Here is a 71,938-nt window from a genome sequence, read left to right on the forward strand (position 1 = left end):
TATTTGCTTTACCTATCTTTGTGCAAAACATCAAAACATTCCAAGCGTAAACTCCTTCGTTGCTAACGATACGCCCTTGCAACACTTCTTGAATTTTCTTACACCTGCATCCGAAGCTATTTGAAGATATACGAGAGAGATGGCACAAGAGGAAACAACCACCGCAAGGGTTGATCCCCTAGGGGATGATGACGCGGTTGAACTGGCGGAACAATATAGGAGGGAGAGGCAAGTGGAGAAGTTAGGGAATTACCTCGTCCGTTGACAATGATAGCGGCTCCGAAACTAATTAGCCAGGCGAGGCCAGATCACTAGCATACGACGACCGACAAGTCAACCGTTACGGCGGAGGAGTTGGAGTGTATGCGGAAAAAATACCAGGTGCCTGAAGAGATAGAGTTAATGTTACCGACAGCAACGGAGAGGCCATCTAACGCCCGACCGGGGGAGTTTACCCTCTACGATGAGGCGTTGAAGGGAGGGTTGAGGTTGCCGCTTCCACAGATGGTAGTGGATGTCCTCAACCGACTGGAAGTGGCGTCTGGCCAACAAATGCCCAACTTATGGAAGATTGTACTAGCCTGTGCAAGTGCATGGCCAAAGGCGAACGAGGGGGCAGCCATGACGATAGACGAGTTTTTTGCCTACTATAAGGCCTCGGGCCAGCAAAAAACTTGGGTCACTTTGCAGGCGGCGGCAAGAAGGGGTCTGATGGCGGGGTTGCCGTCATCAATTAAGAGATGGAGGTCGCGGTGGTTCTACGTATCCGCGAACGACGGAGTTAGAGTACGCACGGTGTGGAGAGTACCCACCAGGTCTATGGAGCCAAAACTGGGGGTGGCCGCGGAAGAAAGGGTGAAGAAGGTGAAGGCATAGCGGGAGAAGGAGGGCGTCAGATGGGACGACCTCGTTCAGCCGTCAGCTTTGTTTGCTGCAGGATTGGGTACTCAGCCGACCGGTGGCGATCTGGCACCGGCAGAGCTTGAGGCGAAAAGGAGAGCGCAAGAGGCGAAAGACCAGACCATTTTTGCCAAAGCCAATAAGTTCAAAGAAGCACAGTTAGGCGCGCCACCAAAACCGATCGCGAAGGAAAGAATTCGACCGCGCCCCAAGCCGCTGGGCGAAAAAGACTTGGGCAGTTTTGAGCCACGACCGCCCCCCGTTAATCCAGTGAAAGAAAGGGCAAACAAGGAGGGAGAGGTCTTGAAGAAGAAGAGGAAGAGGGTTGCCCCTGAGGGGGCTTCAGATGCGCCTGGATCAAAAAAGGCCAGGGTGGGTGGTGAGGGCACTCCGATGGCGGAGGAGAAAGGGGAGAAAATGATGAAGGCTGCTCCAGAGATAGTGGTTGCCCTAGAGGCGCAGGGGGAGAAGAGTCAAGGAATCCCAGAAAAAGAAAGGCACATAAATTCCCTCGACCCCAAGATGCAATTGGAGAGTGGGTCAGTTGACCCTAAGGAAGCGATGGAGCAGCAGCCCAAGGGGGCCCGATGCCCCAAGGATAAGGGGCCAAACTGACCACTGCTATCTACCACGATCGCACAGTGTCTGGGCAATTGGGGAGAAGAAGACACAGCTAGGGCAGCTGCAGATCGCCTTGTGGGGATTGTAAACAAGGTAGCCGTGTGCTCGGTGGCCAGGTTCAATGAGGCTGAGCTACTAAAGGGGTTATGCTCTGCCCAAATTGAGGCAACCACCTTAGCAAGGGCTCTGCTGAGAAAGGCGGCGGCTGCGAAGGTCAAGTCGGAGGAGGCGAAGGCCCAACTTGCAAGTTTCAAAAAGGAGAGTGCAAGCTGGAAGAAGGCTGCGCGAGACGTGTGTGCCAGGGTTTGGCAAGAAGCTGAGAAGGCGAAGAAAACGGAAGTGTTGGCAATCATTCAGTGTAATGTCGCCACTCGAGTCCAAGCTGAGCTGCTTGCGGTCAAGTTGAAGCTAGAGGACGAACGTCGCAAGGTAGTGTCGCTCGAGTTCCAGCTGGCTAGCGAGTAGAAAAAGCTAGGGAATGCTCAGAATGCCTACACGGTCGCCACCGAGCGGTTTGAAGAGGCTGTGATCAACAATGAAGAACTGCGCGCCCAGCAGATCAAAAAGAAGGATGAAGCAGACGTGAAGATTGCTGGGCTGCAGAAGGAGCTAGAGGATGAGCATGCTAGGAAAATGGAAGAGAGGGCAAGATTGCAGAAGGAGTTGGAGGAAGAAAAAACCAAGGCAACCTCTGAAAAGGCGGCATACCCTGATCTGTGCGTTGCAGCAGTAGAGCAATTCAAGGGGTCTGCCCGTCGAGAACGACCGCTAGAGGCAGGACTGAAGCAGAAGTTATCGAGAGCTTCCAACGGTCGGACTTCTACAAACACGAAATGGCTGAGTTTTGGGACAGTGGCTGGAAGATGTTCAAGAGGAAGGCTGAAGAACTGTTCCCAGGCTTGGACCTTAGCGGTGTTAGAATCGACGAAGACAACGTAGCCCAGACCCCTTTGGATGAGGGCATTGAAGAGGAGGATCTTGCCTCAAGTGAAGAAGAGGAGTGAGTGGAGCAGAGAGAATATGTAAAAGTTTGTGTTGTTGTTTGGTTTTGTTTTTTGTTTTTTTTTTTTTTTTTTTGAATGGCTGTAATAAACTTATGTACAAGTTTGTGAATAAATAAGATGGTGAGTCGTGTTTTTCATGCTATTGTATTTGTTTGTGCATCTCAATGCAGAGTAACTGTAAGGAAGGGGTTTGACTTGTAAAAAAAGTTCAATGCATAGTAAATGTAAGAAAAACTCAATGCAAAGTGAAGTTGAACTTGTAATAAAAACTCCATGCAAAGTGAAGTTGAAAATGTAATAAAATTATAAATTTGTATTTGCCACACTGCTGTCTTTACTTAAGTTAGGCTTAATTCGTAAGGAAAGAGGCTGACTTGCAAAAGTTGAAGAGTAAGAAAATAATCTGACTTGTAAAGGAAGTATGTAAGAATGTCCAAGATGTGAAGTTTCACATTATGCCAAAAAATGGAGTTGTAAATCATGTTGCAAAAGTGTTGGTAAATAAAAGATGAATTTGGAATTTGACTAAGTAAAAGGTGGTGTAAAAACATGGACTTGAAATTTTGACTGAGTGTGCCTACTAGCACCACGAGCATGAAGTTTGCATAAGAGACCTTGACCAAGCTCTGTATGCGTGCTCAGTTAGGGTTAAGCTATGATTAACTAACTCTGCAAGTAATTCAATAGCTTGAAGTAACTCAGTCTAGCTGAGGCTGTGTAGGCTCGGTCTACGGAGTCCTTTACGCTCAGTCTGGCTGAAACATGTCATGCTCGGTCTGGATGAGGCATTGATGCTCGGTTTGGTTGAGGCTTTATATGCTCGGTCTGGCTGAGGCTTTGTATGCTCGGTCTGGCCGAGGCATTGATGCTCGGTTTAGCCGAGGCTTTTACGCTCAGTCTGGCTGAGGCTTTGTATGCTCGGTCTGGCCAAGGCTTTTATGCTCAGTCTGGCTAAGGCTTTGTATGCTCGGTCTGGCCGAGGCTTTTATGCTCAATCTGGGCGAGGCTTTGTATGCTCGGTTTGGCCGAGGCTTTTATGCTCAGTCTGGCTGAGGCTTTGTATACTCGGTCTGGCTGAGGCTTTTACGCTCAGTCTGGCTGAGGCTTTGTATGCTCGGTCTGGCCGAGGCTTCTATGCTCAGTTTGGCTGAGGCTTTTATGCTCAGTCTAGCTGAGGCTTTGTATGCTCGGTCTGGCCGAGGCTTTTATGCTCAGTTTGGCTGAGGCTTTGTATGCTCGGTTTGGCCGAGGCTTTTACGCTCAGTCTGGCTAAGACTTTGTATGCTCGGTCTGGCTGAGGCTGCAATCAAACGTTATTTGAAAGATCACACATATATTTTGAATGTAAGCTTGCTGTCATATAAAGCGTATCCCATTGGAACATAAGTTTACACCATATGAGAAGAAAACGAGAACATTCAAGCGTGCAGATTGTCAAAAAGAACATACAGCAAATGGGCAATAAGAATACAACTTTTACTGAAAATAGCGCTTCAAATGCTCAGCGTTCTAAAGATGGGGGAGGTCTCGACCTTCTATGTCCTGAAGTCAGTAAGTGCATGGTCGTGGTCTGGATTTCACAACGTAAGGTCCCTCCCACTTGGCTGCCAGTTTGCCCTTAGTCGGATTTTTGGTGGCAAGAGTTACTTCTCGCAAAACAAGGTCCCCCACGGCGAATTCCTTCTGTCTGACCCGCGATTGTAGTGTGTTCTTATTTTATGTTGGTATGAGGCCCGTCTGACCGCAGTGGTTTCTCAGAGCTCTTCAATTAGGTCTAGGCCTGCCCGACGCAGTTCTTCAATCAGTTCTGGATTCGGATGTAGAACCCTTGGGGTAGGAAGACCGACTTCCACTGGAATGACTGCCTCAGCGCCATATGTTAAGCGAAAGGGGGTCTCCCCAGTGGGAGTTCGGGCAGTGGTGCATTAGGCCCAAAGTGCATTCAGTAATTCCTTAGCCCAGAGTCCCTTAGCAGCTTCCGGTTTAGTTTTGATGATCTTCAGAAGAGAACGGTTGGTGACCTCAACTTGGCCATTGGCTTGGGGATGGCCTGGAGAGGAGAAGCACTGCTAAATTTAGAGCTTTGCACAAAATTTCCTAAACTTGGCATTGTCAAATTGTTTACCGTTGTCAGAGACGATGGCTTGAGAAATGCCAAATCTGCAGATGATCGATTGCCAGATAAATCTGGTTGTGTTCCGCTCGGTAATTGTGGCAAGGGGTTCTGCTTCCACCCATGTAGTGAAGTAATCGATGGCGACAATGGCGAATTTGGTTTGGCCTCTGCCCGTGGGCAATGGGTCGACCAGGTCGATTGCCCACTTGGCGAACGAGTAGGGACTGCAGAGTATGATCAATTCTGTAGGAGGAGTATAGGGGATGTTGGCAAAACGTTAGCACTTATTATATTTGAGCACAAGTCTGTCGCATCTTGATTAACAGTGGGCCAGAAATAACCAGTGCAAAGTATTTTGTAGACTAGGGACCTGCCACCCGAATGATTACCACATACACCTTCATGGATTTCTCTCATCACGTAAGTCGCCTGAGCAGGATTGAGGCATCTGAGGTATGGTCGTGAAAAACCCCTCTTGTATAGAAGACCATCGACAAGGATGTAGTTAGACGACCGGACCCTAACTTTGGTGGCTTGTTGTTGGTCATCTGATAGTTCTCATGTTGTCAAAAATAGAAAGATGTCAGATGCCCAAGGGATAGGGTCATTTTGGAAGAAGTAGACCGCTTGCTGGTCTAGGGATATGGCAGGGTGGGTTAGGTATTCGAGGCGGACACCGCGGTTGAGATCTGACTGGTCTGCAGAGGCTAATTGAGCTATCCCATCTGCTTGCTGGTCTAGGGATATGGCAGGGTGAGTTTTCCTCCCTATAAGCCCGCATCGTGTCGTCCTTGGCATCGAATTCTCCCATAATTTCTCCGATAATGAGCTGGGAGTCGTTGAACACCCGGATGTGGCTGACACCAATATCCCTAGCTAGGCGAAGACCTGCTATCAATGCCTCATATTCGGCCTCGTTACTAGCCTCGAACAAGAAACGGAGAGCACATTTGAAATAACCACCCTCAAAGGCAGTGAGTATGAGACCGGCCCCACTACCTTCCCTGCGGGATGATCCGTCGACGTTAAGAGTCTAAAAGTGAGGGTCTTCTGGGTTGGTAGGGGTTGATGGGGGTGGAAAGGCCGTGGTTGGGCTAGGATTAGTGAATTCCAAGATGAAATCGGCGACAACCTGCCCCTTAATCACTGTTCAAGACCGGTAGGAGATGTCGAACTGGCTAAGTTCCACTGACCACTGCATGAGTCTGCCGGAGAGTTCTGGTTACTGCATTACCTTCTTCAAGGATTGGTCGGTGAGGACCACTATTAAATGGGCTTAGAAGTAAGGACGGAGTCGTCTGGAGGCGGTAACCAAAGCTAAGGACAATTTTTCTAACAGTGGGTAATTCTGCTCCGCTCCCCTGAGAGCCTGACTAATGTAGTAAACCGGCTGTTGGACAAAGCTATCTTCCCTGATAAGAGCGGCACTGACTGCGGTGCTTGACATAGCTAAATAGAGGAAGAGGGGTTCGCCCGTGATTGCTTGTGAAAGGAAGAGGGGTTGGCCATGCACTGTTTCAACTGCTGAAAAGCCTCTTCAGATTCGATAGTCCATTCAAAAGTTTGTCGAAGAATTTTGAAGAAGGGGAGGCACTTATCTGTTGCGCGAGAAATGAAGCGATTGAGGGCGGCAACTCGGCCAGTGAGTCTTTGAACCTCCTTAACTGTTCAAGGTGATTGCATTTTTCAATACCTCGCTGACTGACCATGAAACCCAAAACCTTCCCAGATCCTACGCCGAAAGCGCACTTCTCCGAGTTGAGCTTCATTTGGTACTTTCATAGGGTGGCGAAGGTCTCTCACAGGTCGGTCAGATGATCAGCGGAGAATTTGGTCTTGACTAGCATGTCGTCAACATATACTTCCATATTCCGACCTATTTGATGATGGAAGACAACATTGACCAAACATTAATAGGTAGCCCCAGCATTTTTCAATCCAAACAGCATCACACAGTAATGGAAGGTACCTCAGTCGGTAATGAAGGAGGTGTGTTCACGATCAAATAGGTGCATAAGAATTTGGTTGTACCCAAAGAAGGCATCCATAAAACTGAGCATTTGATAACCAGCCGTGGCGCGTCAACCAACAGATCTATGCGAGAAAGAGGATAGCTATCTTTGGGACAAGCTCGATTGAGGTCGGAATAGTCGACTCAAAGTCACCATTTACCATTGTTCTTACGGACTAGGACGACGTTTGACAACCATCTAGGGTAGTCTACATTTTTTATAAATTGTGCCTCAATGAGCTTGTTGACCTCTGCAACAATGAGAATGTAGTGCTCCGGATGAAAAATACGCTGCTTCTGGCGGTAAGGTCGAAAATAAGGTTCAATGCTGAGGCGATGGGTTATGAATAAGGGGTCAATACCCGGCATATCTAAGTGGGTCCAGGCAAATACATCGTTGTGCTCGATCAGGAGGGCAGTAAGGTCAGCCTTCGCTTGGGGAGATAATTGACTGCCCATCTTGGCAGTTTTTGCTGGGTTGGTGGGATCGATAGGGACTTCAATAAATTCTTTCACTGGTTCCCCCCTAACCAACTCGTCTTCGTCTCTAACATCGAGTCCTTCGATGATCATAGCCTCCTTCAGCTTCACTTCTTTGAGTGAGGCGACATAACATTCCTTGGCCACGATTTGCTCCCCCCTCACTATCCCGTCCCCCATATCGATGGGGAACTTGATAGCAAGGTGATAAGTTGATGTAATAACTTGAAAGGCATTTAGGGCGGTGCGACCAAGGATGATGTTATAGGCAGAGGGGCAGTCGACAACAAAGAAGGTGAGCAACTTGGTGGTCTGGCGCGGGTACTCGTTGATTATGATAAGGAGATCAATAGAGCCGATGAAGGTCACCCGGTCACCAGTGAAGCCGACCAAGGGGGTTTAGAAAGGGGACAGACTTTTTTTTCCAATCTTGAGTTGGCAAAAATAGTTGAGAAAGATGATGTCTGAAGAGCTGCCGTTGTCTATGAGGACTCGTCCGACCTTGTAGTTAGAGAGGAGAGCCGAAATGACGAGGGGGTCATCATGGGGATAACAAATGCCTATGCAGTCGGCGTCCGTAAAGGTGATAAGCTCAGTCCACTGCCTGTGCTGTTTGGAAGGCCGATCCAATGTGACAACCTCTTTGTTTGAGCCTTGCCTTATTTTCTTGAGTTCTGCTCGCTAAGCCGAGCGGAATGGTCCTCCACAAGCAAGCCAGCCAAAAATAACTCTGATTTCTCTAACAGGTGGGGCGAGATTACCCTGTGCCCGAGTTTGCTGTGGAGGGCAATCATGGCCTTGATTTGGTTGGGTTGGCTGCCGGAGAGAACTGCGCTGGCGGGTGTTTTTGATGGGCTCAGTCTTGTCTCTACTGGGGGCGGGTGTCCGTGAACCGGCTAAGACGTCCCTGACGTATTAAAGTCTCAACCTAGTCCTTGAGGTTAATACACTCATCAATATTATGGCCATGGTCCTGGTGAAAACGGCAATATTTGGATTAGTCTTTCCGATTAAAAGGGGTTCTTGATGGTTAGAGCCATTTGAGGGGGTAATCCCGCAGGATCTGGTTGAAGACTTGTTCCATAGGGGAATTAAAGGATGTGCACCGCTCGAATCGACCGCGCGGTCAGACTGGTGCCGACCGATCGGCTCGGGGGGTCAATCGGTATAATGTGGTGTTTGGGTATTGTACTGGGTGTTTTTGACTTTTGAGTCTTTTCGCTTTTCTCAGGGGCCCGGGTTTTTTGCTGTAGGGTCTTGACAGGCGACTAGGAAATCTTCAACGTTCATGTATTTTTAGGCTTTAGAGAGTAGGGCTGCCATGGAAGTCAGGGGATTTTTTAAGAGGAAAAAAAGGAAATCAAATGACCGTAGACCGGCCATGAAAGCCATAAAGATGACCTTGTCATCGTTTTCTGCTACCAGCAAGGCTTCAGTGTTAAAGCGGGTAACGAAACTGCACAGCGACTCCCCCTCAGTCTGATGGATATTGAGGAGTTGGGTTACTAGACGTCGCTGGCATTGGACTCCTATAAAATGGTTGAGGAAGGAGTCACTGAGGTGCTGGAAAATGAAGACAGAGTCTACTGTCAGTTGACTAAGCCAAAGTCAGGCCGACCTCTTGAGTGTTACGGGGAAAGCCCGATACATGATCTCGTTGGAAAATACATGGAGGATCATGAGAGTTCTGTAAGTCTCCAAGCAAGGTTTTAAAAAGCGGTTGCAACCGTTACGTAACGCCGTTACGTAACAGTTGTGGTAATTACGGCCACCCGTTACGACCGCTTTTGCAGTGTGATTGAAATTCACAGATGTATCGGCCGTAGCGGCTGATATAGCGGTCGTAACAGGGCCGTAACGGCCGTAACGGCCTGTTACCCACCGTTACGTAACGATTCCGAATTGCTTCTTTCAAAAAAACACCAAAAAAAAAAGTTGAAAAATGGGGAAGAAAGATAAAGAGAGAGAAGGGAAAATGGAGAAATAAGAGATAGAGAGAAAAAAATAGGAAAGATGAAGAACATATTATTGATTTGTTGAAATTGTAAAACCTATGCTATTCTATTCAACTGCTATCATTCAACTATTTTGTTTGTGTGTGTCTATCTATATATTGTTTGAAAATAATAATAATAATAATAATAAGTGTGGTCATTATCTATTTGGCTTAATTAATATATATATATAGACTTTTATTTATTCTCTTACTTTTGTCATTGTTTGTCTTATATATAATAATTAGTAATTGATTTTTTGTATAATGTAAAGTCATTAATTATTAAAATAAAATATAAAAAACTCAGTTTATAGTTATTTAAAAATATGAAATATATTGGATCAAACTTAAAAATTTATAAAAATTGATCAATATTTATTTTAAAACCCAATAAATATGATCATGGAAAAAAATATACGTATCGGTAAATTTTTTTCAAATTGTGCGAAGAATAAAAAAATTCACGGTTCCAATTACCGCAACCGTTACGTTACGGCCTTTACACCCCGCAACCGCAACCGCACCACCGCCACCGTTACGGCGACCGCAACTGCTTTTCAAAAGCTTGTCTCCAAGTGATCGACTGGGTCTGTTGTACCGTTGAAAGAGTCGATGGCGGGCATTTTGAACTTCGGAGGGAGAGGTTTGTCTCGAATAGAAGCGACAAATGGTGAGTTTGCTGTGGTAAAGAGTTTTTGCTGGATGTTCTGCATAACCCCTTGGAGTTGGAGCTTCAGAGGTCGGAGTTCTGCATCCCAAAGAGAGATGTTGTCACCACCGGAAGGCAGCGAGGGTTGGACGCTACTGGTTTTCCCTTCAGGGGTTGGTACCAGGACCGATGGATGCGGGGGTCGGGGTGGTGGGTTTATATTAAGAGGAAGATGTTACAAGCCTTCCTAGTTAGGTGGATAGGGCTGCAGGATAGTATGGCTCAAGACTCGTTCTTGGTTAGGCAAAATATCTAGAGGTAGTAGATGAGACATAGTAAGGTTTCTTTAGAATAGGGCATTTATCAGGACTTGGTTTTGCTTGGACGTGCAATTAATGCTGTTAGTAAGCTCGATAAAATATTATGGTGGGTTGTTTGGATTGAAAGGGTCAGTTTGGTGATCGGCAGCATTTTGGTAAAAAACCATGAATTTAGTCGTGACCATATACTTTGATGGGTTACAGGAAAAGGTTATTGGAATAGAATCTACAGCGACAATAAGCACAACTGGCACATGGAGCAGAAGATTCCCACAAACGACGCCAACTAATCATGCAATTTTTGTTAGTAGGACAAGTTAGACTGATCCACACTTCTCAAGCCTAATGTCCGAATGACCAAACCCACCAAAAAATCTGCACAAAAGTTCAACGAAGAACAGAAAGTCCCCTAGCAAACCCTCCAACAAACAAGTTAAAGAGAGAGAATAAAATACGTAAATAGATTAGAGATAAAAAAAAATTTAATATTTTTCTTGTCTTCAACGTTTACACGTTTACTTATATCCTTTAATAATCATTTCATTATCCCTTCCGACCTATCACCTTAGTCAAAAGTCTATGTTGCAACTTACTTTACTCAGGATAAGGACATACTGTTCCAACGAAAAGATATTATCGTAATAAATGCAGTGAGGGGTACATTAATAACAATGTAAAATAACAATAACTTTACAAATCTTTGCCTACTGATATGACTTGCCCTTTACCTATCACGTGTCTAAATATCATTAATTCTTTATACCATGTTGACTTCAAATGGTACTAAGCCTTATCAGTTGAGTTATATATTAAACCCTAAATGGTAGGCTTAGGTTATTCATAGTAAATTATGACCTTTGTAGGCCTACTCACGTCAAAAATCATCTCAAAGAACCAAGAGTAAAACAAACCAAACATCACTGCACAAAGCAAGTGATACTTTAGATATAATAGATGCCACAAATTCAGTAGACCACAACTTATCGGAGAACAGACCACAAGGTCTCATAACGTAACTGCTGATTTAAGATATAAGAGACAAAAAAGCCAAGTTCTAAGAAAATTTAATTACAAATCTACAGAAAATAGTGAATTATAGGTAAGATTCAATTAATGTAATGTGAAATTCATAACTTGAATGGAAAAAAAAAAAAAAAAAAAAAAAAAAAAAAAAAAAACTTACGATAATGTCTATAAATAAAATTTATGGACGTGAGCCATACCTCACAAACAAACAGCAGACAAAATCGGAAACCACCAATCAAAATGTCAAAATCTTCATTAAAATTCTAAAATCTCCATTAATCACAAGTCAGAAAACATAAATTGAAAATCAGATCATACATAGAGAAGCTAGAAAGAGAGAAACATCAACTGCAACTGCAGAAACAGAGAGACTATAGAATATAGATATATAGGATTTCAAAATTCTAAGCCCTCTCGCCACGAATTCTGCGAGCGAGCTGGATATCCTTGGGCATAATAGTGACACGCTTAGCGTGAATGGCACAGAGGTTAGTATCCTCAAAGAGCCCTACTAGATAGGCCTCGGCGGCCTCCTGAAGGGCGGCGACGGCGGAGCTCTGGAATCGGAGATCGGTCTTGAAGTCCTGAGCGATCTCTCTCACCAATCTCTGGAACGGAAGCTTCCTTATCAAAAGCTCCGTGCTCTTCTGGTACTTCCTGATCTCCCTCAGCGCCACCGTCCCTGGCCTGAATCTGTGCGGCTTCTTCACTCCTCCGGTCGCCGGCGCTGACTTCCGTGCCGCCTTCGTCGCTAGCTGCTTCCGTGGTGCCTTCCCTCCCGTCGACTTCCTAGCCGTCTGCTTTGTCCTTGCCATTTCTCTGGTTTTAGAGAGAGAAAATGTAGAATTCCAGAGAGAGAAAATGAAAATTGCAAAGGAATGGTGACTGACGGATTGCGTTTTTTAGAGTATTTATAGGTTTTACCGGAAAAGAGCGGGAGGTTTGAAATTTTTGAAAATTTGAGTTGGAAGGGTAAGGATCGTTCGATTGCTGTGATAATGGACGGTTGGGTTTAGTTAATCTGGGTTGCGATCCGCGTGAGGTGTTAAATGACCAATAGAATTTTTTGTTAAGGAATAAATTTGGATCGTCCGATAAGGCACGATTCTTTGAGCTGAGGTGGCATAGATGCCGATCCGTGTATGATTCTAATCGACCAATGGGGATCGTTGCTCAGGTGAGCGAACCTGGACGTCGGGTTTTCATTCTTTTTCGGTGTTCACTGTAAACAAAAATGTTTTGGAGGTCTGAACTCTAATCAAATCAGTGTTTTTTATTTGAATTTTTTAAATTAAATTTTTTGAAAATTAAGGGTTTGTTTGGTTTGTATTTCTGAAAAAATTTTGAGAAATTTTCTCTACAAATAAGTTTTTAAAAGTAATCAAATCAAACAAATTTTCTCAAAAAAATTTCTCAAAACTTGTAAACCAAACAAGTTTTCCAAACAAATCTCTCTCTCACACACATCAAATCAATCACTTTTTCCAAAACTCTCTCTCAAAATAATTTTTCAAAACATCTTTTGAAAAAAACCAAACCAAACAACTTTTCGTACTTTTTATCTCTAAAACACATCTCCCAAACACAAACCAAACATACCCTAAATTTTTTTATTTTTTTTATTTTTAATAAATATTTTTAAAATTTTAAATATTTTTTTCTTTTTTTAGATGTATTTTACTTAGATATATGTAAAAAATAAAAAATTTGTGAAAAAATATTTTTAATAATTAATAAATACATAAAAATATAAAAAATGTACTGAATTCTCATGTTTTTTTATATTTTTGGTATTTAGTGAATTTTTAAAAGATTTTTTTCAAATTTTTTTTACTTTTTAAGTATATTTATGTTAGGTATGTCTAAAAATTTAAAAAAATTCTCAAAATATTAAAAAAAATTCAATAAAAACAAAAAAACATGAAAAATAAGAAAGTAGAATTTTCTGAAAAGTGTTTTTGAAAAATGATAACCAAGCACAACAAATAATTTTAATGCGTGTGTAGGTTTCATCTGATGTAATATTTTGGTTATATATATATATTTTTTTTTGTAATTTTCTATTTTACTAGAGTTCAATTAGGTCCTGTTTTTTTAGAGAGTTAGAGGGGGGATTGGGATTAATAGTGAGGTGGGATCCACTAATATTGTGTTTGTTTTGAGAGATAGGGAGGGGATTGATAGTGAGCTCTGGATTAGGATGGACCTTCCCAAAGAGATTTAGATGGGCTTCCAGGACTTTGAATTAGAAAAATAATCCGGCGGACTACAAATTTTTTATTTTTATTTATTTTTTATTTTATTTTTTACATGTCGGACATTTTTTTTAAAACACTAATATTTAATTTTTTATATTTTTTTGTTAAGTAAAAATTATTATTTTATTTGTTTTATTTTTTCTGAAAATTTTTTATTTTATTTTTATTTTTTTAAATTTTTTACATGTTGGGTATTTTTATTAAAACATTAATTTTTAAATTTTTTGTATTTTTTTATTTTTTTATTATTTTATATTTATTTTATATAAAAATAATTTGACAATCCCTACACTAACAACTATTATCAAAACAAACACAATTTACTTAATCCCCTCACTATCAATCCCCTCACTATCAATTCCCTCCATTCTATCTCTGAAAACAAACAGGGCTTAGAGTTTTGATTTTGGAGGAATGTATCATTGTTGAACTTTAAAATAAAATAAAAGGTAAATTACAAACACAACTCTTAGGGTGTGTTTGGTAACATTTACGTTTTCAGTTTATATTTACAAAAATTTTATAAACTGGTTTTTGTTTATTTTTAGAAAAACATAAACTACAAACGCGTTTGGTAATTGACAAAATATTTTAAAAAATTTAAAAATTTAAAAAAGAGTGAGAAATAGCAAGTGGCGGCGGAAGATAGTGGTAGAAAGTGGTGACGGTGGGTGGTGGGTAGCTGGTGGTAGTAGGTGGTGGCGGATGGATGTGGGTGGTGGCGGTGGGTGGATGGGTGGATGACGGTGGCGGGTGGTGGGTAGTGGTGGTGGCAGGTGGGTGGCTGATAGCGGGTGGTGGCGGGTGAGTGGTGGTGGTTGTGGGTGGGTGGGTGACGGTGGCGGGTGGTGGCTGGTAGCGAGTGGGTGGTGGTGACGAGTGGGTGGCGGATGGCAGGTGGTGGTGGGTGGTGACGGGTGGGTGGTGGGTGGTGATAATGGGTGACGGTGGCGGGTGGTAGGTGGTAGCGAGTGGGTGGTGGTGGTGGCAGGTAGGTGGCTGGTGACAAGTAGGTGGCTGGTGACAGGTGGTGGCGGGTAGGTGGCAGGTGGTGGTGGTGGTGGTGGTGGGTAGATGGGTGACGGTGGCGGGTGGTAGGTGGTAACGAGTGGGTGGTGGTGGTAGTGGTGGTGATGGGTGGTAGTGGCAGGTGGGTGGTGGGTGGTGGTGGCAGGTGGGTGGCAGGTGGCTGGTGGTGGATGGTAGTAGCAGGTGGGTGGTGAGTGGTGGTGGCAAGTAGGTGGCGGGCGGTGGATAGTAGTGGCGGGTGGTGGGTGATGTGGTGGTGGCGAAGGTGGCGGCAAGGGGTGGGTGGTGGTGGCAAGTGGGTGGTGGGCGGTGGTGGAAAATAGTGGCGGGTGGTGGCTAGTGTTGGGTGGTAAAAAAAAAAAAAAAAACTGAAAACTCAAAATGGAAACATATTTTTTGTGTTTTCATTTTTTGGCCAAGTTTATAAACTGAGACCACTGATTTATAAATCAAAAATTTTACCAAACAAGTTTTTATTTGAGTTTTTAAAATTTTTGTAAATATAAACAGATAACTGAAAACGTAAATGTTACCAAACAGCACCTTAAAGTTTACTTAAATTATAAATTACCCTATGTGGTTCTATAAATTATATTATACCCTTTAAGATTTTTAATTTCATAACAAATAGGTCATATTATTAATAAATCATCAAATTAATTAATAGTTTTTAATAATGTTAAAATGTTATTTCAATTAAGAATTCAGATAATTTTATTATTGTATAAATGAACAGTTAAAAATTTCACTTTTTCAATTAATTCTAATAAATAAAAACTTCTGTCAGGGAGGTATTTGTAATTTTTTAAACCACAGAAGAAAATTCGTATTTTAAACAAATCTCGAGGTGTATTTATAATTACCATAAAATAAGATAAAAAAACATTTTTAGCTTTCCAAACAAAAAAAAAAAAACAAAAAAAATATGAGTAATTTGGACTTTATAATTAAAAAATAATTATTGGCAATGAAGAAACAAAATCCTAATATAACTAATTCTTAAATAAAAGGGTAAATTACACTTTAACCCCTGTGATTTACCTAAAAATTACGGAGTCTCCCTATAATTTCATTTGTAACACCCCTGAACTTTATATCAAAGTACAATTTTGGATGGGATCGTTTGTTTCAACAGAGCGTGTGTTGCATGACTATAAAATTAAAATTCCCCCCCCCCTCAATCACATTGAATAATTCCTTACCTTTTTCTTCTTCCGAAGTTTTTTGAAAATCTAAGACACTGGTGCTCTCTCTAAAATGCTTCCCTCTCTTTCTAGTTTATCTCCCTCATTTCTTCATCTTTACCTTTCATTTTTGTTTCATTATTCTAATAAAATCTATATATATCATTCCCTTAACTCAAATAAAGTTAACTAAATTTATGTCTATCATTCTCTACCATGACAACCACCATAATCCTTCATCTACTCTTTACCCGAGACAACAAGGTTCGTTTGGGAAGTGAGTTAATTTTTTGACTTTTTAGTTTTTTTGGCTATTTTAGCCTAGGGCTAAAAAATCTGGTTTGGGAAGAGCTTTAGGCTTTTTTGACTTTTTTGTTAGAGAAAGAATGTAATAATTATGGGTTGAATGTGATATTTTGTCTTATTAGACTAAAAAGCTCCAACTTTTGCTTCCCAAACGAAGCCTAAGAGTGGAATAGAAATGGTGGGGGAATTCATGGGAAATAATTTAAGAAATGGGGAACTTCCACCTCAAAGGAGGTCATTTGGGTTTGGAAACTTCCACCTCAAAGAAAGAAAAGTGTTTTTTCATTATGTTTCATTATTTGAATAAAAAATGAAATTGACAAATAAAGCATTGATCTGCGGTGGCCTCCATGGATTTGGTGTATTTTGCTTTGTTATTATACTATGCAGGGTTGTTTTTGAAGATTCTCAACGTCACTGGGAGTGCATTTATGATCTTATTAAGGTTAAAGTGGCGATATGGGTCACGGCCAAGCCTAATTTGAGGATTACTCCATAAACGATGTGGTTAATCATTTACAGCAGATTAGAGATTGTTTTTAGTTGTCTTGAGCCGGTATAGAGTGCAAATTTTATTCTGTTGCTTCCTTTCTGGTTTAGTAATCGTTTGGGTTGCTGCTTGGTATATTCCGAAGTTTCATTTACGATTCAAAGTTGCTTAGATATGTATTTGATGATAGTATGAGAGATGTGTAGTTTGCTATAAGATGATAAAGAAATGAGAGAATAATACTCTCATAAATAAATAAAATTATAAGGGGACTCAGTATTTTTTAGATAAATCACACGGGATTGAAGTGTAATTTATCCTAAATAAAAATACTCTTATAAATAAAAAATTATAAATTAATTAAAATTCCAAAAAAATTATCATAATTGTCATTTATTCTTAATGTAATGCCTTCAGAATCCTCATCAATTATCATATCAAAATAATGATTCTGAGTTTTGGTGAGGAATTGCATTCATAACATATACTCTCATCCTAGGTTCAGTTAATGAATTCAAATTAGTAATTCTAAAGATCAAGAATAGACATGAAAAAGTAACCAAAAAAACAGTGTGATTCAAACTAAACCTTACATATTGGAGCTCGCATTTAGAATGAATCTATACCACGCAACATTTTTTCATGCTATTCTTCTATGTCTAAGCACTCACTTCAAGCCTGCTATCTACAAAAAAATAAAATAAAAATAAAATAAAAAACGCAAATCACATTTTCAAACAAGCTGGTTATGTCTAAGTGCAGGAAAAAGAAAAACTAGTTAATTTTTCACCTAGGCACAATCCATAAAGAAGTACTTGTAGAACTAAATGAATACTGTTTAAAAGTATCTTTAAATCTACCGAACTTAAAAAACTCTTGTTCTGAAAATGCTACAATTTGCAACAAAGAACAACATTACACAACAATAATGCTCAGCAACTAAGTCATGTACTGGCCTCAACAACTTCCAGAAGTGCACACACATCCCCATCCGGTCTTCACATAGGCATTTCAACGCTCCCATGGATCATCTTTATAGAGTTTTTGTACCAAGACTATTTTATACTATGAAAACAACAAGTAGCAGAAAAGAAACAGCAAAATAAGAAAACGTCGTATAGCTATTAACGGTTTTTAATCATTCCATGTATTCAACTCAATAGAAACTCAAATACAAATGACAGAGAACCTAAAGCACACATACACGCTGTGTGCAATGTGTTGCAGGGGAAGGCATTGTTTCATTTGAGCACAAATTCATAAATTTCACTACCTAAATTCTTGCAATGAGTGTAGGAGAAACGCATGAATCCTCAAACAAATAGGTGATTCACGCCCCATGAATCCTTAAACAATCAACGTCCATTTTTCTTATTTATCACATGTTACATTGTTTCGCATATAAAAAATATAGGTGGTCTTTGTGCCGTGGATGTCAGGACATCATAATGGCCCAACCATGAGGTGTGAAACTTAGGATGCAGATGCAGCAATTTCAACAAAGAGCCAAACTTCAAAGTGATGTTATATAAAATAATAATAATTTTTTTTTAACAAGAAAGTTTTGTCATTTGATTTAGATTTCTAGGCATTACTCATTAAAATCTAGAGCAAACTTTCCATAAATTTCCATAAATTTTGATCAAATAAACAAAGTTAATCAATCCAGTAAATTTTTCAGATAAAGCAAACTTTCAAGATCCCATTTTGGTTCTAAAAGGATGGAGCAAATCAAAATCTAGAACCTTCTTGTACGGCATCATCAAGCATACAATCTTATAATACTTACTAAACCCATCTCTTCTGTGGCGGTACAGCCCTAGATCCAGTTTGAGCTCGCCTCCTATTTTTAAGATCTCCAGTAGCTGATAGTGGCTGCATTGGTCTCAAAGAAGAGACTGAATCAGATTTCTGGTTGATTGATATCTCTTTCAGAGGACTTACAGGTCGGGATTTTTGCTTCCTGTCTGTTGGTTTCACTAACGAACCAGAGCCTTTTGGAACATCACTATTCGGAACATAATTTTCTTGGCTTTTAACAACAGAAGCTTGTGATCGTTTCCTGTTGGGGCAATCGGAATCAGAAGATGAAGAGCCAGTGGTACTATCCATATCATACACAAGGTTATCTGCCATTAATGGTAGCTTCGTCATGTCTGAGCTCAAAGCAGAGGAGGGTCTCCGGAGTCTTGTTAGTTGCACCACCTGTTATTTACATACATTCAGTATGTGAGTTCGATAAGATTCACTAACAGACATACTACATGATAATCACATGCAACTTGCACACAAAATCCAGTAAATCTAATTTTGTTTTGTATGTATGTTCTTGAATTCATAAAAAATCATCTATAGGATTCCACAAAAAATTTCCATATGATTCACAATATTCAGAAACCTAAAAATAGTTTTCAAAATACGTGAGATCCTTAAACGTATTTGAATACAAAATGTTTTTGAAATATATTTTCAAGTTTTTGAGATAGTAATTCTGAACTATGCTTTGATCTAAACCCTAAGAGAATTATTATGGCCAGGCTCTTTAAAACTTAGAATTCTGTGCTTGCTGTTGAATGCAACTACTCCAAAGAGATAGTGACAACATATCACTATTCTTGACTTCAGTTAAAAGACAAATGAATGCAACATATCACTATTCTTCAACTGCCCTATTTCCCAAATGGTTGAGTAATTCAGTTAAAAGACAAGACAAATTCTCTCAACATAAATCGTTTGTTACAGAAGTGCAAAAATATCCTAAGCGAGAAAATAAAGAAAAACAACTGGGAGTTTAACTTTTCTTCAAAACTATTCCATAATTCTTGCTAGCCCCTTACTCACCTTCTGTTCAAGGACCAACATGTCCTTCTTAAGTTTTGTAATTCTCATGTTCTTTCTGCGGACAATGTCTTCCAACTCTGTAATCCTCTGTTAGCAAGTGAAAAATAAAAACATGATCAGTTTAATCAAACAATAAAAGTTCTTTAATGAAGAAATGCACATAAAGATAAGGGAAGTATTACCTTAGAGCCAGAAACTTCGGATGAGTGGAGAAAAGTGGATAGCTCCTTTATGGTTGCATCCTTTTCTTCACATTCCTTCTTGAGATTATAGATATCTTGTTCAATTGCCAGTGTGTTTAGCTGTGAAAGAGTCACAATGCAGCATTTGTCTCAAAAACTGAATTAGGTGTTTAGTAATTTACTTTCTTCTCTCCAGTTTGCTAATTCGACCACCACCAAAATAGTTTAAAATGTCTTTCATGTCTGAAAGTTGTTTGTGGTGTATGTGAAAACGAGCGTATTTCACATTGTGTCAATATGCGCCAAATGTTGATGAGCCACAAGCCCGTTTTCTCACAAATCATAAAGAAATGAAAAGATGCAGACAGTTTTTTTTTTTTTTTTGCATTCGAGATGTTTTAGCACTGCTATAATATTAAAGCAAATTCTACAATAAAAGCAAAAGTGATTAAAATTAAGTATACCCAAGTAAGTATGCAATTTTATATTGCCCTTTTTTCCATAGACCACCAATTCTTGTTTGAAAGAAAGGGTGATGCTTCTTTAAGATCACTAATAAGAGCAGAATCAGGTAAATTCCTCCTAATATTTTTAAAAGATTACAAAATTGGTCCGGAACTAGGTAGGTGAAAAATGTTTTAATGGGAATTTGTACAGAACAAAAGAATGATAAAGAGAATAAAAGAAATGAATGGTAGATGAGCTACCAAATTAGTTTACTATATATGGGTTCCAATTGTGAAAAATGTACTGAGACTTTCTAGTACTAGGATGGAGGTTTGTTTTTAAAGGATTGAGATAATCAGAGCTCGCATCCCAAAAGCCAACACACATCAGACAAAAAAAAATGGCTCAACCTGAATGAGATGTTGATGATGACAAGCTTGCAAATAGTTTACCAAAACCAAACTGCTAATATATAAAGCTCAACTGAAAGGCTTATTTGGTAATGCAATTTGCATGTGCAACTAAAATTTTAAGTAAAACTTATTCTATTACCTGTATATCAACAGAAGAAGTGACACTGGAACCCCAATCCGACAAATCAGACATGCGACGCTCTTCTGGTTCTGCCATTTTAGAGCAAGGTATTTTGTACTTGTCATCACCACTTGAAGCTTTGACCACAGAAATATCCTAATAGCACAATACAATAAAGTAAGCACCCAATTTTAGGCTTCACATCTTTGGCAATCAGCTCAAATACCAACAACTCAAGGGAAGGTAAGTGATACAAAAATATGTTCACACCGTTGGATCATTTTTGAATGGAGTCTGATGCTGATCACAAAGCTGACAGCCACAGCCAACAGATTTAGCTTTTTCAGAGCCAAATGGTTCATTAAACAGGAATTCAACATTTTTGGGAAACGAGATGTCGGCCCATGTCCCTGGCTGATCTTTAATATAATTCACTTGCTCACATAAATTATCGAGCTTCTGTTGCATGCTTAAAAGCACCTGATCCTGAAAATAATTTACAGAATATAACTAAGTTCAGTGACAGCTTATTCAAAGATATAATAACTGCTCATAATTCCATTTCTTTTGGTTTAGAATTCATTTTAATTCACTGACCATAATGACCAGAGTTCAAAAAAGTTCTTTGAAGAATTAGAAGAAAAAAAAAAGAAACTAGGACATGAATAAAAATGTATTTCACAAATAAATAAATAAAACAAGACCCAATCTATCTATCTATCTATATATATTATATAAGCAAAATGGGGTTTTTAGTGAGAAGAAATATGAGAGTTCCAAGTGTTCAATCTAAATTTCTTGATCTTCAATTTTAAAAAAAAATTAATAAATCACACACTCAAACACTTTCTTTTTTAAACAAAGAATGCTTTTTTCATTCCTAAAAGCATTCCTTCCTTACAATCAAACAAACAAAGAGTTTTCTAATTAAAAAATAATAATTAATAAATCATACACTCGAAGAGTTTTCCAAGTAAAAAATAATAATTAATAAATCACACACTCAAAAAATATTTCTCCGTAAAATATTTTTTGTTCAGAAAATATTTTGAATTCTTCACCATAAAGTATAAAATGATTTATATAATTAAAATTTGGCAACATATTTTTTTTTCACCATGGCCATTATTACTTAACGGACATATCAGAACTCATTATTTTCATACACACTAAACGGTTATATATATGTAGGGATTTACATATATTATGATTGAGTAACTTATATTTTTCAATTTTAAATAATCTATGTCTATATTATATATAATTACAATTCAATAGGGTTTTTTTAAGGTTCAAACTCTCAACTAATTTTTTTTTTAATTTTAATCTTTTTAATAATGAAAATACTAAAACATTAGTATATTAACAATTGAAATTTACTACTATCATATGGTAAACTAAAATTACAAAACTTATAAAACAAAATGTATTTATATTTTATCATAAATATAACTTTTGTAATTTATTATTTAATTTTTATTAATTAAATTATGACATGTATTTAATTGATTATAAATCATTTTTACTACATATTTTAGGTAAATTTTATATTATTATTTAATTTTAAAAAATAAATTTTGATTATTTATTTATAGCCGTGGCCATAGCATATTACCTATGCTAGTTAAAGAAGAATCAAAAGGACTGAAGAATACCCATGTAAAGAAAATCTTTCTGTGCAAACCCTTAGTTCTATAAAATCAAAATTAAAATTTACCTAAAAACAACAATTAAAAGGACTTCTTTTTTTTTCCCCCAATTAAAATCTAAGCTGAAAATGTGGACAAAGTAATGGAAAGTCTAATTACAAACCCTTAGTTTTAGAAAATCAAAATTGAAAATTAGAAAGGAAAGGTAACTAAATTGAATAATTAAAATTTACCAAAAAACAATAATTAAAAAGACTTTTTTTTTTTTCCCCCCAATTAAACTCTAAACTGAAAAAGTGGACAAAGTAAAGGAAAGTCTAATTACATACACATTAAATACAGCCCAGAATCAAAACCACAAAATGATTAATTAGTGTTGTATCAAAGTACCTAATTGGATAATCTAATGTTTTGTATTCTTAATTGGATGTGTAAAACTCTAAATGATCAATGCCAAAACTATTAATTAATAACAACAGATGTATTAAACAAAACCCAAACCCTAATTTGCACAAACTTAACAATAAATAAAAATTAATCACAAAACACTTAAATTACTAACCCTGAGTTGAACAGATTTTCTGAGCTGACAAATCTGCTTGTTCTTCTTTGAATTTGCGGCCGCAACGGCGACAACCGCCACTACGAGAATCCGATGAATGGGGCTAAATAGCTCCCAAGAAACTGCTTCCGCTGGGCTCAATCCACCGCCTATGGTTCTAGCCGAGCTGGCTTCTTCGGCGCCGACCAGCCGACCCTGGAGAGACACCCATGCAAGCTGTCTCGCTGCTCTCACGGGCCGATTCGGCCTTGTAAAATGGCTCGAGAGCCGGCGCGGGGAGGGAGAGACTGAAGGCGAGAATGGCGTCAGAGTGACGATAGATGGCGCCGCAAAAGCAGCCCCGAAGCCGCTCTCCGGCTCTTCTTCATCCATGGACACACACACAGAGAGAGAGAGAGAGGGGAAGGGAAACAGTGGGCGTGATTGAAGTGAGTTTATTTGTATTGAATTGATTTATTTATTTATTTATTTTGTTAAACAGGGGCTGTGTGTATTCAAATTTGTATTCGAGAGGGAAATAGGAAAAATATTTTATTTCTATGTGAACCGTTGAAGCACAACTGGGATTGTGACACGTGTAGTCTGTTCAGCTCAAAAATTTAGTTGGCATTTTGCTAGCCGTTGTATTTGAAAATTATTTGAAATTTAATGGTTATTACTTACCAACTATGAAATTGTTGTGGAACATTAATCGGTCAATGTAAATATTATTAAGCTATTGTGTGATGAGAACTTTTATGTGAGCGTATATTTTTCATCACACAGTATAATTACATGTACAAGTCATTCTTTTAGTTTTGGGGTAACCTTAAGAAATTTTCACTTCACCTTTACAATTTATGGGTTACAAATTACACTTACACCCATATATATTTAAAACAATTGCATTTCAGTGGAGCAGTGATAAAAAAAAAAATTACATTTTTATAATAATGCAACTCTTCTATATGCATAGTGTAAATTATTACTATTTTTTTTTGCTTGATTCAACTTTTACTCTGTGTTAAAGTTGTACAAAAAAAAATACTCATTTATAATATAACTAGCGTATGCCCGTGCCTAAAGGCACGGTGTAAATAATATTAAGATTAAAATGCAGTTATAAAAATATATTTAACAGACTATACTCTATAATTCCAAACAAATCAAATCTAACACTATAAAATGAAAATAAATCATGACTGGTGAAACTGAATGTGCATGCCCAAGCTTGATATTGAATTTTTATTACGTGTGATTGGGATGAATATGTTTTCCATGTTTTTCTAGGCAGCCTACAGGAACCTAAAAATTCAATGTCAAACTTGGACATGAAATGTCCTCCAGGTCTTTCTAGGCATTATATATTGTAATGAAAAACATTAACAGTAAGAATATGTGAATCGTAAGTGTATATTATTGTAAATATTGCTTTTACTGTAGGGATGACCCGTGCCTGAAGGCACTGCTAATAATTTTTTTAGTATCACGTGCTACGAAACTCAATGGTAATAAATCAAATTCAAAATGGTAATATCATTCCGACTTAAAACTTCACATGTAAGAAACTGAAATTGCTTCTACATATTGAATAAGCGAAAGCATTTATAAATTTCAAAATGAAAGTCCAAAAAATGAATTATATATTTGAATGTAACATATGCAAAGAATTTAGAAATATTTGCTAAATTTAAAGTCCAAATAACAAATTTTAGATTTTTATCCACATCATAATGGGATAACTTTCAATAAAAGAATGTTATTGAATTAGTATCATAACTGGTAAACCTTTTGCTTTATCAGGTTTAAATTCCTTCAAATGCAGGTCAGTGAACATTTTGATACAAAAGAATCACTCTAGCTAACCCAAAAATAAAAAAATAAATAAATAATTTAACATGAGAGAGCCAACCAACGACACACCGGTAGAAGCAACGTAATCCAATGTTTCTAATATGGATCAATGATCTGCAACAAAATCACTCGCTTAAATTCGCTTCAAAAAACCAATAGCTATGAAAAATCACATCAAAATGCATATGAGAAATCGGAAGAAATTGTAATGAAGAATAATTGCATCAAAAGAAACTGTAACATGAAAAATCACATCAAAATACATATGAGAAATAGGAAAATCAATAGCTATGAATTAAGAAGAATTGAACATAATTATTATGGTCAATTGAATTATGTCATTCAATGGCGAAGTGAGAATAGACATATGTATGCATTACTAAAGTAAACAAATGAATAGAAAAGCAAATAATAGTATAGATAGATCAATTGAGAATGCCGATAGATCATACAAACCTCCAAATAGAATTAAACTCAAATTTTGTAAGGGGAGCGAATAATTTTCTTTATTAAGACTTAGAGAGTCTTGTTATAAGGAAGAAGAATTTTTGAAGGCTATAAAACCAAACAAAATTAAAATTTTAAACAATTAAAGCTTACCTTGTGTGAAGTATCCATTTTTGGATGATCATGCTCCTTTGAGTTTCCATCCCTGTGATAATACATAACTCATTTTCTAGTTGAAGCATTATGTATAACAATTAGTAGGCAACAAAAAAATAATCAAATTTGAAACCAATGTTAATGGGCATGAATCTAACTAAAATTAAACCCAAGGTTCATTAAATAAAATTAAGTGTACTATTTTTTTAAGCAAAGATTACAACCAAATACTTATAAAAGATACTTACCACAACTGAAAAACGAAAGAGAGAGAATGAAACTGAATTAAACATAATTAAGTAGAGAAACGGAACAGTTAAAAATATAATGAGAAACACATAATTAATACTCCAAATGATATAAACAAAATAGTTACATAGGGGAACTAAATTAAACAAAATAAAGATAAGTTTCTGAAATTCAATACATGAAAATTGATTTTAGAACCCATTCAAAAACCCATTTTAATAATTGTGCTGGTTCATTTATCATTTTAATATTTTTGGAATCAAAACCATTCATAAACACATTCAAAACCATTCATTTTCGGAGGCGACGGGACAGGGCGTCAGCGAAGGAGGGTGAGAAAAGAGAGTCTGTAATTTAACAAAAAATTTAACAAAAAGCTAGGGTCTGTAAGTTAAAATACTATTAAATTTTTTTGTTAAATTGCAGACCCTAGCTTCAGGCCTCGATATTACATCAAGATGAGTTTCGGACGATGGTGGCAGGCCATGGGCATCCTGTGCCAAGTCCCCTGATGAATTCAATTCATGTAAAAAGTGATTTAAAGCAAGCTTACAATTATCAAAAATAACTTCCCGCACCAAATTTTTCCAGACACCCTTGAGTGTAGAAGTCCACTCCACAAGGTTCTGAAAAGCCTTCTTTACCCTCACTTCATACCAAATTTGCCTCACAGAAACTTGAAGTGGCCACTCTTGCTCAAATTTATGCATGCATGGTATCATCTGCAAATTTATAAATAAAATAAAATAAAAAACCAATTTTCTATTGCATGTCATCTTATAGCTCTAGTATTTTTACATTGGCGGGTTACTTTTTACCAGTATCTTTATTTATAGCACACCTATATCTGAAATATTATGATTGCACGTCATCTTATAGAGCTCTAGTAGTTAAACATAGGTGGGTTACTTTTTAGCATATCTCTGTTATAGCACCTATAGCTAAAATATTAAGGTGCTCAAACAATCCCAATGCAAATTCACTTTGACAGGAATTTCATCTTAACATGGTCATCTGTTGAAAATCTGAATCACTCCAGGAGAAGTGAGAGCATACACAGTATATTTACTGGGAACCACAAAAAAAAAAAAAAAAAAAAAAAAAGGAAAAAAAGAAAAAAGGGCATACCAAAAGGATTCCCAAGTTATGTTCTGGATAAGCTTGCTGCTCACTGAGGCTCTGCATAATCAAATGTATCATAAGGGAAGCAACAAATCGAGAAAACAAAATAAAATTAATAAAAATACAGATTTAGTAAAACAGTTAGTATTAAGCATTATTTGATCAACACAGTATTTACTTTGAGACAATGCAAATAACAACACATCTCTTGATAACAGGTAATAGAATAAATAAATAAAACCCTTTAGATCAACTGAGTAACAATATGAGGTTTCCTCTATAACATGCTACAGTCATTTGACAACTGAAATGATAATTTTAGATGATAATTCAATACAAATGTGCAAGAATATGGTAGTTATAAACTCATGGTTATAATAGTTCATTTTGGTCCTTTAATCAAATTGTGGTTGATACTTGATTGATCTGATTCCCACATCATAACATTCTACATGCTAAAACAGATTCCAATAATTACCCGCAACATTGCTATGAGCATTGCAAGGAGTGCATAAGAACCAATTCCACCAGTATACACCTGTATATTGAAGACTCTAAAATTAGTCAAATCAGAAGAAAAAGTTAGTAGTAAAACTGATCACAATAAAATAAATAAATCCACACCTCATTTAACTCTCTTTGCTGCAGAAAAACTTTTAAGATCAAACACAATGGCCGTAATGGGGGCATCTTAGATACAACATTCTGAAAAGAGAACCACATATATATTAGAAATTGCAAAAACCAAATCAAAGGAACTCGTGCATTTACATTTACTATGTGTTCATAACTAATCAACTATTTACCCAACTATTATGTGTGGGTGTCTATATACATCAATCATGAGAATAATCAAAAGATTATATCATAGGGAGAGACATCAAAACAAACCTTTATGAACTCAGCAGCTTTTGGTCCGTTTTGCAAATCAAAACTATAACAAAAAAGATACAACAAATATATAATAAGATCAACATTTACTGTCAAAAGAACATAGATTAAAAAGTGCCAAGGGAAAAACTTAAGAAACGTCCTAGCAGGCTGCCTAAAGACCTTTCTAAGCTACATGGCATTCAAGAAATCACCAATATAGTATTTGTCGAAACTTGAAATACCCACACAGAACCCTTCAATGATTTTATATATCCAATCAATTCGGTGCATACAAAAATGTTAAGACAGAAAAAATAAATTGTAAAGACAAAAAATAATAATAATAATAATAATAATAATAATAATAATAATAATAATAATAATAATAATAATAAAACAAAATAAACAAAAAAATGGGTGAAGTAAATGGGTAGCCTAAATGCAAACACACTCATGAATGCTTTAGCAGGAAATTTGTTGAATACAATGAAAATGATAAATTTTGATTGAACCTTATATCAAATGCAACGCCACTTCTCTTCTCTACAAATTTGACGATTGGCACACGTGCCTTAGCAATAACCTGAAAAGTTAAACAAAACACATGTTAGATATTAATAGTTAATAATAATTATTTTTTAATTGTCAAATGAGGCACACCTGTATCTTCTTTGCGATGCCTCTTTGAGATAGGGCCCTAGCAAGGGCTTGCAAACCAATTTGTGGAGTTTTAATATCTGACCCCAGAATCACAACCTACAGTTTGGCAATTAGGTAGCCTAGTTATGGTGACAATATTTAATCATCAAATTTGTTCATCAACAAACAAATCACACCTCAACAATCCAGAACTGGATAAGAAAAAGAAAATTATCATTCTCAAAGGAATATTCATCTGAATACAGTTTGGCATTATAATAGACGTCAACACACTGTCCGTAGTGGAAAGACCATTTCGTAAAATCAATCGGTGGTGGCAATGGCCTTATCAAACCCCGATGGTTACACATTACCCTGATGGCCGGAACAATGCCATCAATGACAGGAGGGACTTTTATACAATCAATGAGAGGTTGCAAACCGTCGTCGCACAAAAGATGGTCGTATTGGACTCTTCGAGCCTGATTTTCACAGGCAATCACAGTTCCAGAGTGCCATGACCCCCGAAACCCGTCTTCAACACTCCTTACCTGGACCAATTTCACATTTTAATGCAAAATCAAAGAAACCCAACTGAAGAACAAACCAGTAAACAAAAACAACTATGAGCAGAGTTCTCTTATTAAACCCCGATAAACAATCATTGATCAAAAAAAGAAAGCATTGATGAAACACAAACTTGTTTATCTAATGGATTCCCAAATTAAACTTGTGACAGAAATATAAATACTAAAGAAAAAGCCCAGGTTTGCTCACCTGAACCGTATGTAACGCCATTGTTCCCTTTTGCCTCATCATCTCATCATCTCATCATCTTCTTTGCAGCCCCCTTGTTCCTCTTTTGCAACGGCTCCGTCGTCAATGGGGTTTGGGGCTGCCATTGCTGATGAAGATTGGGAGAGAGAGGGAGGAAGAGAGAAGATGAAGAGAGAAGATGATGAGAGGGAATGGGCTCCGACAGGGAAGGTTGGGCTCTGATGGAGAAGAGAGAGAGAGAGAGAGAGAGAGAGAGAGAGAGAGAGAAAGAGGGGCTGCGTGTTTTCAAAATTTGAAATCAAAAACAGATGAATGGGAGAGACAAATGGGAGTGAGTGAGACTGAGAGGCTGTCTGTCCAAAATGAGAGACAAATGGTGTGGGATATTTTGAGCCCTTAGATTAACTCAATCTAATGATCCAAATTTTGACACAGGGATAAGAGTCACGTCAAAATTCAAAAACTGAGCTGCCTTATTATATAGATTATTTTATGGCTATCCTGTGTATTTGTAATTTGCCCTTTATATTCCATTTGTATTGAGTAAATATCGGCTTCGTTTGGGAAGAGTTATTTGGGACTTTTTTGACTATTTTAATCATAGAAGACAAAATATGCTATTTTAGTCACAAAAAATAAAATATCACATTCAATCCATAATCATTACACTATTCTCTCACAAAAAAAGTCAAAAAAGTCAAAAAGTCAAAAAGCCCTTTCCAAATCAAGCTTTTTAACCCAAGCTAAAATAGCCAAAAAAAGCAAAAAAATCAAAAAGTCAACCCACTTCTCAAACGGAGGCATCATACTTGCAATTGAATTTTCTTTCACAATAGTAAGGGTGTTTTGAGAAGTTGGTAAAAAGCTGACTCTTTTACTTTTTAATTTTTTTAGTAACTTTTTTAACAAAAAAACTGATTTTTTTAGTTAAAAAAATTAAAAAACCAAATAGCTAGCTTTTTTAATTTTTGCCAAAAGAGTCCCTAGAATTAGGGGTTTTGAGTTATGACAATGAGAGGTTAGTGAGATGTATAGTGGTTGCAATGGCTAGTTTTTGGTGAAAGGGTTGTCTGATGTAGAGTGGTCAAAAAATCAATGAAAATAATATAAAGGAATGTCAATAATGGTAGCTATAGCGAGAGATTTGAGACAACAAAGAATGATGGCAATGATGGTAAAGCCAATTGGAGGGCGGAAAAGGTAGAGGATGGGTTGGAGATGGTGGGAGAGTGGTGGTCAATAGTCCGTGATTGACTACCAAAAAAAAAAGCAAAAAGAAAGGGAAATAAGAGGGGAAAAAAATAGACAATTTTGTAAATTAAAAAAAAAATGAAGGACCTTTTATTTCAATTTAATTCTCAATAAAGTAAATTCCACATATTAGCTACCTTTTAGTAACATTTTTATTTATTTGCATATATTTTTAATCCCTTTCTCTCTCTCTCTCTCTCTCTCTCTCTCTCTCTCTCTCTCTCTCTCTCTCTCTCTCTCTCTCTTCCCTCATAATTTATTTGCAATTTTCTCATAAGTAAATTGATATAATCATCTTATCATTCTTATAAAATATCGGACAACGATAATATAACCCCTCTTTCTTTAATATTAAACATGGAGTTGGAAAAAATAAAGTGAGAATTAAGAAATAGAATGAAAAAAAAAAAGAGTTGTGGGAGTGTAAATGTGACTAGCTAAGATAAAAAAATGGATTTTTAATCAAAATTTTACTAAATATTTAACAGTAAAATTATGGATGTTATTTGGCAATTGAATTTTTTTTAGTTGGCAAAATTTAATACATCACGACTAAAACAAATTTCAGTAGCCTAAAAATTAGACTGACGACGACTAATATTTTTTTTAGTCGCCTATTGTGGAATATTTAGCAGTTAAATTTTTTTTAGTCGCCAATAAATAATATTCCTTGACTAAAATAGTTTAGTAGCTAAACTCTAAACCAACTCCAACCAATATCATTTTTAGTTGCCAAAAACTGCACTTTTGGCGACTAAGTTCCTTTTAATTGTCAAATTTAATCGCCAAAAATATAAATTGTTGTAATGTGTAATAGCGATACTCTAGTAACAAGGAACAGCATGCCCATTCAAAAGCAGGCCTTGATTTGGCTAATTCAAATATATGATTTCATAAAATCTGTGAGAAGTTGTGAACTATAATTTGTTGAGGCTAAAGCTCACAATTATATGCTCTCTTTTTCGCTTTTTCTTTTTTCTTAATGATCCTTACTAAAATTAATGTTTTGCGGTATTTGTACCATTTTCATCAAAATCCTTGTAGGGGATAGATAAGTTCTAAAATATGATCAAATTATGTGTTTCATTTTATACTTGTAAAGTCAAAAGAAAATGATAGATAAAATATAAGAACAAAAAAAAAAAAAAAAAAACAAAACAAAACAAAACAAATAATTTCATCAAAGAACCACAACGTGAGGTCCAAGTCCAAGCTAATTTTATTTCATGAAAAAAAAAATATCCTTAAACCTCGAGACCAATCCTTTATATTTGCCCACAACTACTACCCTCCTTTTTTTTTAATGTATTTCTTGACACTATCTTTCTCTTTGCTAGCCCATCTTTCTTTTCTCCACCAATTCTCCCAAAACACTAATTGAGTCACCATGAAACAGGGTTCTATTGTAGACTTTGTATGATTTTTCATTGCACTAGCTCCTCCATCTTTCTTTCACCAAACTAGTTGACCAACCATCTCTATCAAATTGCAAACCTTTTTCTCCATTTTTTTTCTTTTTATAAATATTTTATACTTCTAGCTCAACTTGTGTACATCAACAATGGAGGTTGCAAGCCTCTTGATTTTGGTAACACGGCTATATGAAAGGTGGTTTGAATAATAAATATATACTCAAGCAATTGGTAAAGATTAGACATGGAATCCAAGATGTTGGGTTTGATGGGTGATGACTATTAGTAGCGTGGTAGTTAGGGAGACAATGGGAAAAAGATATTGTTGCCATGGTGAAGTTCACGAAACTTTCAGTGTTCCATCAACCACATCAAATTGCTCTTTTTACACTTCCATGGCACGACCACATTAGCTATATATTTTAGCACTTAGACCGGACATTTTGGGAAATTTCGTAGATGTAGTCCACATTTAATGGAGAATGGTTAAAAAGTAAAATTTTTAGCTTCCCAAGTAACACAAAACCATCACTTTGTTGTAGTTGGATGATTATCGGATTTGTTAATAGAGATGAAAGAGAGAGTGCACATATGGAATTAAGAGAAATAAAAAAAAAAGAAGAAGAAGAAGAAGATAGAGAACACATAAAGGGAGTAAGAAAGAAAGAGAGAAGGGGAGTGTGTCGTTGACCGAGATTATTTTTGTTTGTGTTGTGTGGTAAAATATGTATAGATTTAAATTTATTAAAAGAGTAAGTTATATTATTATTTACGTCATTGCTATAAATTAATAAAAAAAAATGAGACATAAAAGATTTATATATTAAAACTAACGAGATATAAACAATTAGCTTGTGTCATTATTCATATCATATTATTGTAACTAATTATTAAACGACTTAATAACACTGTCATCTTCTTTTAATTTAACATCGATAATTTATTAGAATTTAAAATTCAACAATAATAACTAATACGAAAGAACCCAACACTTTATGAGTTATAACACGAGCTGACAACAGCCATGCACACCACCACGCGTGTATTCACATTCTCAAATGCAACCCACCCTTTGAAGAGAATTCACACCACATCAAACTTTTCATTTTGCATCAAAGTAAACCACGTGTTTGCTTTTGAGTTCACCCACAACTAATAGTAAAGTAAATTCGACCCGTTTCATCAACTATTTTAACCCGAAAGCGCGACCCGGTTACCCACCTAGCCAGCCACCACCATCACCCACCCAACGCACCCTTTAGATTTTCACGATCTCTTTCTGTTTCCCCCGTTCTCCGTAATCACGGTCCGGAGAGCATCTCACCACCGCTACTCCACCGCCAACACTTCCCCTCCTTCGCGCTGTGTGTGTGTGTGTAATCAGCGACTCACCATCTCACGATTCTCACCGGAGGATTCGAATTCGCACTCCGGATAAGATTCATTACTCTCCAGAGAGGCACATCAACCAATGATCGTCATTGAATTCACCGGAAGAACCGAGGAAGTTTTTTTTGGCCAAGCTACATATATAGAGCAGCAGAGGGAGGTAGGGTTTTGAAATTTGCTCCAAAATTTCCAATCTTCGTTGGATTTTTTCTGACATGAAATTCTCTGGATATTTTCTCTGTTTGAAATGTCGTTGTTATGTGATCTTTTTTTTTTTTTTTCAAGTACTTTTGCTCCAAAATTTCCACCTTAAAGATTGCCCTTGTTTTTTTGTTTTTTGTTTTGGGAGTGAAATTATATTGCAACTAATTGTTAATTATGCTTTTTTGTTAAATTCTTAAATTCTGCTGAAATTCCTGACAAAAGGTACAATGGCCTCAAAACTACACATCACACACTGGTCTCCAATATGTAGAAATAAAAAAGAAAGGAATCCTCTTATTATTTATTTATTTTGTCAAAATTAGCATTAGTATGTTAGTGTAGTTAGATTACAACTGGAGAGTTTGTCGTGCTCCATTAGCTTGAATCCCTGACTCACCACACCCAAAGTTATGGCTACAAGACCATTGGGCCACACCCCAATGTCAAAAAGGAATCCCTTTAACTGGAGAGGAAATGGATGCCAAAAGGTGGCAGCCTACAAATTCTTTCCCATAACGACTCTCTATTCTTGAATTTGTGTTAAAAAAATCCTAGCATTTTGTTCCAACCACACCACTCAAAAAAGAGAAAATCGCTTTCTTGTTACAACCAAAACCCCAAAAGTCGATCCAAAGCATTTGGGCACAAGTAGTCGGAGCCACCCAAAAAACACCCGCCAACCAAAAAAAGTGATGTCAAAAAACTGAAACGACGTGACAATGATGGAATAAATGATCTGACGATTCCTCATTTCTCTTATACATGATACACCATTGAGGACAAAGATTGCAATTAGGTCTCCTTTTTTTAAAAGAGTCATTAATCATGATACTCCTATGAACCAAAGTCCACTTGAAAATCTTAACTTTTAGAGGCACAACTAGTTTTGAAATTCTTTTAAATTGAAAGACAAGAGAAAACCAATGGGATAATCTATGATTTTGTCAAAAAATGATTTATTTGAAAAAATTCCTGAAGAACGAAGAGACCACACCCACTTGTCATTGACATTCGGTCTCAAGGAAAAGTCATCAAGTTTGGCCGTCAAAGATCAACTCAAGAGTCACAAGATCATTGAGATTTCTAAAAAAATTGATGTCCCTAAAATTCAAAGCTAAAAAAGAATTGAGTCATAGACACCATGGAAACATAATGAGAATGTGCCAATCGATACAAATGTGAAAACAATATATTGAATGGAGAGTCACCATCCAAACATCTTGCAAAAATTGAACGTACTTACGTTTCGGGGGTTACCGCCACCCTACAAAGCATGGACACTTCTCCAGAGGCAGTGTATAGGCCTCCGACACGTGTCGGATACGGATATGCATCCGACACACGGTGGACACATGTCGGACATGCTACCTAGCGTATATCCTTTTTTTTTTTTTTTGAATTTTTGCAGTCAAACACGTTTGGGACACTCTTGGACATGTTATGGACTCGTTGGAGATAGAGAGAGAGAGAAACCCTAACCCATTGAAGATAAAGAGAGAGAAAGAGAAAGGGTGAAGAAGAACCCGTTGAAGCTCTAGATCGAGGCTAGATTGAGGTATGCTTCTTCGATCTTTGAAGAAGAACCTGTTCTTTGTTCTACTTCTTTTCTTCGTTTTTCTTCTCCTTTCATCGTTTCTTCTGTTCGTCTCTCTCTCTCTCTCTCTCGCTGTGTGTTTGACTCTTTCTCTTTTGTTTTCTCTTTGTCTGTTCGACTCTTTCTCTTTCTTTGTGTCTGTTCATCTCTCTCTCTTTTGCGTGTTTGACTCTCTCTCTATTCTATTCATTTTTTCTTTTCTTTTTTTTCCTCTCTCTCTGATTAATGAATCATTTTTTTATAGTACCTTTTTTTTTGGCAACAAAAACTTTTTTTCCCTTCTTTCCTTTTTTTGTTTGTTTGTTTGTTTTGGATATTCTTGTTTGTTAAACATTAACATACATAGAATAAATTATTTTTATTTATAGAAAAAATTAATTTGTGAATGATATTTGATATTAAGGCCCTGTTTGGGGACTTACCTTTTTAGCCAAAAAGTCAAAAAGTTACCATTTTAGCCAAAAAGCCAACAACTCATACCAAAAAGTCAAAGATTCTCTTTTCTCTCTACTTTTTGCACATCTTTTCGTAATTAGCCAAAAAGTCATCCCAAACATATAAGTTTTTTTTACCTACCTTTTTAGCCAAAAAGCCAAAAAGTTACTAAATTAACCTGTTCCCAAACGAGGCCTAAAGTAAATAAATAAATACTTATAATATATATATATATATATATTTTTAATTTCACATATAATAAATAAAAAAAATTATATATATTGAGCGTGTTCCTAGCTTGTCGTGTCCCCTATTTTTTGAAATGGTGCATGTCTGCGTATCCGTGTTGTGTCCCTTGTCCGTGTCCGTGCTTCATAGCTGCCACCTATTATGGTTGCTAGCATTTTAAGATTATGAACTTATTTTCAAGAGACTATCATTTTAGTATTAAATAAACTTCATTTTGAATCTCAATAAATGTGATTATGAAATAAAAACATGCGTATCGGTAAGTTTTATTGAATTTGTGTGAAGAAATAAAAAATCCATGGCTCTGGTTGCTGCCATCGTTACGCTGCAACCATTACTTTCTACAACCACGTCATCGCCACCGTTACTGTTACAGTGGCCGTCACCGTTGCTTAAAATCTTGCTTTCAATGAAAGGAATCTAGAAAAAAGAGGAAAGACTTTAGATATAGATTTCCACCTATTAACCACAGAAAGATCCCTACCATTTGCTTGAACCCCATATTTACTCTAATAATTGAATGCTATAATGAATTATCCTAAGGGAAATCTCCATAATCACTTCCCTAGTAATGCAATATTCTTTGCCACTATGTTTCCAGTGGCAAGACCCTTTTTCTCTTTTGGGAGAGAAATAATTTCCCAATTCACCAAATAATAAATGGGAATGCTACATAACATGGACTGCACCAAAGTGAACCTACCTCCTCTAGAAAACAAGGCTTTTTCCAACCTTCGGACCTCTTACCGATCTTTTCCACCACAGGCCCAAAAAGACTCTGCTTGATGGTTATCCCCAATGGGAGTCCCAAATACTTAATTAGAAATATCTCAATGGGGCAACCTAGAACCCCTCCAACCCTTGTAGTTGTCTTGTTGAATGTTAATTCCCACAATGCTATTTTTATTTAGATTAATTTTAAGACTCGAGACAATCTAAAAAATTCTTAGGTATGCTATGTGACTGCATATAGTTTGATATGTTGTATTGTTAATCTTTTGTCTCAATTCTTGTATTTCCAGTCTCTCTCTAATTTGAGAGATAATAATTTTAGGTTTTTAATAAACAAATGTTGTCATGTAAGAATTGGCACATTTGTCTCAATTTGTTAAGAATCTCTATCTTTTAGAATCAGGTTGTGATTCTGAACTTTTTTTTGCAATCATCATTTGTGGTGAATGTTGAATTTTATTCATAACCCCTTTCTTGTTTTCCTCAAATTTTAGGTAAGACAGTGATGGAATTGTTGAGACAAAAATAATTTCTTACACCAGTGGGGATACTGAATGTTATGTAGGAAAGTTATATGAAATGCAGTAAGCCAAAAGTGAACATAATTTTGAGGCGAAGTGTATAGTGGATTCCTGGTGAGTGTTTGTTTTCCCTCCTAAGCAATGGATTCCAATGTCATCACTGGGAATATAAACTTAGAGCCTCAAGATGATATGGAATTTGAATCAAATGAGGCAGCATATGCATACTATAAAGAATATGCCAAGTCTGTTGGTTTTGGTACTGCCAAATTGAGCAGTCGTCGTTCAAGGGCATCAAAGGAATTTATTGATGCAAAATTTTCATGCATTAGATACGGAAACAAGCAACAGTCTGATGATGCTATTAATCCACGACCTTCACCAAAGATAGGTTGTAAAGCAAGCATGCATGTAAAGAGAAGGCCAAATGGAAAATGGTATATTCATAGTTTTGTAAAAGAGCATAATCACGATCTTCTACCAGCTCAAGCACATTTGTTCCGGAGCCATAGGAATGTTGATCTACTTAACAATGATTCTAAAATACGAAGAAAGAAGATCTTGGCTGCGGTGTCCAAACAGTACAGTGCATATCAATATACTGGTTCTTTGGAGAACTACATCCGAAATCAGCATGATAAAGGGCGCAATTTGACTTTAGAAGAGGGAGATGCTCAAGCGTTGCTTGAACTTTTTGTTCATATGCAGGAAGAGAACCCTAAATTCTTCTATGCTGTAGACTTAAATGAAGAACATCGATTGAGGAATGTGTTTTGGGTTGATGCCAAAGGCATGGATGATTATACTAACTTTGGCGATGTTGTTTCTTTTGATACTACCTATGTCACGAACAAGTATAAGATACCATTAGTTCTATTTGTTGGGGTGAACCATCACATTCAGCCCACGTTGCTTGGTTGTGCATTGATTGCAGATGAGACGGTATACACATATGTTTGGCTATTACAAACATGGTGTTTATCAATGGGGGGGCGAGCTCCACGAGTGATACTAACTGACCAAAATAATGCCTTAAAAGCAGCAGTTGCAGCAGTCCTTCCAGACTCACGGCATTGTTTCTCCCTGTGGCATGTAGTGGAAAAGATCCCTCAACAACTCAATTATTTGAGTCCTTGGCATGATACCTTTATGGAAAAATTTAATAAATGCATACTTAGGTCATGGACCGAAGAACAATTTGAAAAGAGATGGTGGAAATTGCTTGACGGATTCAATCTTAGAGAGGGTGAATGGATGCAATCCTTGTATGAAGATCGTAAACTATGGGTGCCCACTTTCATGAGAGATATATCTTTTGCTGGACTGTCTACAGCCTCACGATCTGAAAGTTTGAGCTCTTTTTTTGACAAGTATGTCCATGGAGAAACTAATTTGAGAGGCTTTATTGAACGATACAAAGTGATCCTCGAAGATAGGTATGAAGAAGAAGCCAAGGCAGATTTTGATGCATGGCATGAAACTCCGGAATTGAAGTCTCCTTCACCTTTTGAAAAACAAATGTCACTAGTATATACTCATGAAATTTTCAAGAAGTTTCAAGTCGAGGTTTTGGGAGCAGCTGCATGTCATCTCAACAAAGAAAAAGAAGATGAGGCTACAATTACATATGCTGTTACAGACTTGGAAGATAATCAAGATTTCATAGTGGAATGGAATGAATCAAAATCAAATATTTGTTGTTCATGCCGTTTGTTTGAATATAATGGTTATCTCTGTCGACATGCTATTGTGGTTCTCCAAATGTCTGGTGTTTTCAGCATCCCATTTAAATATATACTGCAAAGATGGACAAATGCTGCTACAAGCAGGCATGCAATTAGCGAGAGATTGGATGACATACAATGTAAGGTTCGTCATTACAATGATCTATGTCGACGAGCTATAATTTTGGGTGAAGAAGGGTCACTTTCTCAAGAGAGTTACAATATTGCACTAGGGGCCATAAAAGAAGCACTGAAGCAATGTGCAAGTGTTAATAACTCTACTGAGAATGATTTGAGACTGAGCACCTCAGTGCCACTTGCAATTCATGGCAGTGAGGAGGATAATCAAGGTAGCGCTACATGTAAAGAGCAGACACCTAATCTGAAAATGACGAAATCAAACAAGGCTTCTAAGAGAGTGGAGGCTGGGAAAGAGAAGGCAAATGATGAAAATAAACGAAAGAAGGTTAGTGATGTTGATGGTTGATTGATTGATCCATGTTATTTGTTTTACTTTTAAAACTTTTCAGAATCATAAAAAACAAAAGATAAATTTTATGCTTATTAACATTTTAGGTATCTTTCGAACTGGACAATGTTGATAATGTTGGGACACAAGGAGGCTTTCACCAAATGGTTTGTTCTTCTTTCATTTAAGTTCAGATTTGTTTTATTGGGGCATGTGCATGTTTGAACCCTACTTTGATTCTGTACATTCATTCTAATTCTAGTGAATCTAAATAGAATGTATTCAAAAAATCACTTTGGTTGTCTAACTAAATATGCTATCACAAGATAAGAGATTATGTTTCTTGAAACCTTTACCTTGCCATTGATACAGATTAAGTTGAAGGTCACCAACCCAAGTGCTTACTGTTAAAATCCACCTACTCTCCACCTACTTCACCCACTTAAACCTACTCCACTAAACCTAACCCACTACACCACTACCACCTCACCTACTCCACTAAACCTAACCCACTACACCACTACCACCTCACCTACTCCACTAAACCTAACCCACTACACCACTACCACCTCCACTTCACCTACTCCTTACCTACTACACACTCACCCTCTTCTATATATAGGAATCATGAATCATTGTAATAGAAATCAATATATCAATCAATAATAATACATACAATTTATTCTCTCTCTTTCTCTATACATTATTTCTTACATGGTATCAGAGCTGGTTTAAAACCTAGTATTTTCGCTTCTCCGGCGGGCGGCAACCTCACCTTAGCCGCCCGCCGGACCTCAACCTATTCCGCTGATAAAATCAACAAAGATTTGTGCAACTGTAGTCATGTGTGAGGCTGATGGAGAAGAATTCTTCACCTCATATGACGAGACAGTCTGGAACTGGAAACATTGCAACATTCTGCTCTGGAATTCTGCAGCAGCTAGATTATAGCTTGGTTGAGTGCCAAGCTTTGGTTCTTCCACCCACTCTTGAACTTGCCCAGCAAAGTGTGAAGGTTCATGCTTGTGTTGGAGGGACTAGTGTGCGCGAAGATCAGCGCATTCTCTCCAGTGGGGTTCATGTTGTTGTTGGTACTCCTGGTCGTGTGTTTGACATGTTGCGGAGACAATCACTTCGCCCTGTTTACATCAAAATGTTTGTCTTGGATGAAGCTGATGAAATGCTGTCACGAGGTTTTTAAAAATCAGATCTATGATATTTTCCAGTTGCTGCCACCCAAAATCCAGGTTGGGGTGTTCTCAGTTGCTGTCACCCAAAATCCAGGTTGGGGTGTTCTCTGCCACAATGCCACCAGAGGCTCTTGAAATCACCAGGAAATTCATGAATAAGCCTGGAAAAAGAAAAAGCTCATGCTAGGATTTGCGAAGTGATTCGCTGCAGGAATTTTGGCTTTGGATGAAACCCTTACCATACTCCACTCATTCTCTCCAACTGTTCTAACTTTTTATTTTTATTATTATTATTATTATATCAAATAATCAATGCACTCATGTTCCCCACTAACAGTGTCCACTTTTGACCCAAACCATTTTCAATCCATCATTTCTCCTTCACCTTTTGCACCCCACTCACCGACTCTCTCTCCACTTTATCACATGGGTTTGTCCCTCTCTCTCCTCCATTTGATTTCAAAAATCACTTATTTTTATTTATTTTTTCCAAGTCACTTTTCCTCTTTTTTAAATACCCTACTTTATTTTGAAACAATCGCACTGATGTTTTTCATATAATCCATCTATAAATATTTTTTATCTATTTTCTTTCTCCCTTGTTTTCTTTCATTTTATTTTTATTTTTTCAACAAAACACTCCCAAAACAAAAAAAACAAAAAAACAAAAAAAAAAAAACAACATTTTACAAACTTGTTATTTCTTCATGCCGGGGATCAACCCCGATCAGCATTTTACACCATAAAAAAAAAATAAAAATAAAAAAAATAAAAATAAAAAAACACAAAACAAAACAAAACACAACCAACACAAATCGGAACAGTGGGATTTTTCTTCTCGCCTATTCTGCCGGTCTTTTCTTCTTGCCTCCGTCCTGGGCGGTCCTTGACGGTGTTGCCTCCGTGCTTCCTCGACCACCAAGCAAGTTGCCTCCTCCCTGCTCCTCCACTGCAGCATATGGTGGACCTCCAAATCGGAACATCACGGTGGCCTTCCGCTTCAGCTCCTTGTTTTCTGCCTTTAGCACACTTATCTCTGCTCGCGCATCCTTATACATGCGTTGGAGCAGAGCCAGTTGGGCGTTTAGCTGCTGCACCTCATTTGTCCTACTCTGCAGCCGGTTCGACAAATTTGTGACCGCCGTCATGCTTTCCACACATGCCTTCAGAGTAAACTGATTGGCCTCCACATCCGACTGCGCTGCCATTCTTTGCTCCACCGACCGCATCGGAAAGTTCAACGGAGCAAACTCCGGGGCGCTTGGTTGAGGTTCCAGTGCCACCGCACCAGTTCTCTCTCTTGTTGACTCGTTGAGGTCGGGAAAGAGGGTGAGCAGTCCACGGGAAGACGAAGACGAAGCCATTTTCTGGGCCACAGAGTGTTATACAGAATCTCTCTCAGAAATCTCTCTCAGAATATCTCTCACAGGTGTTTTTGCCTCAGCCTCAGCCTCTGTCTTATAGCCGAGGCAGCCACGCGCATCGCGCGCCTCTTACCGACAGACGACAAACGGGCGCGCAAGCCAAGGCGCCCACGTGCCTCGCCATCATCATGTCCGGCACACCTTTTTATGGATTGGGCACGCCTTTTGATGGCACGCCTTTTGAAAAATTGGGCACACCTTTTGAGGGTGCATTTTTTAAGGGTCCGACAAGACTCTGTAAACTGTCCCGACATTAATTTCGGTTAGTTCCTTTATGGGTCCGACAAGACTCTGTAAACTGTCCCGACATTGATTCCGGTTAGCTCCTTTACGGGTCCGACAAGACTCTGTAAACTGTCCCGACATTGATTCCGGTTAGCTCCTTTATGGGTCCGACAAGACTCTGTAAACTGTCCCGACATAGATTCCGGTTAGTTTCTACAAGGGTCCGACAAGACTCTGTAAACTGTCCCGACATTGATTCCGGTTAGTTTCTACAAGGGTCCAGCAAGACTCCGTAAACTGTCACAACATTGTCTTCTACAACGGTCCGACATGACCCCATAAACTGTCTTCTACAACGGTCCGACATGACCCCATAAACTGTCTTCTACATCGGTCTGACACCACCATACAGTGTCCTCTACAACGTTATGACACCCCATACAGTGTCTTCACCAACGGTCTGACACGACCATACAGTGTCTCCTATCCTTTTTTATTTTTATGTATTTTCTTGTTTTGTTACTCTCTCCAAACTCAAGTTGGTTAGTTCCTATCCCCCTTGAGTTTGCGGGGGGCTGTTAAAATCCACCTACTCTCCACCTACTTCACCCACTTAAACCTACTCCACTAAACCTAACCCACTACACCACTACCACCTCACCTACTCCACTAAACCTAACCCACTACACCACTACCACCTCACCTACTCCACTAAACCTAACCCACTACACCACTACCACCTCCACTTCACCTACTCCTTACCTACTACACACTCACCCTCTTCTATATATAGGAATCATGAATCATTGTAATAGAAATCAATATATCAATCAATAATAATACATACAATTTATTCTCTCTCTTTCTCTATACATTATTTCTTACACTTACTTAGGCTGTTGAGAAATTTTTTGTATGAGGCAGATGATATTGCATGTCAGCAGTATAACCATAGTGCATTTTTAATGTAGTTTGGTTTGGAATTCTAGCTAATATGTAAATATGTGTGATATGAAATGGTACTACATGTTTGGGGGAGTAGCGTCAAACTGATTGTTACATGGGCACCTTTCAACATAATTCAGTACAGCAGTGAATACTCTGCTCCCACGCCAATAACATACCGTCTATAAACGGAAAAAATAAAGTTGTTTGGGTTTGATTCTGATAAGTTTGTTTATCAAATTAAATCAATGTGGCAATGATAGTGGAACAGATTAAACTTCTTCAGTCATTAACTAGTCCTTTCTGTAATGGGTAGAATTAAAATTTTGAGCTACATTCTCACATTGTTTAGTTATGCTTGATAATGGCATGTATTGCTTATAATCCCAATGTTTTATTTTGCTTGTGGCAGGAACTCTCTTCGTTGAGGCCAACACAATTACATGATCTTGTGCCAGCACATTTGCATAATGTAGTGCCAACCATGTTTCATAATGTGGCATCAACACAGTTTCATAATGTAGCTTCTACACATGTTCATGACTCTAGGCTTCCGCATTAGCTTGAACTTTATTTTGTGGACGCTGGTTATAGCAGAATGGATCAGTTCCTTTCTTTTTGTTGTTATTTTTTTTCTTTTGCCTTTGTAAATTAGAAACAATAGTTAACAAAGGAAATGGTAACTTCTGCTTTTATGCTTCATATGCACCTATTCTTATCCAATTTATTTTTGCTTTCTTTTGTTTCTCATATTTTTGGCCTTAATTTCCGTTGATTTGAGTAGGGTTGATCTGGGAAATGGTGGGGCTGGATGGAATATCATACCACGTCATACTTGAGAGCTTTTATGATTTTGTTGAGGGGTGTGAATATTCCCAAATGACAAAAATAGATTTTACACAATTGTATGTTTCTGTCCCAACTTGCTGACCCACATGCAGAGACAGTTGGCACAAGGATGATCATCACTGATTTACCATTTTCTTAGTGGATGCAATTGGGTGACTTGTTCGTACTCGAATGGCAATGATCCTTTTAACCAGCTTTTCCCTGCAGGTCTTTAGCACTTGGAATTTAATTGAAGTTGCCAATGAAGTCTCCGTGTTGTCTGGTCTCCTGGTAAGGCTTCAACTAAAGCTTTTCACTACCTCTTAGATTGCTTTCCTAGGATAACTTTATATTAAGAGCCATTGTCTTAGTTTTACAGTGCAAGAGGTTTTGGTCCTGCACTTTCTTCGCCTTTGATGTTCGAATTGATCCTCCACTGTCCCATCTGGGCTAGATAGTGTTTTATGTCAGTGACTACTATTAATCGCAATATCTTGATTATTGCTGTCCTGTTTAGTTTGGCTTTCCAGGACAATTTGTTATTCATCTGGGTTAGACTTAGATATGCCCTGTTTGTTTAATTTTTATTTATTTTTTTGTTTTTTTGTTTTGCAGCTTATTTAGCTTAAAATTTGATTTAATGTGGTTAAACAGTGCACTTCTAAAACAGGGGGTTTGGTTCTTCTTTTTGGGTTTTCAGCATAAAAAACTCAAATAGTCTATTTTTTTTAAGCTGGATTTTAGATGTTTTTTTAATATATATATATATATATATTAATTGGAAACAAATGGAGCCTACTGTTGTTCGATTGTTATTGAAACCCCTCCTGGCTGATTCAATTGTTAATTCTCTGATTGCTCGACCCTGTTTGATCTCTTGCTATTGTTGTTGTTGTTGTTGTGTGTTTTTTTTTTTTTTTTTTTTTTTTTAGAAAGTAATTTGTAGACATTATATTGATCAAATTCAAATTGAAGCAAATGCCCTAGTAGTTTCATTGGAGTTTTTTTTTTTTTTTTTGGGCATTGAATTTATTTATTTATTATTTGCAGTATGCCAGTTAATCAAATATGTCCTCAGTTGTTGGGTAGCCCAGTTAATCAAAACAATCTACATGTGAAACAATTTTGATAATTGAGGAGTTTAAAGGTATGATTTTAACGTTGAAGAGAGTAAGGGTGATATTCGATAATAACTGATAGGGTGAAGTGTAATTAACCCTTCGGTTAAGGCCAGTAACATCTCAAAAATTAATAAAACACTGCTGAGTTTTTGGAGAGACAAAAACAGGAGAGAGAGAGAGAGAGAGAGAGAGGGGTCTGCAGAAGTAAAATGTAAAATAAAATTATTAAATAGCAGCAAAATGAAAGAAGAAATTATTGTTCCACAATTGCTCTACTCTACTTCTCCCTTACTACTCACCTTCAATAGTTTTCAAGATTAAATGAAGTTAAAATACACAGTATAAGATTCATCCCACAAGCTATGTAATGGATGTAGAATAAAATTCCTTCTCACCCCTTTTCCCACAAAACTGATCGGATGATACTTGCTAATCCCATCTTTCATTATAAAGCTAGCTGCCCCTTCAAATCCATTATCAGATGATCCAGATATGCAGCTCAGCTTGATGCTTGTACCTGATTTATAGTCCACGTCGCTATACACAAAGCAACCCTCCTGGCTTTCTGACTCTAACGAAACCGTCTCCACCTTCCCGTCCAATCCAGCAACCAAACGGAAAACCGAGCCGCTGTCAGCAGAATCTGCAACTCCAAGGGTTTCATCTATTCCTTGATGCGTCAAGAGCATACCGGGAAAATCGAACGGTTCGAGCATGACAAATTTCCCAATAGCATCTTTTGGATTTGAAAATTCTTCAGTGGAATTTGCGTCTTTTAGGATGAGTCTAAATGTGGATCGGATGGAAGAATCAGTACCGGGTTTAGGAAACTTCTCAATTGTGATTGACCGGTTCGAGTTTGCGAGGACGAATGTTGAGTTTCCAGATTCTTGGGAGAGAGAAATCAGATGAGAATTGTAAACTGCTGGAATTGGAGTAATAAAGTCTGAGAGGGAAGCAGTTGACTCTGTTTTGATGTCCCAGTCTCCGCTTGTCAGACCGGCAAGTAGGTAGGGCCCATAAAGAATTGCGTGAATCGAAGAGTACTTTGGCCGGTCATCTAAAGTTTCATCAAAACAATTCATCAGTTATTTCCTAACATGGAAAATGCTATATGTGTATATATCATAAACAAGTTCTAACCGGGAAAATAATTCAGAAAAAGGAAATCCTATGGTTCCTTGTTTCCCTTGGGATTGACATGCGCGGGTATTCATTTATCAAGAGTTTTTTTTTTTTTTTTTTTTTTTTTTTTGGGGGGGGGGGGGGGGGGGGGGGAGGGGGAGGGTGGGGTGGTTTCATTTGAGCTCATTTGACAGCTTCCATCATATCTACTCTTCAAACCTAGGAATGAAATGGGAGCTAGACCTTTTGTAAGGCAGTGTTGACAAAAGGGTTGTGCAATACAGGAGGAGCTACATATGAAGGAAGGAGAGAAAGGCGCTCTTGGAATAAGGATCCCCCTTTCCTTTGACCAACAGGTCCTCCCTCCAACCTGTGCTCGCTTTCTTGCTTGTTAGGGTTTTAGTTTTCAATAAGGGCATTTAGGGTTTACTAATAAGATAGAAAAGCCTTAGCTTATATATATATATATATATATCTATTCTATTATATAAAGCATACACCCAATTTGGGGTGAACACTGTCATGCCTCTTCTTTTTCCAAAAATGCCCCCCACTTCTAATAACTGCCACATTCAATATATGCAAAACAGTTTTCCTTATTTATCAAACAATCCAAAAATTTAAATGTAAAAACCACAGCTAATATATATATATATATATATATTCATCCGGGTTGTAGTCTAGGAGTCCTGTGGACCTTCTTAATAATATTATGAGAGCACTGCAATACCTTTAATGACTTCGGTCCGTAGACCTATCGGCAGTTCAAGAGTTATTTTGTCACCAGGGCCCCATTTTCTAGTGACTGATAAGAAGTTACCTGCATCATCAGGAGGAAATTATTAACTCCATGGTTTGCAAATTTGACAGTAGGCGGAAATTCAGTAAGGAGGTGAAGAGAGAGAGAGAGAGAGAGAGAGAGAGTTCACACCTGGAGTTGGAAGTGACAAATCCTGACCGTTTAATACTGCCTTTGCACCATTTGAGTATGTCCAGAACGGTACACGCAAATGCAAGGTGGATGTCAGACCTGCCCCTCCCTGCATAAAAGCAGAACTTTGCTAGGGACTAAAGTAAAATTCAGATGAAAGTTGAATGGTGAAAAATATAATTTTACCCAAAATAATATTAATGCAAATAAGATCTTAACAAAGCTCTTTTGGTTGCAAAGTCCAGAGAAATTTGTATCATATGACTCTTGGTTGCACAAAGCGGGGGTGAGGGAGCAGGGGCCAACAGAAGAGTTCAAGGTTTGCAGTGCCCAGGAAGAGTGTTTATGTATTTTACATATTAATATATTATAAATAAATAAAAAATTGTTTTTGTTGCTTAGTTGTATTATTTATGTTAAATGTCTACATTATACTTAAACTCATAAATATAGTAAATAAATTAGTAAATTCTTATTACAAAAATAACAATTCATCACCAATAACATATATCTTTACTCTTCAATCCTCACAAGTCCAAACTGAAATATCCATAAAAAAAATCTCAATCCTTTAATTCCTAAGAAGAGAACCAAATGCATATGTTTGAGTGGTCCCATCCCAGTTGAAATTGAATTCTATCTCGACGGGAACGAGGTACAAACAAAATTCTTACTCTGAACCACATAATTGGGGTTCTAGAGCTGCAACGTTGCCCCGGTAAAAGTTTCCTGCAACTAATGGCTTAATATATACATGTATATATATACAGTAGCTAAAATTTACCTCTGATGATGAAATTGTCAATGTCACTTGAAGGAGAGGATTCGATGCAACAACAGGCTCTACTTTCTGATTTAGCGAAATCTGTCCAGATTTCCAATTAAGTGAGCTTGATATGTACTGGATGATGTAAAGCCCTGCAACTTCGCCCGCTTCTTCGAAGTATATTGAATCTCCCAGTTTTGAGAAAGACTCAATTCCTAAAGAAGTCATGAAAAATGAACCATCACATTGATAGGATTGAACACCAAAGGGAAAAAAAACAAAAACAAAAACAAAAAGATCCACAAGTAAACATTAGAAATAAGAAACAACCAAGCGACTAGAAATTTCTAAGGTTTCATGATGCAGTTAGGTTTCTTCAGAATTTGGATTTTCTTATGAAAGAACCAAAGATTGTTTACATTTTCTGGGAAAATATAGAGGAAAAAAATAATTATTTAAATTAAATACCATACCTGTCCCATAGCAGCACCAAAAAGAATCGAACTGTGTTCCCCATCCATGGTAGCTTATGGCCTTGGAATTTCCACGGCCTAGTGGAAGCATGTAGATCATCACTCCAGGCTCCTTTCCTCTTTGGATGCCCAGCACACCATTCGTCAGGGCCCTCTCGTAATAATCTGCATATGCCATTTCTTTGGTCCATCTAAACAAGTTGCGGGAGACCTACAACACAAAACTCTTAGGCTTTGTTTGGTTTTGGCAAAAGAAAGCCAGTTTTTTAATAGAATCCATCATGTTCAGCAAAATGCAAAAAATCAAAATTTTCCAGAACTTTTTTTGTCTTAGTTTTTTTTTTAAAAATTTATTATTATTATTATTACCTTCTTACATTTTAGGTCTTTGTAGTCTAGAAGGATCTAAAAAGTTTTTTTTTTTTAAAAAAAATCAAAAAATTCACCATAATTATTGCAAAATCTAGATGTGGAAGAAAAATTCTTCCATTTGGTGCATTGTTTCAATATAATAGATTCAACTCCTAGAATAAATAGAAACCTTGTTTCCAGTTCTCACCCAAAAATTAAAAAGTAATTGGCATACCTTTAGCATATTATAAGTTGTACAGGATTCTTCATTCTCAGTTACTAAAGTGTTTGCTAGTCGCCTTGGGTCGGACCTGCACATAGGTTGAGAAAGGACAACAACACAGTTCAGGATAAAGATAAACATTTAAGGAAACCAGCAATAGGGTGGACATAAAAACTTTTCACTAGTTGTATGCATATTGCCAGCAAATGGACAATTAAGGTGAGATGACAAAGGAATGTATTTATCTATTATATTATATAAAGCATGCACCCCATTTGGTGTGAAAGATTATGTCTTTTTTATTTTTTGTTTCTCTTTCCAAGAATGCCCTCCACATCAATAACTGCTAAATGGTTTTTCTCATTCATCAAATTGCCCAAAACTACTAAATGGTTTTCCTCATTCAGCAAACCATCCAAAATTTTTAATGTAAATTTACAAACACATAGCATTTGAACCCACAACTAGTAGCTAAGATGTATGTATTATGTACATTCAAAATGTCAAGTGTTTGTACCAAAACTCACTGACTGAAGTGCCTCCTGTTGCATAGCTGTGAGAAGAATTGACAATATCCATGAAGAAAGTTCCTATTTCCTGGGAAAACAGCATTTTAATAATGATCATGGCAAAATTTTAAAACTTTACTGAGAAAACTACTGCACATGCACTTAATATAAGAAAACTCCAATCAAACAACAACTTTTGTTAATTATTGCAGCGCAGATGCCGTGAAGACTGATATTGAAAATAAATAACAGCTGTTTACCTTATAAAGTGAATCACCAGTAACTTCATATCGCATTTGAGATCCAATAACAACTGGAATATGAGTATTGGCATGAAACCCAGAAATATCATCAGCCTACAAGTGAAATACAGAAATGAAATATAAATAGGTTCCAGCAGTGGTTGCTTCATCCCAGACCCAGTAACCCACCCAAGTACAGCAGAAAGAAAGTCCAAACGAAAGAGTTCGTTTGGATGCAGCCAACAATTGGAGTCAATGATGCACCTTTTTGGTACGGGAAAAAAACAGTTCACCATATGGAATAGTCTTGTCTCTCAAAAGGAAAATATATATTCTTTGACACTACATTTTTGAGGTAAAATGGACCAAAAAATTAATAGAGATCAATAGCAAGTTAACATAAGTAAACAAAAGAAGCAATAATTACCTTTACCGCGAGCAATCCTAGAAAGCAGGGTTTATCAAAAAGGTGAGCCAACAATAAATGCCTCCAATCTCCCTACACACAAATAAATGAATGGTTGTCAAAAATAAGTTACAAAATATCATAGCATTTGCAGTCATGGAAGACTTATAAAATGATAAGCTACAAAGAAATAACAAAACCCATTTTTTTTTTAAAAAAAAAAAAGGAAAAAGAAAAAAAAAAAGGATGAATTAAATCAAATCCCGACCATTGTGACAATTTACAAAAACCTCATAATATGTGTTGCCATTTATCAAACTCAGAAGCTTTTACAGCCCAATATTGGGATTATAAAATGACACTAGCTTGTTCAATGCAGGATATGTTGCCGTTAAGAGCATTATCATACTATACATATTCAAAGCAAAATAAGTTGTCAAACTCTTTGCAGAATTTCAGATTGAATGAAACAACTTTTGCAGATTGCCTATTGCTATAAGGGAACCCGTACTATACTATGTATATGATTGACACAAAATTCCAGAAATAGCATATGCAGTGGAATTTTCTAAGGCCTTATGAACCCAGTCATTGGGGTTGATATTTGATAGAAAAAATCTAACAGATAATCAGATTACTAAAACATGTTGAAGAACCAAGAAGAACAGTTAAGGAGACTCCTAGATGAGTTGTACACACCGTTACTGCATAAAACTTATAAAGGACATCATTCATGCCACCAGTTTCTTCATTTAATGATAAATAGTGCCTTTCAACACTGTACTTTGTTATCACGTTCAGCACACGGTTGTAAAAGTAGTCAACCATCCATGTCAACATCTTTAAAGCTTGAACATTTTCGGCCAATATGTATTGATCCAAAAGACCTGCCATTATCTGTTTATCAAGAAAAGGTGAAAGTCAGTTATATACAATAAAAGTATGAGCTAAACTAAAAAACTAGAATTCTAATGCAGTTTTACCTTGTGAATGGTGTAATATGGTGCCCAAACAGGTTTTATAGCTTCGAAACGGTCAAATTGTTCAGAAGGGAAAGCAGAAAGATATCCTGTACCCATTTTATCTTGAGAGGCAGATAACGCAGAAACAACTGCAGACATTTTCTCTTTGAGACTGTCATTGTGAGTGCTAGCCCACATCTGTGCTGAGGCACTCAAATAATGCCCTTCAATACATAAAAAAGTAAAGTAGATTGTTAAAAATAGACAGGCCACAATTCTTATGACAAAAACAGAGGTCACAGATTGAAGTCATACAATTGCAACGAAACTGGAACCAAAAGCTAAGAAAAGCAGACTTGATCGTGTCATAATGGTCTAATAGTTCATGTACCAGCAGAATTTGAGAAAATCAATCCAAAGCAAAACACAAAGATAAAGATCTTGCGTTTATGGAACCGCAAACCAAGTGTCAATGTAAACTGTTGATTGCGCTACCAATGAATATATAAATCACAAGGAAAGATCACAACAATTTTATGCATTCTAGAAGAGTAATAAATTTAAACCAAAATATAACAAATAACAGAACCAATCGTTACAGGCGATGAGAATTAAATGCATAAGAAGTAGGATGTCAATTTCATGCATGACACAAAAATAAAATTTTCATTGGCAATGATGTTCTGTAAAAGACAATAAAAGAAATTAGAAATTTCCATTCACATAACGAAAACTAGCTAAGAACAAGGATATAAAAATAAACCAGAAAAGAGATGTGATCAAGGAGCCAAACCAACCTACAAAATGACCCCGAAGTTCACAAGTTGGGTCCTCCCAACCTCCATACCCCTTGCCAGGGGTTGGCAAACCAGCTGTCTTTCTAAAGCTCCAAACCAAGCTATCAACATCCAGCATCAACAAGTATTCCAAATTTGTCTGCTGAGCCTCCCCGTGCTTGGACTCTGGATCCAATCTCACGTCGTGAAGAGAGACCTCCTTGAGGAAATCCCCTTGCACATTAATCCCACCCAAATTTTTCATATTTCTATACATCATAACCCAACTGAATTCATCTTCCTCCCTCAAAATCTTTCTCGGAAGCAAATTCACCCACGCAGAGTCATCAGTGGGAATCAAATGGTAGTGTGAAAACATCTCTTCTTTCCATGTCTCATTATTTGAAGACAATAGCTCGTATCGAAGAGTATGCGACGATAATTCAGTAGGGATGTTAGTACACTCCTTGCCCAAAACACACCCACATAACATAAACACAATAACAATAACAATGAAAAACATGAAAGACTTCATATTTTTATCAAATTCAGAAATTAAGAAATTAAAAACCCCCCATTTGTGTTCAAATCAATTCAACAAGAATAAAGATCAACAGACTCAAAACCCCACATTTTGATCTCACACTCACTCAACCAATAAGTACACACAGAAAAACCCTCTTCTTTCTAAGTAGAAGAACACACCCACTCACCTATTTATAGCAACCGATCAGAGAATGAGACAATTCAATATAATCCCAAACAGTCCCGTGAAAGCCAAGAATGGTTTCTTGCCAAACAAATTTCCCAATTTGATTTAAAGCAAAAGGTAAACGCACGTTTATCCAGTGATATACATACTACATTTATAGAGAGAAAAAGTAGCCTTAAATTCGGAGAATTAGTGAATCATATTCACCTCAAATTCAGCTAAGAATTAAAAAGGAGATTGAATTATTCCCTCAAATTCAGCTAAGAATTAAAAAAGGAGATTGAATTATTCAATTACAACGGTGGAATTACACGTCAGCCCTCGTGAAAATGCATATGTATGAATATATATATATATATATATATATATGTAGCAATTAATCGAGGAGAAATGGGAAATTCAATATATACCAGGATAAGAATTGGGTTTGGTGCATGATAGATGAATAAATATATAGAAAATGATATGCAAATATACAAATGAGATATTTTTATGAATGAATATATACATATATATATATACAGATGTAGATGTAGATGTAGATGTAGATGTAGATTGAGAGAGAGAGCGAGAGAGACAGAGACGAATCACGGAATTGGTGTCGTTATTTTGGGGAGGTGGGTTTGGTTGCGAGAGAGACGGTAGATGGTGTACCGACTGGTCCTGCTACTGAGAGAGAGTGTGAGTGATCTTCACTTTCCTGAAAAAGCTGAAGTTGGGGTTTTTACGGGTGTTGGGTCGGGTTTTTTTGAGTCAATTTATGATTTTTGATTTTTGAAAAGTTATTTTGGATTATTTGGTTAAATTTATTTCAAACAGTTTCTGATTCTAACAACTTATTTTAAGTCAAAAAAACTGATTATGAGAAGCTGCTCACCTCTTACTTCTGATTATCAGCTTCTGTTGTGGACATGTTAATTTACGGTTATACTCTTAAATTTTTTTATTTTTATTTTTTTAAAAATAGAAAAAGATCCAAATGGACTATAAAATATTATTATTATTATTTATGAGAAATGTAGACAAATAGTGAATAATAAAAAATAAAAATTAATTGAAAAAGTTACTTCACAGCTTATTTAACAAACATTACTCAGCAACTTAAATCTATAATCCAACAGTTATACCAAACAGATTAACAGCTTCTAATTAAAGTCATAATCTATAATCTGTTAAACTATAATCTATAATCTGTAATCTGTTTTAACGGCAACACCAAACAGCACCAAAGTATTGTTTTTGGAGGCTGACTTTCCTCTAGGGTACTGTTGATCCGGTGAAAATTTATTACGGATTAAGTTTTGATGATTTAAATTATTTAATGGGTAAAATTTATCTAATACTCTATGTTAATGAGATATCGATAGTTATTTAATTAAATTAATTTTATATAAGAAAATAGATTGTGAAAAACAAATAATTGATAAAAATCTAATCTGATAAGATAATAAATTTTTACAAATATATAATATTTAACAATTTTTATAAATTAAATAGCAATAATGATAGAGACCACTAATTTTAGAGCTCTAAAGAGACCACTAATGACTTGGCACTCAATAAAAAAAGAAAAAAAATACAACACCAAGACCAAAACATCAAATCATTCATGGTGGGACCTACTACCACATCATTAGTGGGAGCACTAATTAGTAATTCACAAATTACCACATCCACATCATGGTGGGACCTACTACCACATCATTAAATAATTCAAATTATTAAAACGAAACCCTTAATAGACTCTCACAAATTCAATAATATCCTCGAATCCGTGACTGGAGGGAAGCCCAGCCATATTTTTTTTTTTTTTTTTTGTGAATTTGGTGACTTTCTGTGCTATCTTGCGCCGGAATTTTGTTCAGTGTGTGTGTAGTGGAGGCAAGCCCTTCTCTTCATCCACAAAGTGGACTGACGGTATTTTTGGGCCCGTGCAGTGCAACTCATTATGAGTCTTATTTTTGATAATTTAAATTATTTAATATATAGAGTTTATTTAATATTTTATTTTTATAAAATATTAAATTTATCAGGTATGTATAATTTTTTAATTGGAATATATTTTTATTAATAATTTATTTTAAAAATTATATTATTATTGATAAAAATATATTTTAATTAAAGAATTATTAATATCTGATTAAATTTAATTTTTACAAAGAAAAAATATTCCATAAATTTTACGTACCGAATAATTTACATCAATCAAAATGAATCCTTTGTGAGCCCTACACGTCTAATAGTTGTGGATTGGAGAGCAACCCCGTGTATTTATTTGTTTTATTTTTTATTATTATTAATAGACCCGTGTGTGTGTTATAATCACGGAGAAAAGTGACATAATAGAAATTCTTTTGGGAAGCACAAAAGGAATAAAGGGATTTATATTAGGAATTTTTTTTAAGTATTCGTATTTTAATTAGTTTATAATATATTTTTATATTTTAATAAGTGTTATTATTTGAATATTTAATTTACTAAATTTTAATTTTTATATTTAAAGTATTTTATGAATAATTTTATCTTTATAAATATTTATGAATAATTAGTAATTTAGTGATGTGAATATTTATATTTTACAATGTGACTATTCACATTAATATGTGTGAATGTTTATATTAACAGTGTGAATTTCATATCATGGAATATTTATACTGTCAATGTGAATATTAGTATTAAAGGTGTTTTGATAATAGGTCACACATAGGACTTATTAGAATATAAGAAAATAATTGAAGAGATTTTATTTACACACCATAAATTCTCCCCGTATACACTATTTAACCATTAAATTTATATGACAATAATACCTTCAAATAAAATGATTATTAAGGACAATATGGATGCACATGTACTCATTCAAGTAATTCACATATGAAACACACAAATCTCTTTTTACACACCATCACTTATACACTAGATCTTTTGGAACAAATCTCTTTTCCAACACTGTTCATCTTCACCATTATAATTTAACACACTCCACTAAACATTTTCACCATTATAATCTAACATACTACACTCACCATCTTTGCTATTATAATCTTCATTATTATTTTTCAAACTCAAAACATTATTACCTTTGAAGATTCAGGGTTTTAAGAACACTGAAATCAATTGATTTTAAAGATTTGCACACAATGGGTAACACTCAGATTATTGATTTGAAACAATACAATAATGAAAAAATTAGTTTACTTTTTTGTTTCGTTCGTATAGAAAATAGCATATTCATTTGTTACGTATTCGGATAACTAGAGTTGAACATTTATAAAATGTTCAATTATTTATAAATTATTAAGGTTGATCAAATATAAAATGTTCATACATAAAAAATAAAAAATAAAAATTGAACATTTTGGTTGTGATGTGTACCTGTTTATTAGCTTAAGATTAAAAAAGAAAAGTCATGGTGTGAACTGAGATATTTTTACAATTTAAAAATTATTATGTTTGTGTATTAAGAGATGTTTTGGGAAGATAGTTAAAAGCTATTTTTTGACTTTTTTAAACTTTTTTATGAGAGAGAGAAGTGAGTTAAAAGTTGGGAAGTGACTTTTAACCCACTTCTCAAAATAACCCTAAATGATGGTGTGTACTGAGAAGATCGATGATGTGTAAATAGAATTACCCAAAGGTGAAGAGGGATTTATGAATGAGTGCTGCTATTAGCACCTCATAAATTATTTTGGGCCCCAAATTTTTAGCTATTTTTTTATTACAATAATAATCTCAAATAAAATTACTACAAAGAACATCATTAATTTTGGAACACTCAATCTCACAATTAAACCTACACACTCATTACATCATGAATTAGGGTTTATGAGAGCACCCATCTCTATCATCACCCATCCATCTTTCCCAAATCTCACCTTCAAAATCTCCCCTTCAAAATCTCCCCATCCTCCCTCAAAACCTTGAAAACCCTTTGATGGCAATATTTTGGCAATAACGGTGGAAACTATTTGATTACCTACATTTCTCTGGTAATGCCAATGAGTGAAAATTTTTCTAACAATCACAACTCCATAAGACGAGAGAAGTACAACAATAAAAGCTTAGAGGAGATTCATAGCTTTGATGTTGCTCTTAGCTCAGAGGAGATAGATCTTTTAAGGGTAAGTTTCTTGAAAAAAAATGGCAAAAATAATAAAATATGTTTGTCATTTTTTCGGGACTGAACTCCCGAACATATGATCGAAATTTGAAAATACAAGCCCGAACATTGTTTATTTGTTCAGGAACCAGTAACCGAACATTTATTATTTGTTCGGGAACAGGTAACTGAACATTATTCTTAGGTTCAGACTTGTTTCATTGATAAAACTAAACCAATTATTATAATTTTTTTTTGCAAGAGAAGAAATTATTATGAGAAACTAAGAAATCATGTATATATATATATATAGAGAGAGAGAGAGAGAGCACACCAACTGTGATAATGGTGAATAAGACAACAAAGATAGTAATTACATTGCCTCTTCTTCGTCTTCATGGGCCTTGTTAGGATTTTTTTAGAAGTGGGGTTTCTTTGGGGTGGGGGGTGTACATTTAATGAGTGGAATGCTTTCACAAGAATAATTTTGGTATTATTTGGAGGAAAAAAGTAATTTTAAAGGTTTTAAAATTTATAAGTGAGGATCCAAAGAAATAAAGAATCCAAAATAATTCATGAGATTCTAATAGCACCACTCTTTATGAATAAGTGCTCCGAAAGAATAAATACATAAAAAGTCCAAAAAGAAAAGATTGTGAAAAAATTTTACTTCTTTCATTTTAAAATATTAGTTCATTTTTTATTATTTTAAAATATTAATCTCTTTTCAAAAATTAAAAATAAAAATAACATTAATTTTATATTTTGTCATTCTTTTAAAGTTATTAATAATTGATATTTTAAACTGTAATAATTATATTACTAAAAAAATTTAAATCCCTTAAAAATAACTAATATTTTGGACTGAGAGCGTATTTTCATTGGATGCTTTGTAAGAGAAAAATTCAGAATTCGGTGGTTGATTCTTTCTAAGCCGGAGAACACACCCACTCACCTATTTATAGCAACTAACAATGATTCATCCCACTAAAAACATCACCACTAATAGCACTAATGCATTAAAAAAGTAAAAAAAAAAAAAACACAACTTCAAAACCAAAATATCACATCATTAATGACGGGACCACTGCCACCTAATTAGTGGGAGCACTAATTAGTGCTCCCAAGCATTTTTCTTATAGCAACCAATCAGAGAATGAGACGTCCTTCAAAAAAATCAGAGAATGAGACAATCCAATGCAATCACAAACAGTCCTGTGAAAGTCTAGAATGGTGTCTTGCCAAACAAAAATTTCTCAACCTATCTATTATATAAGGGAAAGTGAGTTATTAACCCACAAATTTTGGGAGAGTTTTAATACTTTAATTTTTTATTTAAATTTTTTTTAATATTTATTGATTTCACTCGACTCATAAATTTTTTAACTTCTTTCATACTTATTACCTCACTATTTTCAACTTATTCCATACAGTATGGTTAGTAATGGAATTGTTAAATTATTTTTATAAAAAATCTAAAAAAATAATTTGTATATAAAAAATATCTAAAACAAATATAAATTTTTATTAAAAAATAACAGGTTGTAATTGCGAAAAAAAGAGAAAAAAATTACATTGTAAAAAATAATTTGTATATTAAAAAATATGTAAAACAAATATAAATTTTTATTAAAAAATAACAGGTTGCAATTGAGAGAAAAAAAAAATAAACTGTGCATTTCATTAAAATCTTTATAAAAAAAATCAATATTAAAAAAATATCTAAAACAAATCAATACCTATCCATACTATACTTACTATCTATATCTATATCTATCTTATATATATAACCAAATGTAGTTGTTAAGTCAAAAAGTTTCAAAAATTGAATCCTAAATTTTCATAATTTTGAAACAAAAAAATATTACGTAGTACTGTCTTTCACCTCTCTTTTCCCTCTTCAAGCCTTTTCACTCTCTCTCTCCCTATATAAAATATAGAATATTAAAATATTCATCCATACCCATCATCCATATCCATCACCAACAATAATATTTATCCTGAAATAATAAAATATTCATCCATATCCATCAGCTACAATAATATCTATCTCACTCTCAATCTCAATTTAATAAAAATAAAAAAACCCATAACTCCTATAACTTTCACACACACCTCTATTCAATTTATTCCAATCAAATTCAATCATTTTCTTATCTATCCATCTTTTATTTCTCAGAATAACTCTCTATTCAATTTATTCCAATCAAATTCAATCATTTTCTTATCTATCCATCTTTTATTTCTCAGAATAACTCATCTTCTTCATTGTTACATTTTGCAAGTTTGATGATCTGAAAAAAATTATTACAAGGTCAGTGTAATATTATTTCTTATTTTATATGTATTTTTTTAGTGTTTGTTACTTTGTGTGTATATATTTCTCTTTCTTAATATTTTTCAATTCATCTACACATCTTTTCATATTCTCCATTTTTATGCTCCTAATATTATTTCTTATTTTATATGCATTTTTTTAGTGTTTATTACTTTTGTATGTATATATATATTGCCAATATTTTTCAGTTTATCTACATATCTTTTCATCTTCTCCATTATTACATTCAATCATTCTCTCATCTACCTATCTTTTCTCAAAATAACTCATCTTCTCGATTGTTATATTTTGCAAGTTTGATGATATGTGAAAATCATTACAAGGTCAGTGCAATATTATTTTTTACTTTCTATGTATTTTTTTAGTGTTTGTTACTTTGTATGCATATATATTTTTTCTAATATTTTTCAATTCATCTACACATCTTTTCATTTTCTCCATTTTTATGATCCTAATATTATTTCCTACTTTATATGTATTTTTCCAATGTCTATTACTTTTATGTGTGTATATTTTTTCCCTAATATTTTTCAATTCATTTACACATCTTTTCATCATCTTCATTATTACATTTACATGATTTGGGCTTGCTTTTTTTTAAAATAAAAAATAAAAAATTGTGAATTGCGTTTGTTCTTCAATTTAATCAGATTTGAAACTCATCAAATCTTGAATTAAATTTTTTTTTTTTATGTCATATCTATCACACCATCACACCCATTAATAGTTTCAGATAAACTCTCGAAATCAAGAAGATCAGCTATGCATAGAGTTAATCTCACATTTGCTCCTTCAAGCTCTCTCAATCGTCTACAACCGATATACATCCAGTTAAATACACACACAAAAAACATCTTCAAAACCTTAAACACAATTTCTCAATTTAAAAATTTTAAAAATAAAAAATATATTTGGCTTAAAGTGATAGGTACAACTAACAATATTTAATTTTAAAATTTTAAAATGTTTAAATTCTATCTAAACATACCTAATTTAAATTTTTGAATTTTTTTAATAATATTTAAAAAAATGGTTCAAATCTATTAGTGTATTATCTAAATTTTGAATTAATCCACATGGCATAATCTTACTGGATTTAACATTTAAATTTTAAAATTAAATAAAATGACTAATTATATGATTAGAGGAATTCCAATACTTTGTTTTGAATTTTTCAATTTTTTTTTAATTTTTGCAAAATTTAAAGCTAAGTGTTGATTTTTTATTGGCTATCCATGATTTTATCCAAAGTTCTTTTTGTAGGCTATAATGATAACAATTGACTACCATCAATTTTAAAATTTTCTATCAATGGTTTTTTTTTCTTTTTTTTTTTTGAAAAAATCATCATCAAGCATGCAATTTAAAAATTAAATATATTTTATTCTATTACAACTTTATTAAAAAAGTAAATTTATTTTGCTACTATTCAATAAAATATATATGCCTTTATTTTAATATAACAAACAAAATTAAATTTTCTTTTACTCATACGTAATCTCTCATGAATATTTTATCTTTTTAAAATTTTGATTATCAACAACCGAATTTCTTCATTTCTCTCCTTTTTTTTTTTTTTGTAGGATGTTTATTTTACTTTTATCTTTACTTTTCAAATTATATTTGATATCTATCTTTTTACCTATGTATATATCTATACTATATATATAAGCAAATATAGTGTGTTCTCTAAAATTTTTAAAGTCTTTATACTCAATTTTTAAGCAGAGTTAAGATTCTATTTCTTACATGTTGTTCTCTCAAAGTTATGTTTTTAATTTTTCATCCTTATTTTTCTCCAATAAGAAATATTTTTTTTCTCTTACTATTGTTTTTATTTTAAATTTTTAACTTTTAAAATCTTTTTATTATCGAAGACTTCTTATCTCTTTTTATTGATTTTTTATTTATCTTATTCTTCTCCAATATTTTCATTTTTCTTTATTTCTTATTTCTTCCTTTTTAATTTTTTTTTTTTGTATCCCCAATCCTATCATCATCTCCAACTTTATTTTTATTATATTTTTCGTATGATCCTTTTTTTTAATTTATTTTAATCTCTAATCTAATAATTATCTTCAAATTCATTTCTATCTTATTTTTCAAATGCTTCACACTTTAGCTATATATTTTAACATGCCATCGAGTTTTTTTAGTGTTTGCATATTGGGTATAAAGTTTTGTTCAAACTCTATGTTTAAGATTCGAGTTACATTCAACCATCGACAACGTTATAATTGGTTAGGCAATTGTAGGATTTTAGGGTTTTGATGAATTTTATTCTCTTTGTATACCTATATGTATATATAGTGGGGGCATTTTTTTTTTGTTGTTTTCTTTAAAGGGGCCTTTGAACATTTTTACATTATTTGTAGTAGTATTCATTTTTACATTTTTATATTATTTGTAATGGCATCCACTTTTACATTATTTGTTTTCAAAGCTAGAATAATGTTCGATAGAAATATAGTTCATGCTGCTAAATGGCCTACTTGGACTAAGATAATTTTATAATCAATGTTTCAAATGACAAATTGATGGAAAAAATGAATGTATGAACTTAGGTATTAGATAGTTATCATATTCAAAATATTTGTTAGTTATAACTCCTTATTATATTTTAAATTTATAAGAATTTTATATTTTATAATACAAAAATAAGTATAATAAATTATTTAACTTATACATTCCCGATTTCCGTGCATAGCACGGGTTACCGCTAGTATCTATATAAGCAAATGTATGTAGTTTTATCTCAAATAGCTTCAAAAATTTATTCCTAAATTCTCATAATATTGAAAAGAAAAAAAAATTACGTGGCACCTCAATGCATCTCCCTTTTTACTTTTTAAGTCTTCTTACTCCCTCTCCCTATATAAAAAAATAAAAATAAAATAATAAAAAAATCGCATAATATCTTTATTTCCTGCCATTCAAATAAAAGGATAGAAATCCAATACAATTATCCTAACCTCTCTTCCACAAAAATATAAAAAGATAAAACCAAGTAAATAACCAAGAGATTAAAAAAAAAATTAAAAATTTTAAAAAATATCCTACACAGTATCCTTATTTCTTTTCTAAAAAAATCTAAAAAAACTAAATGTAATGTTATCTCAAAAAACTTAAAAAATTCATTCCTAAATTCTCATAATTTTGAAAAGAAAAAAAAAGAAAAGAAAGTGGTACCTCCATAAACCTCTCTTTTCACTTTTTCAAGTCTTCTTACTCTCTCTCCCTATATAAAAAAATAAAAATAAAAAGATCACATAATATCTTTATTTCCCACAATTCAAATAAAATGATAGAAATCCAATAGTTATCCTTATCTCTCTTCTGCAAAAAATCTACAAAAACAAAACCAACTAAATAACCAAGAGATAAAAAGAATTAAAAAAAAAAAACCTATATAGTTATCCTTATTTCTTTTTTAAAAAAATCTAAAAAACTTTTGTTATGTTGCACTCCAATCTTCATAAATAGTTGTACTATTTTCACTAAAATGAAACTAAAGATGATGAGAAAAAAAAAGAAGAAAAACTTACAACTCTTGATGGCATTCTTTCTTCTATGTTACAACAATACGAGTGCTTCTCTATATCTTTCTAAACAAACACTTGAGATTTTATTGTCTTTTGCTTTTGCTTTCATTAATTAATTCATAAATAAGTTTTGTTTGTACTCCAATCTCCATAAATAATTGTACTATTCTCACTAAAATGAAACTAAAGATGATGAAAAAACAAAAAAAAAAAACTTATAACTCTCGATGGCATTCTCTCTTCTCTATTATAATAATATGATTATTTCTCTATATCTTTCTAAATAAACACTTGCTCAAAACATGTTCATTGCAATTTACTTATAAAGATGTGGATATGTTACTAAAATTCTAAAGGTTTTATTATTTTTTGCTTTTGCTTTCATTAATTAATTCATAAATAAGTTAAAAGCTATTATTTTTGGGGTTTTTTTTTTCCTCTGACATTTTTCAGTTGTGTTTTTTATTTATTTATTTTTTTTAATATTGAATCAGAATAATGTTTGAGGGCCCGAAATTAGTGGCTCAAATTTGGCTCAAAACCCAAAACGACCAACGATTTTTTTTTTTTTTTCTTCTTCTTCCTTCCTCTTCTTTCTTTTCTTCTTCTTCTTCTTCGTTTTGAACCTGAGAAGCAGAGGCGAGAGAGAGGGAGGAGAGAAAGAGAGGGAGAGGGAGAGGCCGTCGCCGTCGTCGTCGCCGATAGCCGATCGCCGCGTCTCCGCCTTCGCCGCCTCGCTGCTCTGCTCTGATCGTCGCCGGCTCTGCCCCGATCGTCGCCTCCGCCCCTCGTCGGCTCTGCCCCGCTCGTCGCCTCCGCCTCCGCCGCCTCCTCCTCCATTTTTTAGGCCCCCTCCATTCCTTCCTCCCCCTCCCCCTCCCCCTCCTTCGTCTTCCTCCTTTCTCCGGCGGCTGAAAAGAAAAAAAAAAAAAAAATAGGAAAATTTTTTTTGAGCCATTCGAGCCGTTGCCCATTCAGGCTCTGTACCACCACTCTATTGAATCACTTTTTTAAAATTATTCAATTATTTTTTTTATTTTCATAGTGTTTTTCTTTTCAAATATCTTGGACAAACAAAAGAGCAATCACAGTATCGTGACTGAGAGTGATGGATATATCTTTGTAATCATCAACCCAAGATATGAAGTTGAGGGTAAGAAGAATGAGACGAAAAAACTATGAGGCCTTGAATTAACGTGCAAAATTGAAAACAAACTTAATAATAATAAAAAAAATAAATATTTTGTTTGTTTTTATCTTTCAATTTAAACATTTATTTGGTGATTGTTAGTCTGTGTTTGGGAAGACAATTTGAGGCTAAATTAACCACATACGGACGAAAGTGGCTAATTCAGCCACATGGAGACAAAAACATGGCAGGAGCTTGGCAACAACCATTTCACAGGTAAATTTACGAAACTACCCCCACATGAAAGAGGGGCTATTTTAACCACAGCGTCAGAAATATTCAAAGTAAAAAAAAAAAAACCTTTTTCGAAAAAACATCTTTTTTCAGAAAAAACAAAGAAAGTTGAAAAAAAAAATTAAAAACATTTTTTTTTGTTTTTTGTTAAAATGTTTTATAAAAATAAATTCAAACTCTATTTTATAAAAATATTTTTAAAATATTTTAATTTTTTTGTTATGTATTTGGTTATGATTTGAGTGTAGAGTTGTGAAAGTAGTATGGAGTTTTGAGTTATGTGTTTGGTTATGAGTTTTAAAAATAATTTATTAATTGAATTTTATTTTATGTGTTTGGTTACGATTTGATTGTAGAGTTGTTTTTAAATTTAAAATATTAACATTTTAAATTATTTAAATTTTTTGAATATTTAAATTATTTACATTTTTATGATTTAAATTTTTTGAATATTTATTTTAAATTTTTGCTTATTAAATTATTTAGATTATTTGCATTATTTAAATACTTAAAATAAAATAAAAATTAAAATAAAATTAACATTAAAATTTAAATTAAATTAAAATTAAATTATTTAAAATACACAGGACAATTAAATAAAATCTTACTTTTTATCATTTCACAAAAAATGAAAAAAAATAAAAATAAAAATAAAAGACACATGAAAAAACCATTTGCAAAAATAATAATAATAATAATTAAAATACATAAATTATTTTAAAAAAATACGCCTCATTCAAAAATATTTAAAAATATTTAAAAAATTACAAAAACATAAATTCAAAAAAAAAAAAAGAAAGGCAAAAATACGCCTCATCCAAAAAGATTAAAAAAAAAACAGAAATTACCATTTGCCATGTAATTTACAAATAAATAAAACACATGAAAACCCATTTTTGAAATATAAAAACAAATTAATGTGTACGAATTAAAAAATGACAAAAACGTAAATTAAAAAAAAATAACGAGAAAAATATGCCTCATTAAAAAATATTTTTAAAAAAAACATAAAAACATGAATTACCATTCGCGACATAATTTAAAAATAAATAAAACACATGAAAACTCATTTTTGAAAAATAAAAAAAAGTTATTGTATACCAATAAAAATAAAAAAGATAAAAAAATACGCCAAATCCAAACCCAAAATAAAAAAAAATAAAAAATTTCAGTAAAATACGCGAAATCCAAACCCAAAATAAATAAATAAAAAAAATTAAGCAAAATACGCCAAATCCAAACTCAAAATAAAAAAATAAAAAAATAAATTTAAAGGAAAATACATCAAATCTAAACCCAAAATAAAAATAATAAAAAAGAAAATTCAAACAATTTCGGTCCTATACATGGCGCTGACGTGGAGAACCATTTGAGTGTAAGTTGCCCTGAGAATCATGTGTCAAGGGTAATTTGGTAATTTACCATAAAGACACCTCACCAAAAAGTCAAAAAGCCCTTTTCTAAACCAAGCTTTTTAGCCCAGGCTAAAATATCCAAAAAAATCAAAAAGTCAAAAAGCTAACCCACTTTAAATTTTGTTTAATTATATGTATGCACTGGACTCTCCTAAATTAATGAATTTTTGTTTATTTTTTTAAAAATTTAATCAATGGGTTTTGGGAGCATCATAACATCAAGTTAATTTGTTAATTTCATTAATTTTTAATTAATTAAAAAAATATATTATTTAGTTCATTTGCTTCGTTATCTACTAGCGATAACCCGTGCGATGCACGGAAAAATAAACTATATACATTTTATGTGATATATAAATTATTCTAATCTTAAATTATATTTTAATATCAGAAAGCCATGATGTTAGGCCATCTTGGTTGATATTAACAATAATTAATCTACAAAATTTCACAATAAAAATTTGATATACATAAAAAATTGTTAATTATAAAGATTGTTGGGATAATAGTATTACAATCACTTGATAACATAAATAATTTGTATCAGACTATAGTGTCATGCAAAAAAAAAAAAAAAACAAAAACAAAAAAACAAAAACAAAAACAAAAACAAAGCATTAAAAGAAATAAATTTTATAAGTTATCATAAATTTACTTATTTTAAATCAATGATTTATATTATTATTGTGGGACCAAATTATGAATAAATCTCAACTTTTAATTATAATTTGTAAGTAATCATTCTCCATAACTTGAATAATACTTGCATAGTTTCTACAACATTAAAAAAAAAAAATCAAGATAAGAATTTCGTAGGATTATAAAAATTATATAAGAAAATAGTTTAATCCATTTTATTTATAAAAAAAATGATGACAAATTATTTGAATTGTATTTGAAGAAATATAACAAATGATAGCTTTAATCATTATATACCCAAAAAAAAAAATTATATAGGTTGCTCAACAACAAAATGGTCGAATAAAACTAAAGTTATGGACATATGGGCTCTAAATTGATAATATAATCTAATAAATCAACTAATAATAAAAAAGAGATATCAACAAATATGTAGTATTTCTCTACTATCTTTGTATTATATTCATTAATTTCATATATCATATGAAAGTTTTACTTGTCTCAATCTTTCAATAAAATAAGCACCAAGAAAACAAATTTGATAAGAAATTAGTTCTAAACTTTATTATTAAAAAAACAGAAATTTCAAAGAGAAAATTTCAAGATGGGATTGAAAAAATACTATAACAAATGACAATCTTATAAAAAAATAAAAAGAAAGAAAAAGAAAAAACACATAGCAATGATCTAATATAAACTATTTTTAAAAACAACCTTGCTTCATACACCCAGTGGGGGTCGCGCCCCCAATGACGTTGCGCGCCCCCACTGGTCAGAAATCAAAAAAAAAAAATAATAATAATAATTTTTTCCGGACCAACCCCCAGCTGACACCTCACTGGGTGTCACCCCCAGCTGGGGGTAGCAAGTATTTTTCTTTTAAAAATTAAAAGAAAGAATATCAAATTATTACCTTGGATAAATATAGTGACGGAAAATAATTTTGTGAGATTTTTGTATTACCTTCTCCTGTACAACTTTCATTATTTGATTATTAATGTTTTTCTTATTCATAGCCAACCATTCTTTTTTTATATATATCTTTTATCACTTGGTAGATAATAACAAATAATAAAAATTATGAGGAGTAGGTTAAGAGGAGATAAGAAGTTATAGATAAGAGTATTTCACAAGATAAAAAATTCAAAATAAAAAAAGATAATATGTGATAAAAGGAGAAAAAAAATATAAGTAAACCAAAATAAAGATTTAGATAGATATGTTTTTTATAGATATAGATTAACAAATCATATATTTATCTAAATTTTATTATTTTATTTTATTTTTTTGTAAATCAATTAGTTAATCTTTATCTTTATCTGTAGACCACGAAATTAATTTTTATAAATTATTTATCAATTCTTATATGTTTATTTATCTATAAGTCATGAAATTATTATTTTTCAAATAATTTTTAAAATTTTTATTTTTATCTAAATGTCATGAAATAAATTTGCATAAATTTTTTATGATTTTTTTATATATTTATTTATAATAAAATTAATTAAAGTACAAAATGAAGGGCAAAAAACATGAGTGATTTTTTTTAAATCAATTTTTTAACCTTTATTTTTATCAGTAGGCCATGAAATTAATTTTTATAAATTATTTATCAATTTTTATATGCTTATTTATGGGAAGAAATTTTAAATTATCTATAAGTTATGAAATTAATTATTTAATTTTTATCTTTATATGTATACCATGAAATTAATTTTCATAAATTATTTATAAATTTTTATATGTTTATCTACATGGAGGAATTTTGAAATTCAAATCTTTATCCATAAGCCATGAAATTAATTTTCATTTTAATTAATCAAACAAATAAAAAATGGAGGAAAATAAAAAACACGAAAGACAATCAAAGAGGATTGTCACGTAGGAAAGAGAGAATTTTAAAATTATGAGAATTTAGAAATGAATATTTACAGATTTTTGACAAAATCACTACATTTGATTATATATATAGTATAGATATGCAACAAATAATTTAAAAAATACATCTATTACTTTGAAGTCACATCATATATATATTATTAAAAGTAGTTTTTTTTCTCATATTTAGGTGGCACATTATAAGGGTTTATTTTTTTCTAAAATAGCCATATCAACATATATTTTCTTAATTACATATAGAGTTCTATATAAACCCAAACCTAATTCAAATTATACTAACTTTGAATTTACTGCTTGAATTATTTTTTTCAATTGTTGAACATGAAGTTCTTTTATATATTGACATTATAGATGATTATACACAGAGATGTATCTATCGTTTGGATATTTTCATTATTTTTTCTTTTTGGGTTTAGATTTTGTTATGTGATTCTTTCTTGTTTAATCGTTATTGAATTTTTTTATATAGTTGATATTTTAAATTAATTAAGAGTATTTATTTTACAATATTATAACTTTATATATATATATATATATCAATCATATAAAATCATTATATAACAATCCAACTATAACATATTTATATTTAATTTTTTTAATAAATTTTATATAATTTCTATTTCTACATTTTTTTATTTTCCAAATGAATATAAAGAAAATTAAATAGTTAGAATTACTTTTAATTTTATATTACTAATTCTTCTGATAATTTAACAATTATTTTTAACATCAAAATGAGTATTTATTTTATTATTTTATAATTTAATATATATTATACAAAATTATTATATAATAATTACACTTTTATAATATGATAGAACTAAGCTTATCAAAATACATAAATAATTTAACTAAAATTAATACATAAGTATTCAAGTAATAATTTTATAGAACCCAATATTATCAAAATAAATAATTAGAATCATATTTTAATTTTAAATTTAAATTATTCTTTTATAACACATACTGTAACATTAAATATTTTTTGAAAAAAAACGTAGTACGTGCATTGCACGAATCAACTGCTAGTCTATACTATATATTAAGCAAAAGGGAGTTTCTAACTCTCAAGGCCTGTGAGAGCTCTAATATGCCAATTTTAATTTTTAATTTTTTTATTTTTTTTAAAAAAAAATTAACCTCAGCATTTATTAACTTCTCTCATAATTATCGCAGTACCTTTTCCAAAACAAATAATTTGTATATTAAAAAAAATTAAAACAAATATAAATATCTATATCTATATCTATCTATTTATTTATATCTATCTCTAACCCACAAGTTTTGTGGGAGTTTCAATATCTGAACCTTAATTTCTTAATTTTTTTGATTTTTTTTGAAAAAAAAAAACTTAACACTTATTAAATTCTTCTAAGCCTTTCTAACTTCTCCAATACACACACTTTTTTTAACTTTTCACATACCTATTGCAAACAGTGAGTCTCATTTTTATTTTCTCTTGCTTGACTTATCACTTCTACACTTTCAACTTCATTGATCACGTATATAAACAGTAAGTCTTCTTTTTGTCTTCTCCTTCTTGACTTTTTCTTTTGTTTACTGTTTTAATATTGTAGATAGATAGCGCATAAAAATATTTGTGATTTGTCTAGCGAATAAAAAATTATAATTTGATTTTTAATATGATTGAAGTTAGACAAATAAAAACCCTCACAAAGAGAAAAATGTGATTATAATTAGTTGAATGATTCTTTTTTTTTAATGTGATTGTAGTTAGTTTAATAGTTCTTTTTTTTCATTTATTTATTTTATTATGGGAAAAATGTGATGTGATTGTAGTTTGTTCAATGACTCTTTTTTTTAATATGATTGTTGTAGTTAGTTCAATGGTTTTTTTTTAATGTTATTTAATCTTTTTATTTACTATTTTAATTTTATTTTTAATATGATTAAAGTTAAATAAACATAAACACTCACAAAGAAAAAAATGTGATTGTAATGTGATGTGATTTTAGTTTGTTCAATGGTTTTTTTTTTTAATATGATTGTTGTAGTTAGTTCAATGATTTTTTTTAGGGCAAATTACAAACACCTCCCTTGAGGTTTGATGAAAATACAGATTCCCCCCTGAGGTTTGAGAAATTACATCCCACCCCCTGAGGTTTATATTTCCATAACAAGTTGTCCCCTGAGGTTTTTATTTTCATACAGATTCCCCCCTAATTTCTCCTAATTTGTTATGAAAATTTGACCCTCAGGGGGGAATTTGTATTTTTACCAAACCTCGAGGGGGGTGTTTGTAATTTGCCCTTTTTTTTAATGTTATTTAATCTTTTTATTTACTATTTTAATTTTATTTTTAATATGATTTAAATTAGATAAACATAAACACTCACAAAGAAAAAAATGTGATTGTAGTTAGTTCAACGGTTCTTTTTTTTAAACGTGATTGTAGTTAGTCAATGGTTCTTTTTTTTATTTATATATTTTTTTTATTATGGAAAAAATGTGATGTCATTGTAGTTTGTTCAATGATTTTTTTTAATGTAATTTAATCTTTTATTTACTGTTTTTCTTTACAATTATTTATGAAAAAAATATGATTGTAGTTAGATAGCATAAAAATATTTGTGATTTGATTTAATTTTTTTCTGATTTGATTTTTAAAGTATCAATTATTGATAATGATAAGATTGTATTTTGAAAAAAAAATTGTAATTGATTTTTTTAACTCACTGTGTTTTTTGAAAAAAAATTATTGTGTTTTTTAACTATCAATTCACTTAATTTGTGATTTGATTTTTAACTCATTGTGTTTTTTGAAAAATAAAATGGATTGTACTCATTAGGTTCACATAATGCACCAATTATTGATGATAATTAGATTATATTTTGACCTCAAAAAAATTGTAATTGATCTTTTTAACTCACTATGTTTTTTGAAAAATAAATTATTGTGTTTTTTTAATTATTGATGATGATTAGATAGCATTAAAAAAATTGTGATTTGTATGATTGAAGTTATCTCCTTTTGTTTATAATTTTATTTTTTAATATGCTTGAAGTTAGATAAACATAAATACTCACAAAAAGAAAAATGTGATTGTAGTTTGTTCAATGGTTCTAAACAATCTTTTTTATTTACTATTTTAATGGTTATTTTTTTCAATTATTTTTTTTATTATGAGAAAAATGTCATTGTAGTTAGATAGCATTAAAAAAATTATGATTTGTATGATTGAAGTTATCTCATTTTGTTTATAATTTGATTTTTTAATATGATTGAAGTTAACTCACAAAAAGAAAAATGTGATTGCAGTTTGTTCAATGGTTCTAAATAATCTCAATCTAAATTTTATAAATTTTTTATTAAAAAAAAAAACACAGCATTTATTAATTTGGTCTAAATCTCCTTATTTGCATTTATTAACTTTTTTCAATCCACATGTCTTTCCACATGCCTCCATTTATTGATTTGGTCAAAATTTCTTAATCAGCATTTAAAATCCCCTCATACAAATAATTATAGATACAATCTGTGTATAGTTATTGCAGTACCTTTTTCAACTTCTCTCATACACTATGATTAGTGATAAGATTGTTAAATTATTTTTATAAAAAATCTTAAAAAAACATAATTTATATATGAAAAAAAATCTAAAAGAAATATAAATATATATAATTATCCCGTGCATAGCACGGGTGATAAGCTAGTATTATATAAGGAAAATGAGTTTTTAACCCACAAGCTTTGTGAGAATTTCAATATCTTATTCTTAATTTTTTTATTTTTTTATTTAAAAAAAAACTCAGCATTTAACCTTGGCATTTATTGGTTTCTCCCAACTCATAAGCCTTTTTGACTTCTCTCATACCTACTACTACACCCTTTTCAACTTTTCCCATACACTATGATTAGTAATGAGATTGTTAAATTATTTTCATAAAAAACAATTTTAAAAAATTATATATTAAAAAAATATATAAAACAAATATAAATTCTTGTTAAATCTATCTATGTATCTTTCTATCTATCTATATATCTATATCTATATATTATATAAGTAAAAGGGGCTTTCTAACCACAAGTTTTATGGAAGTTTCAATATTTCAAACTAAAATTTTTAATTTTTTAATTTTAAATCATTAAAAAAATCATTTATAACTCTCATTCACACAATAATAATAAAATAATAATAATAATAATAATAATAATAATAATATCTCTTGATTTATGACTTTCAAATGGAAAGTGATGATACAGTTCGTAATGATAGAATGGGTCGGACTGATCCACGCTCCTTAAGCCTATGTCTGAATGACCAAGCCCACCTGAAGACCTGCACAAGAGTTCAACGGGGAACGGGGAGTCCCCCTGCGAACCCTCTGACGAGCAAGTTAGAGAGAGAGAAGTGGAGTGTAGAGATGGAGTAGAGATAGAAAAGCTTAACTTTCTTCTTGTCTTCAACATCTGCTTATATCCTCTGGTAATCATTTCGTTGTCCCTTCCGACCTGTCACCTTGGCCGAAAGTCTATGTTGTAGCTTACCTTATTCAGGGTGAGGGCGTGCCGTCCCGACAGAGAGGGATTATCGCAATAAATGCTGTAAGGGGGCTTCATTAATGGCCATGTGGCGTAACAATAACTTTGCAGATCTTTGTTTGCTGATGTGGCTTACCCTTGCCTTTCTCTTGCCATGTGTCTTGATGCCATTGGTTCTTATTGCTATGT

The 71,938-nt window shown here is 33.9% G+C and overlaps 5 protein-coding genes across 12 annotated transcripts; 1 reads left to right on the forward strand and 4 right to left on the reverse strand.

Moving 5' to 3' along the window:
* Positions 1-11,364: 11,364 nt before the first annotated feature.
* LOC114265499 (histone H3.2) lies at positions 11,365-12,011 on the reverse strand. Its single transcript, XM_028206312.2, has one exon. The coding sequence runs from the start codon at positions 11,936-11,938 to the stop codon at positions 11,528-11,530; it is 411 nt and encodes a 136-aa protein (XP_028062113.1). The 5' UTR covers positions 11,939-12,011; the 3' UTR covers positions 11,365-11,527.
* A 4,771-nt stretch (positions 12,012-16,782) lies between these two features.
* Positions 16,783-23,075, reverse strand: LOC114265500 (inactive rhomboid protein). 2 transcript variants are annotated; one of them, XM_082897638.1, is made up of 7 exons: positions 22,606-23,075; positions 20,665-20,880; positions 20,413-20,550; positions 19,414-19,533; positions 19,232-19,318; positions 18,180-18,595; positions 16,783-17,075 (listed from the first exon to the last, which is right to left on the reverse strand). In XM_082897638.1, coding segments are annotated over exons 1-7 (1,350 nt in total). In that variant the 5' UTR covers positions 22,978-23,075; the 3' UTR covers positions 16,783-17,074. The 2 variants fall into 2 exon arrangements, with proteins under 2 accessions (XP_082753764.1, XP_028062114.2); XM_028206313.2 differs by lacking the exon at positions 16,783-17,075 and adding an exon at positions 17,155-17,455.
* Positions 23,076-24,280: 1,205 nt separating this feature from the next.
* On the reverse strand, positions 24,281-29,149 carry LOC114261413 (poly(A) RNA polymerase protein 2-like). Of its 6 annotated transcripts, none has more exons than XM_082897642.1 (11): positions 28,702-29,149; positions 28,122-28,475; positions 27,946-28,041; positions 27,798-27,868; positions 27,304-27,346; positions 27,037-27,117; positions 26,891-26,950; positions 26,419-26,469; positions 25,869-26,012; positions 25,039-25,090; positions 24,281-24,552 (listed from the first exon to the last, which is right to left on the reverse strand). In XM_082897642.1, the coding sequence occupies exons 1-10, from the start codon at positions 28,741-28,743 to the stop codon at positions 25,067-25,069; spliced, it is 966 nt and encodes a 321-aa protein (XP_082753768.1). In that variant the 5' UTR covers positions 28,744-29,149; the 3' UTR covers positions 24,281-24,552; positions 25,039-25,066. The 6 variants fall into 6 exon arrangements, with proteins under 6 accessions (XP_082753768.1, XP_082753765.1, XP_082753770.1 ...); XM_082897639.1 differs by having other exon boundaries at positions 25,844-26,012; XM_082897644.1 differs by having other exon boundaries at positions 28,299-28,475; positions 28,702-28,946.
* Positions 29,150-32,366: 3,217 nt separating this feature from the next.
* On the forward strand, positions 32,367-43,167 carry FRS4 (FAR1-related sequence 4). Its single transcript, XM_028206314.2, has 4 exons — positions 32,367-32,913; positions 36,462-38,678; positions 38,789-38,848; positions 42,878-43,167. The coding sequence occupies exons 2-4, from the start codon at positions 36,630-36,632 to the stop codon at positions 43,025-43,027; spliced, it is 2,259 nt and encodes a 752-aa protein (XP_028062115.2). The 5' UTR covers positions 32,367-32,913; positions 36,462-36,629; the 3' UTR covers positions 43,028-43,167.
* Positions 43,168-44,611: 1,444 nt separating this feature from the next.
* Positions 44,612-52,591, reverse strand: LOC114265503 (uncharacterized). 2 transcript variants are annotated; one of them, XM_028206315.2, is made up of 13 exons: positions 51,200-52,587; positions 50,424-50,626; positions 50,140-50,337; positions 49,462-49,533; positions 49,299-49,376; positions 49,053-49,148; positions 48,801-48,880; positions 48,296-48,371; positions 47,710-47,920; positions 47,255-47,451; positions 46,471-46,579; positions 46,270-46,359; positions 44,612-45,474 (listed from the first exon to the last, which is right to left on the reverse strand). In XM_028206315.2, the coding sequence occupies exons 1-13, from the start codon at positions 51,711-51,713 to the stop codon at positions 44,732-44,734; spliced, it is 2,667 nt and encodes an 888-aa protein (XP_028062116.2). In that variant the 5' UTR covers positions 51,714-52,587; the 3' UTR covers positions 44,612-44,731. The 2 variants fall into 2 exon arrangements, with proteins under 2 accessions (XP_028062116.2, XP_028062117.2); XM_028206316.2 differs by lacking the exon at positions 49,299-49,376 and having other exon boundaries at positions 51,200-52,591.
* Positions 52,592-71,938: the final 19,347 nt, after the last annotated feature.

This window comes from Camellia sinensis, chromosome 12 (assembly GCF_055761805.1).
Source record: "Camellia sinensis isolate YWXY chromosome 12, ASM5576180v1, whole genome shotgun sequence".
Classification (NCBI taxonomy): Eukaryota; Viridiplantae; Streptophyta; class Magnoliopsida; order Ericales; family Theaceae; genus Camellia; species Camellia sinensis.

Bases quoted from the DNA above. Each gene is read 5' to 3' on its own strand.
- LOC114265499 (XM_028206312.2), bottom strand. From the start codon at position 11,938: ATGGCAAGGACAAAGCAGACGGCTAGGAAGTCGACGGGAGGGAAGGCA.
- LOC114265500 (XM_028206313.2), bottom strand. From the start codon at position 22,977: ATGGATGAAGAAGAGCCGGAGAGCGGCTTCGGGGCTGCTTTTGCGGCG. The intron at 19,534-20,412 runs GTAATAGAATAA...ACTCTTTCACAG, and splicing joins CTTCTTCTGTTGATATACAG to CTAAACACACTGGCAATTGA. The intron at 19,319-19,413 runs GTAATACTTCCC...ACTTGCTAACAG, and splicing joins CCGAAGTTTCTGGCTCTAAG to AGGATTACAGAGTTGGAAGA.
- LOC114261413 (XM_082897639.1), bottom strand. From the start codon at position 28,743: ATGATGAGGCAAAAGGGAACAATGGCGTTACATACGGTTCAG. The intron at 28,042-28,121 runs GTGTGATTTGTT...GCCAAACTGTAG, and splicing joins TCCAGTTCTGGATTGTTGAG to GTTGTGATTCTGGGGTCAGA. The intron at 25,091-25,843 runs GTAAGCTTGCTT...GTATTATCACAG, and splicing joins GGAAGTTATTTTTGATAATT to GGATGGAAACTCAAAGGAGC.
- FRS4 (XM_028206314.2), top strand. From the start codon at position 36,630: ATGGATTCCAATGTCATCACTGGGAATATAAACTTAGAGCCTCAAGAT. The intron at 38,679-38,788 runs GTTAGTGATGTT...TTAACATTTTAG, and splicing joins ATGAAAATAAACGAAAGAAG to GTATCTTTCGAACTGGACAA. The intron at 38,849-42,877 runs GTTTGTTCTTCT...TGCTTGTGGCAG, and splicing joins AAGGAGGCTTTCACCAAATG to GAACTCTCTTCGTTGAGGCC.
- LOC114265503 (XM_028206315.2), bottom strand. From the start codon at position 51,713: ATGAAGTCTTTCATGTTTTTCATTGTTATTGTTATTGTGTTTATGTTA. The intron at 50,627-51,199 runs GTTGGTTTGGCT...TATGTATTGAAG, and splicing joins ACTTCGGGGTCATTTTGTAG to GGCATTATTTGAGTGCCTCA. The intron at 49,534-50,139 runs GTGTGTACAACT...ATTTGTGTGTAG, and splicing joins ATAAGTTTTATGCAGTAACG to GGAGATTGGAGGCATTTATT.